At 36.8% G+C, this 61,052-nt stretch overlaps 1 protein-coding gene across 3 annotated transcripts; it reads left to right on the forward strand.

Moving 5' to 3' along the window:
* Window positions 1-5,754: 5,754 nt before the first annotated feature.
* On the forward strand, window positions 5,755-44,905 carry SNX16 (sorting nexin 16). 3 transcript variants are annotated; one of them, XM_055318223.1, is made up of 9 exons: window positions 5,755-5,918; window positions 6,279-6,439; window positions 7,703-8,177; window positions 15,129-15,215; window positions 18,451-18,599; window positions 30,390-30,459; window positions 41,113-41,249; window positions 41,762-41,881; window positions 42,801-44,905. In XM_055318223.1, exons 3-9 carry the CDS (start codon window positions 7,803-7,805, stop codon window positions 42,895-42,897), a joined length of 1,035 nt encoding a protein of 344 aa, XP_055174198.1. In that variant the 5' UTR covers window positions 5,755-5,918; window positions 6,279-6,439; window positions 7,703-7,802; the 3' UTR covers window positions 42,898-44,905. The 3 variants fall into 3 exon arrangements, with proteins under 3 accessions (XP_055174198.1, XP_055174200.1, XP_055174197.1); XM_055318225.1 differs by lacking the exon at window positions 6,279-6,439 and having other exon boundaries at window positions 7,703-7,950; window positions 8,038-8,177; XM_055318222.1 differs by lacking the exon at window positions 6,279-6,439.
* Window positions 44,906-61,052: the final 16,147 nt, after the last annotated feature.

Below are 61,052 nucleotides of genomic sequence, written 5' to 3' on the forward strand. Positions count from 1 at the left end.
AGTTTAGCTTTTTTTCTCCATTTGATTTTTGCTCGGCTTAATGCCTTTTATAGATCTTAGCATTGCTAAGCAGGCTGTGATATTCATTCAGTTATCTATGCAGGTCTCAAATGAAACACATGCATTTATAAAACATTACATCTTAAGTGGACCTTAGAAATCATCTATCTAAAAAAAAAAAAAAAGAAAAGAAATCATCTATCTAGTCCAGCAGTTTACAAATTACTCTGAACAAATGAAGGAATGCTTTCTCTTGAATCAGAGCTGTTTCCCTTTGTTTCAGAGAGCAAGTATTATTTCTTTGAAACCAAATGCCACTGAGAGTATGTATGCATTTGTTTGTTTGCATTAAATCACCAAGCTGATCCAACAAGAAAACCTTATTGACATCTTTTCATTTATTTATTCATTCAGTCTGGCCCCACACATGCCAGAGTTTCTGCCAATCAGTGAAGAAGAAGAAAAGGACGTGGCCTCTGGCTCATGAAGCACATGTTCCAGTCAGGCAGGCAGACACACAAGGACAACCACATCCAATAGGAGTATGGCTACAGCAGAAGTTTGCAGGGAACTACAAGGACATGGTGGAGAGGAATTAAGACAAGCTTTTGGAATGGAGGTCACCTAGAGCAGGGACTCAGAAATGCGATGAGAAAAGTAGGATAATTCCTAGGCAAAAGCAACAACAAATGCTAGCAAGAGAGAAAATGAAGAGCTCAGAATGGGGAATAATTGATATGGCTAGACGGTGAGATTCATTGCATGTGATAGGTACTCAATAAATAGCTGGCTAGTTGATTAACTAATTACTAAACTGGAGGAAACAGACGATAAAAGTCAGTTCATGAAGGGGCTCACAGGCTGACTCAAAGAATTCAATTTTATTTTCTAAAGTAGGAGTTGAAAAAAACAAATGTCTAAGGGGATTTTGTAGGAAATGTAAGTAAAGTGGATCAGGTGTAAAAAAAAAATAGTAATTACAGGGACTATACACGAGGTACTTGCCTCATTCAGGTACCAGATAAGGTACTGTCAGCACACAGACGTCTAATGTATCATCCCTGCCCTTAGGCTGCAAACATAAATAAGTACTCACTATACAATGTGATGATTGCCCCCACTCACATACCAAATACAACAGGATAATTGAGGACAGCCTTGCTTAATTCTATCAGATAGGCATTACTGATGAGGTTGTATGTGAGACAACCTGAGGAATGAGTAGGAGCTCATTCTACTTCTAGCTACACACCCTTCAATCCAATCAGGCTGGTCTCCTCACTGTCCATTACTACCCTACACCCTGTTTTGTCCTCTCTCAAGTCTTTGACTCTGCCTGGTATTCCCTGTCTCCCTTCTTTACCTAACCAATTCCCAACCAAGTCTTAAAGGCCCAATGCTCACCTTCTCATATGCATAAAATCCATGAAGACGTCCCTGGTATCAAATGTTAATTGAGAATGTACCAGAAGCAAGACACTATTGGGAGGCTGAAAGACACTAGGACACAACAGAGTGTAGAAATGCTCAGGAAGGAGTGTCTTATTACCATGTGTGGTGAGAAGTTTACTAGTCCGGGACTCAAGGATTCACTGGCTCTGTGATTATAGGCAGATCTTTGAGCCTTTGTTTTCCTCAGTAGTCTTAGCTCTAGAATAGAAGCCTATGCTCATGATCATCTTGGTCTCTTTCAGTTCTAAAATTGTAAAAATGATTTTGTGAAGAAATTTGATTTTTTTTTTTAGGCTTCTGGTAGGATTTCCACATATGCTTTCAAATGTAATGTGATGAGTGGAAATCACTAATCAATGGTAGCAATACTGAAGAGTGTCTTCCATGTACCATTATAAATGCCATATAATTCCTACCCTGGATTGAGGAAATTGCATAGGTCACAGGTTAAATCCAATAAGGTTGGCTGTTGTGTTCCCCCATTACTACTTTGGTTATCACCTTTTACTTTAAGCTAAGTCACTTGTGGTTCTTTCTCTGGACTCTTACAATTTCATGGCAGTGAGAAAATAGAAGGCAGGTTCAGGATCAGATTACAGATTCTGAATTTTAAATCACAGAAACACTGCCTATGGAAAACAACATACATGAATTAGGGAAGCGAGGAGAGTATACCAAAATAATAACTGAAAATGAGTTGTTTTTATATTATTTTAGTTACATAAATCACTGAGAAGGAATTGTTTGCATTTTACCTGCTTTTAAAATTCATACTAGTTTGCCTCCTTCCAACCTGCTAGATTAGTTGTACTTTTGGTTATAAGCAGAAGAACCAATTCTGGTTAGGTTTAAGCAAAAAACAAATCTACTGAAAGTAACCAGGGTAGCTCATGAACTCCAAGTAAAAGTCAAAAATGGGGAAGGACAAGATCAACTCCAGTGACCTCAGCAGTGGGACTTGACTGACCCTCTTACTACAGAATTTCCTTTATCTGATTTTATCTCCTGTGACTTCCAGTTAGTATTTTCCTCCCACTCATTTTAATTCCTAGGAGAAAGCGTCCTTTGGACACAATTTAGGTCAAATGTCCTCCTCAGGCACAATCAACTATGATAAATAACATTTGTTATTATAAGACTAACATATTACAAACATGGCCACCAGAGAACCAGACTCAGGACAAATCAGTTCTAGAGAAGGGGCAAATGTGGGACTCTAGGAAGCTACCTCACAAGACGTCTGCCTATTGCACATTGCTTTTTTAACCATTCTTCCCTCTCTCCCTACCATTACCAGTATCTATATATCATTGTATAAAATTATTCCTAAAGTGGGTTCAAAATATTATGCTAGACGTATATATTTTATATAAAGTTAAAGAAAGGGCAAAAAAATGGTCTGCTGTTACTCTGCAGATTAAAATGTATACAATTTGACTATGTGTACTATATACAGTCATCCAAAATTAACTAAAATATTCCATAGACACTAGCCATTAGGTATGCTCTGTCAAAGTGTAACTTTTACTCTGACAACCAGAGGACATTTTCTCTTGATTACTAAAGACATCAGGAGCCCAGAAATAAATCCATGCATACAGTCAATTTTATGATGAAGAAACCAAGAGTATACAATGGGGAAAGGATAGTCTCTTCAATAAATGGTGTTGGAAAAACTAGACAGCCACATATACAAAAAAAATAAAATAAACTAGACTTCTATCTTACACCATACCCAAAAATGAACTCAAAATGGATTAAAGACTTGAATGTAAAATCTGAAACTATAAAAACTCCTAAAAGGAAACATTGGTAGTACGTTCCTTGACATGGGTCTTGGTAATGATATTTTGGATCCAGCCTCAAAAGCAAAGGCAACAAAAGCACAAACAAGTGGGACTGTGTCGAACTAAAAACCTTCTGCACAGCAAAAGAAATTATCAATAAAATGAAAATCCAACCTACTGAATGGGAGAAAATATTTGGAAATCATGTGGGATCTAATAAGAGGTTTATATCCAAAATATATAAAGAACTCATACCATTCAATAACAACAACAAAAATCCAATTAAAAATTGGGAAGAAGGAGATGCCTGGGTGGCTCAGCCATTGAGCATCTGCCTTTCCCTCAGGGCGTGATCCTGGGGTCTTGGGAGTCAGTCCCACATCAGGTTCCCCACCCCCACTCCCGTGTGGAACCTGCTTCTCCCTCTGCCTATGTCTCTGCCTCTCTCTGTGTCTTTCATGAATAAATAAATAAAATCTTTTTTTTTAAATGGGGCAGAGGATGTGAATAGATATTTTTCCAAAGAAGACATACAGATGGCCAACAGGCATATGCAAAAATACTCAACTGTCACTAATCTGCAGAGAAATGAAAATGAAAATCACAATGAGTGCAGGGGCTTGAGAGAATGGGTTAAGTAAGTGATAGGAATTAAGGACTGCACATTATTTTTTAAAAAAGATAAGAAACAAGTGTTGGTGAGGATGTGGAGAAAAGGGAATTCTCATGCAGTGCTGATGGGAATGAAAATTGGTGCAGCCACTGTAGAAAACAGTATGGAGGTCCCTAAAAAAATTAAAAATAAAATTACCAAGTAATCCAAAAATTCCACTTCTGGGTACTTATCCCCCCCAAAAAAAAAACAGTAATTCAAAAACATATAAGCACTCCCATGTTCACTCTGCCATTATTTACAATAGCCAAGATTTGAAAACAACCTGGATGTCTATCAATAGATGAATGAATAAAAGTGTGTGTGTATGTACACACACATACATACACACATATATAAAACAGAATATTATGCAGCCATTAAAAATTAAATCTTAAAAAAAATAAAATAAAATAAATTAAATCTTGCCATTTGTGATAACATGGATGGGCCTAGAAGGCATTATGCTAAGTGAAATAAGTCAGAAAAAGACAAATATCATATAATCTCCCTTATATATGGAATTTTAAAAAAGAAAGCTCATAGATACAAAGAACAGATTGGTGGTAGCCAGAAGTGGGGGTGAGCAAAATGAGTAAAGGGAGTCAGAACAACCTTCTAGTTATAAAACAAATTGCTCATGAGAATATAATGTACAGCATGGCAACTATCGTTAATAATTCTGTATTGCATATTTGAAAGTTGCTAAGAAAGTAAACCTTAAAAGTCCTCATCACATGAACAAAAATTCTGGAACTATATATGGGGACAGATTTTAACTAGATTTATTGTGGTGATTATTTTCTCAATATATATGTCAAATAATTACATTGCACACCTGAAGCTAATATAATGTAATATATAAATTATACCTCAACCTAAAACTTTTTTAAAGAAAATATTCATTTACTGTAAGTAAAATCTAGACATTTATCAATACCAAATAGTCACAAAATAAAGAATATATATCTATATACTGAACGCTCTTTTCAACTTGTGGACAGAAGTTCTTCTTGGACAGTATCATCAACCAAAATCATTAATATGAAACAAACCAGATTATCTTCCTATGCTCACTTTGAAATTACAACTATCAATTTTTCCCAGTCTTGGAAATATTCCAAAACCGGAGAAATAATGAGATGGTCTTCAAATCAAATTGCACAATTCTAATGATGAACAACCCTGTAAACTGGTCTAAATTTTGGTATTTGGCTATCAAAAAAAACAAGTTTCCCGATAACTTTACAGGTCTTCAGGTGTGCAAGTCTAACACGCCTACTATTGTATCATATGGGATAAAACTGCACCCTGAATTGTATTTAAAAAAAAAAAAACAACACTCAACAACTTCAATTATCTGCCAACGATAAGGCGAATGAGCTTAAGGGCAGTGTTCTATCTTCCCACTCTCTGAATCGACTGTCATCCCTTAAGGCGCCAGTTATTCTAGAAAACAATCTATAACCTATTAGAAGCAGCCCGAGCCAGTGAAGACTACAAGTCCCATGATGCAAAGCAGGCGCCCGGACCAATGCCGGCTATAGTCCCTCCTCCGAGCTGTAATCCACTGATCACCTGTGCGGCAAACTGGGCGTCTTGACCTCCATTTCTCAAAGTTAGTTTATAAAAATAAAGCTAGGGCGGAGAAGGTAGAATTCTTACCACATAACTAGGCCCAACCCAGCTGCCAAACAGCCGGGGCCGCACAACTCCGGACAGCGTCGCGGGGCGGGGAGTGGGTGGGTGTGTGGTGGGAGGTGTCATGGCGGGGGGGTGGGGCGGGGGGGGGAAAGCGGCTTGGCGTGACGTCACTTCCGGGAGGGGCGGCGCGGCGTGGCCCCACCCTCCACCTCTCCGGGATCCGGGGCCGGGCGGCGGGAGGCTGGGAGCGGCCGCTTTCGGGCGGAAGGTCACGTGAGGCTTCTTGGCCCCCGGTGGGTGGAGACGGAGAACTGCTGATGCGGAGGGTCCACTTCAACCGTCCCCGAGAAGTGCGCTCGAACGGGATCGCCGAGTGGGCTGAGGTAGGGACGAGGCGGCGGCCGCTGCCCCGGGCGCTCCTGCGAGTGACACCTGCGCCCGCGGGGCTGGCGGGCGGCGGGCGGCCTCCCTCGGAGGGTCGAGGGGCCCCGCGGGAGCCTCCGAGGCCGCCGCAGACCCCGCCGAGCGTGTGGGAGGCGCCGGCCTCGCACGGGCGGCGGAGATGCGACCGTCCCGGGGGTGAGGTGGGGCCGGGAGCAGGGGGTCCCCTTCACCTCCGGGGGCCGAGGACCCGTGGCCCGCCCTGACACCCACCGGGCCGTCCCGGGGTCGGGCTGCGCCTCGGTTTCTACCGCGTCGCTGAGGCTTGGGGCCGCCTCACCTGCCCGAGGCTCTCCACGTAGGACTGGGATGCAGGTCCTCGGGGCATCTCCACCTTGAGGCAAAAGCGAGGACGCTGTCAGTGAAGCCGACACGTTTCCGCGAAGTTTGGGGAGCGCTCACTTCTTTGCACGCCACTCACTGTGTTGATCCGCGTCCTCTCTTCCCGGCCCTGCGGCCTCAGGTAGTTGGGTGGCAAGGGGCACGGCCGTCCCGCAGGCCGCGAAGAGGCTAAAGTCTCAGACCTTTTATTTACTTCTTTTTTTGTGGGGGGGGGGGGCATCCAGCAGAATCGAGGAGCAGTGAATCAGCGCTTCAAGTTTCTTGAATCTGTGATAATGAGGAAGGTTGCCCAGAGCCACGTGCTGGGTTAAAAAAAAAAAAACCATCCTGCTTCAGCGTCTTTGCAAGTCCCGGTAGTAGCAGCTCCCTTCTGACCTCTCAGCCCTAGAATCGCCTAGATGTCACTAAGTGAGCCGGACCCCTTGTTTCATGTGTCGTTTCACACGTCTGTAGTCATTACAGTGTCTTCATCTGTTACTTAACAACTGAGTGGTAAACCTTTTCCTATGTTGCACAATTATGAGATTATTCCGAGACAGATTAGTCCTTTTAGACAACAGATTACTGGGCATGAGTCATCAAGGTTTGTTAAGTTACCCTCAGTTTCTGGCATAGCAGGATTACTGATGACCTGGAAACTATGAAGAACATTTTAACTTTTCAACTGTTTCGTCCTGTTGGATGTAAGTTTAAGGTTCACTGGGTCTGATCTGATTAATTGAATTTGACCAAGTTGGTTTTGTTTTTTGTTTTTTTTTTTTTCAAATACGTTTGATTCTAGGTTTAGTAGACTGTTACCTTAAGAGCAGTTGTTACTTCCCTGTGGTTCACTGTTAGAACTCTAGGTAATTCTTTAGAGTCTCACTAATCAATTTAAAAGGAAATGTGAACTGTTAGTACTCTAATTCTTTAGAATCTCACTAATTAAATTAAAAGGAAATGGGAATAATTCCCCTCCCTTTCTATTCTTCCCTCCTTCCCTCTTCTTACTGTATGTGGGAACTGTCAGGACCATAAGCAGACAATGCAGCTTCAGAAAGGTCTTTACCACTCTTCCTGTTTCTGACTCTTTTGTGTAGGTGAGATCAGGCTAAAATGAACGTTGCAGAAATCTATCACAAGGCAATAAAGTGGAGATTTGAAAAGATGAACGTGTAATGTGAAGGTCAAGAAAAAGAGTGTGGAGTAGTTCTGCTCTCTTTACCTTGCAAATGATATCTTGGGATTAAATGAAGAAGTTTGGGGTGTGTTTTCATTCCACATGAAGTCATGGAGTGTCACAGAATCAAAAGAAATGGATGTGAACATTCTGAGGTGTTTTGGTTTGGTTTGGTAATGCTCCAAATTAAAGACTAACCTCTCAATATGTTCTTCTCCTTTTTAGATAGTGAATTCCTAAGAAGAAAATAATGGATTTCATATTAGTTGTTCTCTAAGTGTTTGGACTCAGCAGCGTGCGGGTCTGTTGCAAAGGCTAAAAGAAGATGGCAACTCCCTATGTCCCAGTTCCTATGCCCATAGGGAACTCTGCTTCCAGTTTTACGACCAGCAGAAACCAAAGAAGTTCTTCTTTTGGGAGCATCTCAACAAGCTCAAACTCTTCCAAAGGCCAGTTAGAGGACTCAAATATGGGTAATTTTAAACAGACAAGTGCACCTGATCAAACGGATAGTGCTTCGTCTGTCTGTAGCAGCCCCCTCATTAGGACTAAATTCACAGGTGCAGACTCTTCCATTGAGTATACCACCAGACCAAGAGAAAGCGAAGAGCAAAATCCTGACACAGTGTATGTGGAAGATAGACCTTCTACACCTACTATCCTGGGTTATGAAGTGATGGAAGAAAGAGCTAAGTTTACTGTGAGTATTGATTGTTACTGGACATCAGTAGAAAGTGAAAAATGGACTAACTCTGTGTGCTCTACCTGGATTAAATCGTTACCTGTGCTTATAATTTCTTGAACATAAAATTCGAGTCGTTTTTACACCTCTAAGTACCGTCGTGCTATAGTAAACTTTTACTTGAATGAATTTTCACAAACCAGGCACATCTGTGAGCCTAGCACTCACAGATCAAGAAACAGAGTATTACTAGCATCCGAAAAGCAACCCCTCTCCATGCTCTCTGTCAATGAATACCCACTTTCCTGATAGCCTACATTAATTTTGCCTATTTTTCTGCTTTATGTGAGTGGAATTACAGAGTATGTACTCTTTGGGGTGTGGTCTCTTCAGTATTGTGTTTGTAAGATCCATCCTTCATCTTGTAATTGTTGGTAGCTCATTTTTATTACTGATAGTATTCCTTTATGTGAGTATACTACAGTTTATCCATTGTACTGTTGAAGAGCATTCAGATAATTTCCAGTTGGGGGCTCTTACAAATGCTACTGCTATGAGCCTTTTAGTACTTATCACTTATTAAACACGTTAACCCATTCCTGTTTGGGATCTGCCTAGGAGTGAAATCGCTAGATCATATGCCTAGCTTTAAAAGCTACTGATAAACAATGTGCCTGAGTGGTTGTACTAGTTCATACTCCTATAAGCAGAATATGAGAGTTGCAGTTACTCCACACCTTCCCAACATGTGGTATTTTTTCATCATTTTTACTTTAGCTATTCTGATGGGTAGAGTAATATCACATATGTGGTCTTATTTTGCATTTTTAATGAGTAATTAAATTGAAGACTTATTCGGCCATTGGACATTCTCTTTTGTGAAAGGTCTGTTCAGGACCTTTATTCATTTTTCTTTGGAGAAAGTTTTTTTCCACATTGATTTATAGTTTTCTATGCATTTTGGACCAAAGTTCTTTGTCAGAGCATACATTGTAACTGTTTTGTCTCTGTAGCTTGCCTTTTCACTTTCTTAATGCATTAGATTTATTTATCTTATTTATTTATCTAAGTTCATAGTTTTAATATAGTCCAGTTTTTTTCTCTTGTGGTTAGCACTTTTTAAAATTTGCCTACGCCCACCTGTATTTTCTTCTACAACCTTCATTGTTGGACCTTTCACATTTAGATCTGTAAACTATCTGGAATTGATTTTTTGTCCAACCTGTGAGACAAGGGTCAAAATACTTTTTTCTTCCCTCCATATGATATGTTGTTTGATGTTCTTGACATCTTGTTCTGTTTTCTGTTTGTTCATTGTTAATTTATATATTTTGGTCTTAGATATTAATGTGTATTTGTGTATCCAGAGACCTTGCTAAATACACTTATAATTGAAATAGTTCTTCCTCTTGGGTTTTCTTGATGTAAACTTTTTATATTTACTTCAACATTTCATGCTGAAAGCCTGTAATAGTATAGAAGGACCTCTGGAAAAAAGTTTTTGAGATCATTTTTTGTTGCTGTTGTTAGGGAAATGTTTAATTTTTAAAAAGCTTTTTATCTGAGTGTAGTTGACACAGTATTTGTTTCAGATTACAACATAGTGATTTTAATTCTCCATACTTTATGCCATGCTCACCATAAGTGTAGCTACCCTTTGTCACCACATAATACTACTGCAGTATCATTGACTATTTTCCCTATGCTGTATCTTTTTTTCCCATGACTTATTCATCCATAACCGGAGACCTGTATCTCCCACTCTCCTTCACACATTTTGTACTTTCTTCTACCCCCTTTTCTCTAATAGCTGCCAGCTTGTTCTCAGTACTTACAGATCAGATTCTGCTTTTTGTTTATCTTATTTGTTTTTTAGATTCCTCGTATAAGTAAAATCATATGCTATTTGTCTTTCTCAGTCTGCCTTATTTCACTTAGCATAACACCCTCTGGGTTCATCCATGTTGTTGCAAATGGCAAGATCTAATCCATTTTTTGTGACTGCAATATTCCTAAGTGGATCTTCTTTATCCATTCGTCTATCGGTGGACACTTAGGCTGGTTCCTTATCTTGGCTATTGTAAATAATGCTTCAGTAGACCTACGGGTGCAAATATCTTTTTAAATTACTGTTTTTATTTTCTTTGGGTAAATACCCAGTAGTAGAATGAATCATATGATAATTCTATTTTTATTTTTTTAAGAAATTCCGTACTGTTTTCCACAGTGGCTGTACCAATTTACATTCCCACTCACAGTGTATAGGGGTTCCTTTTTTTCTATATCTTTAGTAACACTTATTTCTTACCTTTTTTATTTTAGCCACTCTGACAGATATAAGGTGATATCTCATTCTGGTTTTCATTTCATTCTGGTTAGTGATGTTAAACATCTTCTCATGTGTCCATTTGCCATCTGTATGTCTTTGGAAAAATGTCTACTCAGGTCTTCTGCCCATTTTTAGTTTGTGGGTTTTCTTGGTGTGGAGCTATGTAAGTTCTTTATATATTTTGGTTATTAATCTCTTATCAGATCATTTGCAAATATCTTCTCACATTCAGTAGGTTGCCTTTTAGTTTGATGATTTCCTTTGCTTTGCAAAAACTTTTTATTTTTATGTAGTCCCAGTAGTTTATTTTAGCTTTTATTTCCCTAGCCTCAGGAGACATATCTAGAAAAATTGCTAAGGCTAATATCAGAAAAATTATTGTGTGTGTGTGTGTGTTTTATGGTTTCAGGTCTCACATTTAGGTCTTTAATCCATTTTGAGTTAATTTTTGTGTAAGGTGTTAGAAAGTGATCCAGTTTCATTCTTTTAAATATTGCTGTCCAGTTTTCCCAGCACCATTTATTGAAGAGATCTTTTTCCCATGGTATGTTCTTGCCTCCTTTGTCATAGATTAATTGACTATATAAGCACGGGTTTATTTCTCAGCTCTCTACTCTGTTCCATTGATTTATGTGTCTATTTTTGTGCCAGTACCATTTGTTTTGATTAGTACAGCTTTGTAGTATATGTTGAAATCTGGAATTGTGATACCTCCAGCTTTGTTCTTTCTCAAAAGTGCTTTAGCCATACAGGGTCTTTTGTGGTTCCAAACAAATTTTATATTTGGTTTAGTTCTTTGGAAAATGTTACTGGTATTTTTGAAAGGGATTGCATTGAATCTCTAGATTTCTTTGGGTAGTAAGGACGTTTTAACACTGTTCTTCTAATCTGTGATCATATCTTTCCATTTATTTGTGTTCAATTTCTTTCATCAGTGTTTTATAGTTTTCAAAGTACAAGCCTTTTACTTCCTTGTTAAGTTTATTCCCAGTTATTTTATTCTGTTGGCACAATTATAAATAGAATTGTTTTCTTAATTTCTCTTTCTACTACTTTATTACTAGTGCATAAAAACACAACCAAAAAAAAAAACAACCACAACCAGTTTCTGTATATTAATATTGTATCCTGCCACTTTACAGGATTCATCTATTACTTCTAGTAGTAATTTTGGTGGAATCTTTAAGGTTTTCTGCATACTATATCATGTCATCTCCGTATAGTGACAGTTTAGCTTCTTCCTTACCATTATGGATGCCTTTTGTTTCTTTTTCTTGTCCAATTGCTGTGGCTAGGACTTCCAGTACTATGTTGAATTAAAGTGACAGGAGTAGATATTCTTGTCTTGTTCCTGATCTTAGAAGAAAATCTCTCAGCTTTTCACCATTGAGTATAATGTTAGGTGGGTTTTTCAGATATGGCCTTTATTATATTGAGGTATTTTTTTTAAATCTATTTTGTTGAGAATTTTTATCATGAATAGATCTTGAATTTTATCATATAGCTTTTTCTGCATCTATTGAAGTGACCATATGACTTTTATCCTTTGTGTTGTTGATGTAGTATATCATGTTGATTGATTTGCTGATTTGCAGATGTTGAACCATTCTTGAACCATTGCTGAACCGTAAATCTCACTTGATTATGGTGGATGATCCTTGTAATATATTGTTGAATGCAATTTGAGGATTTTTGCATTATGTCAATATTGAAATAATTTATGAAGAGAGACAGTCTTTAGAGTCAAATTATCATAAGACTGATGATGTGATGGGAAATTTGCATGAACCTTAATTTTTTTTAAACTTTTTTTTTTAAGATTTTACTTATTTTTTCATGAGAGACAGAGAGAGAGAGACGCAAGCGATGGAGAGACGCAGGCAGATGGAGAAGCAGGCTCCATGCAGGGAGCCTGACATGGGACTCGATCCCAGGTCTCCAGGATCACACCCTGGGCTGAGGCAGTGCTAAACCGCTGAGCCACCAGGGCTGCCCTGGACCTGACTTTTTGAAAATTATAATAAACTGGTGGCACATTTTCTTACATTGACCTAACTTATGCAAGATGAGTATTCACTGAAGTGATGTGTGTGAAAATACAAATTCATAGGCAAATTTAAGGCAGCGATACATAAAGTCTTTAAAAACACTGTAGAGGAAGAAGTAAATAACAGGTATGAAATGATTTCTATTCATTTATTCATTAATTCATTTTGAGGGTACCTGTTTTGTCATGCACTCTTCCAAGTAATAGTGGTACAGCTACTCGAATGAATGAATGAATGATAAATAAACTCCTTAAAATGTTGATATGTTATATGGTGCTAACTGCTATAAAGAGAAATAAAAGAGTGAAGGGGAATATTTTCTCCACAATTGGAGTTGCAACGTAAATAACATTGTCAGTCATGGTCTCACAGAAAAGACGTTAGGGCTAAGAGGTAGCTATGAGAATATCTCACCTTCCTGACAAGTGAGACAACTACAGAGGCCCTTGTGGCTGACAGAAGAAGCCATGGGGAGAGATGTAGGAACTGAAATAACAGGTAAAGATGAGGAGTGTGACCCACAGGTCAAGTAAAGCATGGAGGCCATTGTAAGGCCATTAGATTTTACTCTGCGCAAGATGGGAATCTTTGAAAAGGTTTTAAAAGATGATCTGTCATGTGATCTGACTTAATGTTTAAGGGCTCATCTGGCTACTGAGTTAAGACTAGATTTTGTGGAGGAAGAATGGAAACAGGAGGTATTAGGTTCTTGCAGTAATCTACAGAAGACATGATAGTGGCGTGGACAGGATGGTGGAAGAAGTCTTAAGAAGTGATCAGATTCTGGATATATTTTGAAGGTAGAACCTTGAGATGTGGGATAAAGAGAAATCAAAGATGTTCTCAAAGTTTACTGAAAAGTTCTAAAATAAGGACTATATAAAAAAGATAGCACAAAGTAGTGTATACTGAGGTTCCAGTAAAGTGCAGAAACCATAGCTGCTGTTAGAACATAGGAGAGGGAATAATCAGTAGTGTCTTTAAAGTTTTCATTGAAGGCACTACTTATACAAGTAGAAGCATAGGAAAGCTCTCTAGAGAAGATAAAACACAAAAATCTGTACTTTATCTTTCCTAGAGAAGTAGGATTGCTCAGGGGCCACTGTGGAGAAAAACTTGGGAGGATTCATTTTTTAAAATAGGAAAATAAAATCAAATATGGGTTATATGTAGATAAACCTTATTATTATATGAAGTTGGCTTTTATCATTGTATCAGTTATTCATACTCAAAAGTTTTGAAGTTTGTTCCAATTAGGAACTCCTAAAAAGAATGTTTCATTAGTATTCTCTTTGCAAGTATCTTAGGGACTTTCTGCAGACTTTAAAAGGTATCCAAATAATCTTCCTCATCTTTATATGTTACAAAGATAAATGATTTATTTTTACTTCAAAGCTAAAGGATTCATCCTTAACCTCTACTGATTCTCCCCCTTAAAAGCTGAAAGAGAAGTAAGGGAGAAACATCATATGGTAAGAATAATCTAGTCCTTAAATAATGAGTCTTCTCTACAGCGTCCAGTAAGACTAGGTGAGCCACAGAAGTGAGTCATATTTTTTAATTTAAAATTTCCTAGTAGCTATGTTTTAAAAAGTGAAGGAAGCAGATGAAATTATATTTAATAATATATTTTATTTAATTCAAAACCATTTTAATGAAGTGTTATACATCTTTTTTTTTTTTTCATTCTAAGTCTTTGAAATGTGGTATGTATTTTACATTCACAGCACTTGTCAGTTGGGACTTGTCACATTTCCAGTGTTCAGTAGCCACGTGTGGCTAGATTGCAGCTATCTTCAAGAAAAAAAAGTTACTCATTTTTAAGAGAGCTTCACCTGTTCAACAAATAGTTACTGAGTATTTCGTCTGTGCTGTGTTTTTAGTTTAGCCTAAAATACTGTACCAAAACTACCAGGAGATATTTCTCTGACTCTCTGTTATAAATAGTACTTCCTCATAATAAACTCTAAAATTATACTTTTGAAAAATGAAATCTAGTTGTCTTATTATATGCTTTTTAAAATACTGACATGCTTCAACCAAGTTTTTTTATTTAAAGCCTTAGGTAATTGTGCATAATTATAGAAGTGTAAACTTTTATCTAATATGAATATTTTTAGCTGCATTTCATCCTTAAAGATTAAAACAACATCCAATTTATTTGAAAACTCTGTATAATACTTATTGAATTTAGAAATTAAATTGATTGTGTAGGACAAGAGTGGCAATTTTTCACAGCTTTTTCAAGCATGGTTGAGTCATCAATTTTTTAATATTTTAGCATAAAATATATTTTGGAACTGATGAGTTCATTTATTAATAGTGTGTGCCAAAAAAGCATTTTGTCTTTAATTTGTCAGGCATGTTTCTTAAATAAATCTTGCTTTTGGTGCCTACATTGATTATTTGTATATTTGCTGATCCAAATGATTTCTGATATTTTTTACATACTAATTGTTATGACCTGGGTTGTCAAGTAAAAATTTTAAAAATATTTGGTTTGCTTTGAGTTTTAAATATCTTTATATACTTTTTTTTTCACCTCCCTCTATCTCTCTCTCTCTTGCCCTCTCTCTCTCTCTCCCTACATAGGTATATAAAATACTAGTAAAGAAAACTCCAGAAGAAAGCTGGGTAGTTTTCAGAAGATACACTGATTTCTCTAGACTTAATGATAAAGTAAGTACTTCAGTAAATCTAAAATAGATTTCTGGTTTTGAATTATTATCTATTCCTGACAGTTCTACTGTTAAATATCTGTGGGTTTTCCTCCTTGTTAGTTGAGTGAAGTCAAATTTTGCTAGTTCCTAAGAAAATTAATTATTTCATTTTAATAGCCTAAAGGACCATCTCTATACATAACTTCCTTTTTTGGAAATAAAAAAATTATTTTTAGTATAAAAATGTGAAAACCTTAAAATTACTAACAGAAATACAAATGATTATATAATCATGAATTTGAAAAAGATCTATATTTCTCCCTCTCCCGCTGTGATCTCTCTCACCTTCACTCTCTCTCAAATAAAATTGTCAGGGAAAAAAAAGCGGGGGACACCTGGGTGGTTCAGTCCGTTAGGTGTCTGCCTTCTGCTCAGGCCATGATCTCAGGGTCCTGGGATTGAGCCCCCCATCAGGCTCTCCTCTCAGCAGCAAGTCTGCTTCTCAATCTCCCTCTGATCTCTCTCTAGCTTTTACTATCTCTCAAAAAAATATCTTTTAAAAATAATAATAATAAAGAAAAAGATATATAAAGATCCCCTAAATCATATAAAAGAATGAACAAAAAAAAAAATTCTAACATCTTGTGTTAGTTTTCTATTGTTGTTTAACAAATTACTACAAACTCTATGACCTAAAATGTACCTGTTTATTATCATGATTTAGGTGGACTCAGCTAGGTGTGCCATGTAAGGTCAGACAAGGTCAAAATCAAGCTGTTGACTAAACTGGGCTCTTCTCCAGAGGCTCTAAGAAAGTATTGGCTTTCGGGCTCATTCAGGTTGTTGGCAGAGTTTAATTTCTTGTAGTTGTAAGACGAAAGTCTTCATTTCCTTGCTGGTTGTCAGCCAGAGATTGTTCTTAGTTTATAGAGTACGGTCCAGTCTTTGCACATGGCCCCTCCACCTTCAAAGTCAGTTATAGCAGGTCAAGTCCTTTTTGTGCTTTGAATTTCTCTGACTTTTCTCTTCTTCCACCAGCCAAAAAGAAAGCTCATGATAAGATTAGGTTCACCCAGATAATCTCCCTATCTTAAGGCCAATTGAAAAGTAACCGTAATTACATCTTCATAATCTGTTTTATTATGTAATGTAACAAAATCACGGAAGCAACACTAGGGACAAAGATCATGGGGCTATCTAGAATTCTGTTTTCTGCATATATGAAACAGAATAATAATAATAATAAAAACCCTCAATATATAAAAACTCTTAAAACTAAATTACAGAGTAAACCCCAAAGTAGAAAATATTATAAATGATGTGAACAAGGCAACCACAGAAGATATATAAATGGCCAATAAATTTGGAAAACATTTGATATCATGAGTACTCAAAAGAAAATAAACAATTTTTCTCATCAAGTTAACAGACATTTAAGTGGTATTTATTTAAGTGGTATTACCCATTGTTGGAAATATGAATCTTCCTAGGGGACACACCTTCCTAAAGTTGTGTATAATTTTGACAAAATAATCACATTTCTGGGATTTATCCAATATAAGAAATGATGGACAGAGACAATATTTAGCTCCAAGGATACTGTTCACTGTGTTTAATTCATTAATTTTCATTTTCTGTGTTTTAATCTGTTTTTAATAGTTAAAAATTAGAACCAACCTGAATTTCCACTAGAGAATTGATTGAGTAAATTGCACTAAGAATGTAATAGAGAAAGAGCTGAAATGTGTCCACAGAGCTAGAGGGAAATCAATTGAGGCAGGTAAGGGTAGTGGTATTTTAGAAACCAGAGCATTTCTCAAAAAAAAAAAAAAAAAAAAACAAGTGGTTTATGATGTTTCTGAGAAGCTAAGATGACCTTAGATGAGAAATTACTCCCTAATTTTTACAGGTGTTTAGTAGAGGAAACTTTACTGGTCCTGTTCTCTCCCATCTTCCACCTTTACCCTCAAAACTCTAAAGTTAGTATATTCTTATAATTTTTAGTGGTAGGAAACCCCATTTATATGATTTTGCAGTTGCCTGGCTGCCAACAAGTTTTTGCCATTCTGAAAACCTCAGTTTTAGTGAAAGGTAAAATATAAAATGCTAAGCTATTTTATCTTTTATATAGGTATTATCAAGATGACTTTTAGTAGTGTGCCAAATACTTAAAAGTATTGTTGGTAACATATTTCCACCATTAAGTTGAACTTTATTTACTGTTCCTAAGTTCTTATTATGACATTGATGAATTAAAAACCTATAATTCTGTACTTCTATTGGTTTTTTTTTTAATAATTAAATAAGATCAAAATAATTCCTGAAGTTACCAGATACTTAAGTGGAATTCTTAATTTGTTTATGAAATTGTTAAAATATTTGTTCATAAAGACTAATTTCTAACAGTTTATGACTTATTTAATCCTTTATGACTTGCTATATTTCTTTTCAGGGCTCAACTATTATTTTAATGTTTAGATTTATCTTTATATTCATCTCTCCAGATTCGTCTTTATATTGCTATAATATTTATATTAGGCAAGCTGAGATTTAGATAACTCTTAAGCTTTTAAAGAAAGATGTTAGTAGGAATTTAATCTAAATTAGTAAATATCTCCTTGATATTCCAAATTGGGCATTTAAAATTAATAAGTATCTATGTCAGTGTTCTAGGTACCAGAAAGAACTCTACCCATGACCTGCTTTTACTTTGCAAGAATAAAAAAAAAATGTGTGTAAACATCAGGCCACAGTCTGAGAGAAAATATTTGTCATATGAATAACTGGCAAAGGAGTTATATCCAGAATATATTAAAGAACTCTTGCAACTTAATAATGAAAAGATAAATAACCCAATTTTTTTTAAGTGGAGGAGTTAGAAGATTTGAATAGATAATTCACCAAAGATATGCAGATCCAAAAAAGCCCACGAAAGAATAGTTAACATTATTTGTCAATGGAGAAATGCATATTAAAGCCACAGTGAAATACTACTACATACCCACCAGAATGGCTAACATTAAAAGAATGGAGAATGCCAAGTGTTGACAGGGATGTGGAGCAACTGTAACTCCTATGTATATACAACTGGTAAAAACCAACAAGTAAAATAATCAAGGTATAAAAAGCTTAGCTGAATTTAATTATTTTATTAAGCTTATTTCATCAACAAGTTCATGTAGTTAACAGAATATTTTTTATAGGATTGAAATGGTATAGTTGAACATTATATTTTCTTTTTTCTTCTTTTTCAGTTAAAAGAGATGTTTCCAGGCTTTCGATTGGCACTTCCACCAAAACGCTGGTTCAAAGATAATTACAATGCTGACTTTTTAGAAGATAGACAACTAGGATTACAAGCATTTCTTCAAAATTTAGTGGCTCACAAGGACATTGCTAACTGGTATGTAATAAACTGAAACAACTTGTTTAAAAAACAAATACAGGGCCAAAGTTATTCAAGCACAAAAACATAAGGTAGGAATATAATTTCTTGTCCTAATAAGGCACTACTTGGAATTTCCTTGCTTTTTATCAATAAGAATTTTACTCAGCATTTGATTTGTATTAACTTTTTTTTAAAAGTGAGCAAAGATAAAAATTTTGCTATGTAAAAGAAATTTTAGGGGCACCTGGGTGGCTCAGTTGGTTAAGCATCTGCCTTTAGCTCAGGTCATGATCTCCAGATCTTAGGATCAAGCCCCGTGTTGTCTCCCTGCTCAGCAGGGAGTCTGCTTGTAACTCTCCCTTTTCCTCCTTCTCCCCCCGCCCCCCCCCCCCAATAAATAAAGTCTTTAAAAAAAATTTTTAGGTTAAAAATTCAGTGTACCATATTCTCAAACCACCCAACTGTAAACTTGATTTTAGTATTTAGTATTTTAACAATCATTTAAACAAAGTGTCCTACATATTAGATTTTTTATTAATATAACCCTGTATAATTTTGAAGGTAATATTCGTATATTTCTCCAAAGTAATGTAAAAATGTGAGGTTGGGTTAATTTATATAGAGGGTAAAGTGTGAAAATAAAAAGCATTAAAGAGCAGGAGAAAGGATCTGTATGTTATTCTGCTTCTGAAAATATAAGAAGACTGCGTTATGATTTAATATCAGCCAGGTATCTTATTTTAGAATTTTCTTTTATCAGGTGAATTAGAACTATTTTGATAAAAGTAGAGAACATTTACAAGGCAGCAATAGCATGTTGCATAACTATTTGTATCTATAACTGTGTTTAGTAGTTTTTCACCTAAGGATGGAAAACAAGGCAACCAACTTGTCTTATTTTTTCTCCCCTTTTTTCTCAGTCTTTTTTTAATGTGTATATTACCTGATGTTATATATAACACACATGTTATATATATATACACCTTTTTTCTTAATGTGTGTTGCCGAAGCTTGATGGCTGCTACTTGAGTTCTCTGCCCATCCCCCCTCATTTTCCTCTATGAAAGGAACTAAGCTAGACCCCTTATCTCAATTCTATAGTCATTATGCAGTTGCCTCCTTGATATCTCCTTCAGGTATCTCAAACTGACATCAAACCCAGGTAAAAGCTACTCTCTAGACTTTTCCTAATGTTTAGCAGCATCATTTACCAAGAACCTGGGAGATGTCCTTGACACAACCCTCACCATCCTATCCCTTCCTTTATAGTTTAAATTCCAATCAAATTAGGCTTTCATATGAACAAAATAAGGGAGTTTATGAAATGCTACTTGGTGTGATAAAGATTGTAAAAGTAGCGGGAACTCAGAGAAGGGAAAGATTGGTCCTTTTCTCAGTGATCAAGCAATACTGGAAGTAGGAAGTAGGATTTTAGAACTTTGAAGGCTAAATTAAGATTATGGGTAATGACAACAAAGAAAAATTATCTTTACATGGCTAAGTAACTATTTGATATTAATTCGTTATAGATTTATAATTATAATCCTTTCACTTTCCTTTTTTACTATCCTTAACACTTCACAACGCAGTTACTTCTTAACATTCATGTTGGCTAAGAACTTGCCATTACACAATTGGCAGCTTTTAATATTATAATCTCTCTAACTGTAACAAAGCAGAAGTAGAAGAAAGTAAGAACTGAAAAGATACTGAGGATTATTGGTCTGAAAGTTTTAAGGTATTATTTTTCAGAAGCATTTAGAAAATACAGAATAAATAAACAAATTGAAAAGTCAATATTTTTAAGATTTCAATAAGTCAGAGGATTTATTATTTATTATTTATTTATTATATTTTGTCTGTTCCATAAATATTTAGGTCTTAATATATATAAGATAGTATAATACAGAAAGGTGCATTACATACTGATCCTTTATTCAAAAAAATGGAATAGGAGGAAGAGTCACCCAAAGAAAACCTATCATGAATAGAGCTAGGTCTTTTTCAGAGGAGGAAGAGGGAGAGAATTTTTGACTAGGAGAATTGGAAGAGGCTTCCAGTTGGAAGAGGGTAACATTTGAGCTGGATTTTAAAGAACTAACGATATTTGGACCAAGAAGGAGAAGGTGAAGGACCTTACAAAGGAGAAGGAGTATTATATCGAAATGCACAAATAAGAAGGCATAGGTCCTGTGCCAGCAGCATGTGGCTGTTTGTCAAGGTGAAGGATATCTAAAGATGGACAGAAGGGAAAAGTCTTACATTGCACAATTTGGTTATACTTACTTACTCTATATAGTTACAATTAATAAATTTTATGATTTACATATAAATTATACAGTTTACTGATTTATACTATCTTATGATATTTTGAAATTGTTGCATCATTTAATCACAGCAAATATTTCACTATTCTCTATTTTCAGAAGCACTACACAAATATACTGATTTACCAAATTTTTTTCTCCTTTTTAATTCTTAAAAATAGAGGGGTTAAATTATATAACTTTTTTCCTATTACTATCCATCTATAAGAACTTTAGTGCCAAAATTCAAGTTTTATATTCTATATGTGTTTGAAAAAAAGTTCAGGATGGATTTGCATTAACAGCAGTTCATATTAAAAAAAAAAAAAAAGTAGAGTCGCCTGGGTGGCTCAGCAGTTAAGTATCTGCCTTCCAGCTTAAGGCGTGATGCTGGAGTCTTAGGGATCCAGTCCTACATTGGGCTCCCTGCATGGAGCCTGCTTCTCCCTCTGCCTGTGTCTCTGCTTCTCTCTGTGTGTGTCTCATGAATAAATAAATATTTTTTAAAAATTAAAATTAAAAAATCTAAAAAAATATGTAAGTGTTTACATGAAGAAGCAATTTGAAAAATGATAATATTTACTCTTTAAAATGCAAAAGTACTTAGAGGATAAAATGCTGTCTTCACATATTTGAAAGATTAATCAAATGGTACTTGGCTTTAAAACAGTGCTTCTCCAACTGTAGTATGTATTGTTAGAGAGCAAGCCCTGAATCAGCAGATCTGGAGTGAAGATTCTGAATTTTTAAAAGGTTTCTAGGTGATGCTCATACTGCTGATCTAAGAACCTCATTTTTAATAGTAAGACTAACATGTAAAACTAGGAGTAATAGTGAGAAATGAGAAGGCCCTATCAGTTCAGGTAAGAAAGAGGTACGTATCATTTCAGGCTATCTAATATAAAAATACTCTGCCTTTTGAGAAAGTAAGTTTCTCTTTACCTTAAGTATTTGAAAAGGCTAGATAACCATCAGTGGTATTGAAGGGGAAATTATTAAATGAGACATATTGGATTAGATGACTTCTTAAGTCTCTTCTAGTTGTAAAATTCCAGTAATTCCATAATTCTTGAACAAGAATACTTATTTAAACTGTTTTTTATGCGTTTTCAACCTTAACTATGTTCTCCTAGGAAATTCTTTTAATGTATCTAAGTTGATTTTATATATAAAGATACTATCAAGAGAAGATGAGTTAGTCTTGGTATTTTTATAAAATTAAAGAATTCGGTTCTATATGCAGTTGTTTATATAATGCCAGCTCCTGAGAACCAACATTATTGCTGAGGTAGGTCAAGTGATTTTCACCACTGTTAGTTTGGTAGACATCCAATTATGGACAGGTTTTTAAAATGAAATAAAATGTAATATTTTGTATTTGGATGTATCTAAAACTCTTGCCTAATTAAACTGGGTCTCAGAGACCTTATACAAAATTTGGTTTCTTGGGCTTAGTAGTGAAATAATTATAGACTTACCTGATTTAAATCAACGTCTTCAGTTGGAAAATGAGTTAAGTGGGCTAAGTAGTCTCTAAAACTTCCTTTCAACTCTAAATTTCTCATATCTGATCCTTTTCATTCTTCCTCAAGATTCTTAAAGTCACACCATCAGAAATGACCAGATTTTGACCTTTTAACTCTTAAGACTTTCGGTCTTAGTTATTGCTATCCAAAGTTTACCTTCTTGTAAAAGTAGAAGTATCTGTTAAAACCTAAAATCCATCCCAAATTTGAGAATTGTAGGATAGTGTTTATTTACAACATTAGATAGAAATTTGCTCTTAACAGTTGCATTAAATTTTTTTCTAATAAGATCATTATTTGTGGAATACTTTTTCTGTAGTGTGTTAATTGGTTTGAATAGTCTGTACAGTCCAGAAACAACTGCTGTTTAGTGAAGCAGACAATACTTGATACTGATAATTAACACTTGGTTTGGTAAATAGACAATACTAATAATACAGTGTAATAAGTCCTGTGACAGGGATCTCCTCAAGGTGGTATGGTAATATGTATAAGAATATTGAACCTAGGGATGCCTGGGTGGCTCAGCGGCTGAGCATCTGCCTCTGGCTCAGGGCATGATCCCAGGATCCAGGATCGAGTCCCACATCGCTTCTCCCTCTGCCTATGTCTCTGCCTCTCTCTGTGTGTTTCTCGTGAATAAATAAATAAAATCTTTTAAAAAATAAAAGAATATTGAACCTAGAGATGCCTAGGTGTCTCAGTTAAGAGATCAACTCTTGATTTTGGCTCAGGTCATGATCTCAGGATTGTGAGATCAAGCCCCACGTGGGGCTCTGCACTGAGTGTGGAGCGCTTGAGATTCTCTCTCCCTGTGCCCCTTCCCACTGGTTCACACACCAATTCATGTACCTGCTCGCTCACATACCTGCTACCTCGCACGCACATGTACATACGCTCTCTCTCTCTTTAAAAAAATAAGGAGCTCTAGTCAGAAAACCTCATGAGAAGATAGTAGATGAGCTAAGTCATGAAGAATATGAATTATCCAGATAAAAGAATTAACCAGATAAAAATTCATAAAAATATGAATTAGCCAAGATAATAGCAGCAAGCATAAGTAAAGGCATAGAGCCATGAAATAGACATGAAGATGTACTGTTTTTGAAGTGTAAGTTAGGAAAGACCATTAAAACTGGAATGTAGGCAGGTGTTTTAAGGCAACAGAAAGATCGTGGCTTTGTTCTCTCTTGCTGGAGGTGGTGTAGATGAATTTTAAGCCTGGTTTGACATAAAACGTTTGGTTTTTAAGTACTTTGGATTTGAAAGAAATTGAACATAGGAACATAAGTGGGCTAGTTATTAGGCAAGAGATAGTCAAGGTCTAAACTGGGCCCCCACTACCCCCATATTCCACCACAGGAATCTCCGTGTGAGCCCTTCAGTCTCACAACCAGCCAACCCATCTCCAGTGTGACCCTCACTGTCCCCAGTCATGATCCCTGAGTCCTTATGCTCCAAGTTGTGTTTAATGTAAATTTTCTGTTATTTTCTTTTACCTTATAGAGAATAGTGAAGGGAAATATTAACTGACATAACATTTCTATCTGAAATCCTTGAGGAATATTTTCATGCAGCAACCTTTTTGTGCTTAATTTGATCTTAACAGAATTGGTATCTAGTATTTTTAGTACACTTTTTACTTAGTTCTTGATTGATCTTTTAATGAATTGTAAGCATTAGTTTTAAGGGTTTTTCCTATTAAAACATACATTTCAAGATGAAGAACATATATAAAACCCTATTAAATTGCGAGTTTAAAAAAAATGAGAAATGTAAACAAATAAGTACCTATGAAAGAAAAAAAGTAAAATATAGTAAATGGAAGATGAAAGCTCACCAGATGAAACAGTTTTTTAAGAAGTTTGAAAATACAGTAAAACTCTGAAAGAAAACTTTTTCAGAGAATCAGGAAGAGATAAAGTTGCTCTGATAATAAAAAAAAATACTGAGGAATACTATCTGTGATCTCCTTATCTTTGGGCAAGCTAAGTCAACAACTAATCTCAATTTTAAATAGAGTTTTCCAAAACACACTAAAAAGCTACTCGAGGTAATAAAGGGAATGCAAAGATACAAAGTCTTTCTTTACCTTTAAATTCCAAATTGTTGGAATTAGGTTTCTCTTTTATCCCAATGCTTTTCTTACCTTTATTGTAGCCAAATGGGAGACAAAAGTATTAAAGATTGAATATGACAGAGAGGCTAGGGGGGCTGATTGAACCTGTCAGTGAACAAAGAGGAAAAAAGAATAAGACCTGTTTCTTAAAAATTGACTACTATTGAACTTATAGACCATATAATATTATAGACTCTTTGGTATTTATACTTTATTTGAATTGACTTGATTTGTTTATAAATTATACATTGATAATATGTAGGAAATCACTGAGCAGAACCATGTCACACATAGGCAGTCAAATATATTTATCAAATCTAAATAAAGTTCTCTAGTCAGTGATTCTCAAGCAAGAGTAAGAGTTTTCTTTTCTAGGAAAAAAAAAAAAAAGGTACCAGAATGTCTAAAAAAGAAATTGTTTTCTCAAACACTACCATCTCCCATAGATTCTTGTGTGTCCCTGTCCTATGGAATAGAGTTTGAGCATATGAACTCTCTTCCTCTGCCACCTGAGTCCTGTTGAAACCAAAGAAATGTAGTGAACCACTGAAAAAGTATCTTATAAATCAGAGTTGTATAGCTAGTTTTAAATTTCATTCTTATGTTACAAATTAAGTAGGGCATGGAATATGACCTTGAACTATATTGGAAAAAACTCTGGGGAATCCATTGGATTGGATTTTGTTTGAGCAGACCGCTAGAGAGCTATATAGATCATAAAGATTTTTCTCTTTTTACTGAGATATACATTAATATATAACACCCCAGTAGTTTCAAGCATACATCATAGTGATTCAGTATTTATACAATGAAATGATTCCCACAAAAAATCTAGTTACCGTTTGTTACTACAAAGTTATTGCAGTGTTACTGACTATATTCCCTATGCTATATTTTAGGTGGAGGGCATTAAGAGCTACAAACTTCCAGTTATAAAATAAGTAAGTCATGGGGAGGTAATATAGATCATAAAGATGTTTAGGGAAGGAGACTGAAATAGAATAGCCACTCCAAAAGATTCCTACAGCTCGTTACATTGTCAATATCACTGTTGATCTTGGGCTAAATTTCAATTCTGAAACAGGTATAAAAAGAGATATATATATTCCCTTACCTACTTTTTCTTTGCTTGCAGCAGCATTCAATAATTAATTTGTGAATGCAAAAATGTTACTAAAGGATGAGGAAATCAGGGTATAAACCTGTAAGAAAAAAATGTCTCACATCGGGTTATCATACACTGAAAGCATTACAAAGAAAAAAAGACCCTTCTATAAATTTCTGTACATCTTCCTTATCGATCTTAAAGGCTTTTCCTCAGGGTTTCATCCAGACTTCTGACCTCTTAATTCCAAGGACAGTTTATTTCCCTTGACTTATTTTTGCCTAATAGTTGGTTCTCTAATAATGAATGGATAGAAGTATAATATCTAAACCAGAAGAATGTGTGGTGGCCCTATTCTTCACTGTGCTATTAGACCAACTGCAGTATTCTAGAGGCCTTAGTTAAAGGATAGAGACAAGTTGGATGTAGTCAAAGGGAAGTGATGGTGGCAAGGGGAAAGGATCCAAATGAACCAAAATATAAGAGAAAAGAATTTAAAGGTAGAAAAAGACACATATTTTCACTCAGAAGACAGAATTAATTAAGGTCTTGCTCTACCACTTACAACATTGTATGTGTCATTTTAACTCTCTAAACTTTGGTATCATTTGTAAAATGGAAATGTAATGCCTGTCTTCAACTCACATGATTATTATGAAAATTAAAATAGGACATATGACAGCCCTGTGTGTGCAATATACTTTAAAAATATTAGAAATGTTCTAGCCTCAGCAATCAGACAACAAAAAGAAATAACAATAAATTGGCAAAGAAGTCAAACTCTTACTCTACGGATGACATGATAACTTTATGTGGAAAGCCCAAAAGATTCCACCCCAGAATTGCTAGAACTCATACAGGAGTTCAGCAACATGGCAGAGTATAAAACCAATGCACAGAAATCAGTTGCATTTCTATACACTAGCAATGAGGCAAAGAGAAATTAAGGAATCGAACCCACTTAGAATTGCACCAAAAACCATAAGATACCTAAGAGAATAAACCTGACTAATGAGATAAAGGATCTGTACTATAAAAGGTATAAAACATTTATTAAAAAAGTGAGGAAGACACAGAAATGGGAAAACATTCCATGCTCATGGATTAAAGAAAAAATATAATTAAAATGTCTATGCTACCTAGAGCAAACTACACATTCAATGCAATCCCTATCAAAATGCCATCTACATCTTTCACAGAGCTGGAATAAATAATCCTAAAATTTGTATGGAACCACAAAAGACCCTGAATAGCCAAAGGAATATTGAAAAAGAATACCAAAGCTGGTGGCATCACAATGCCAGAATTGTCACAATTCAAGGTATATTACAAAGTTATAGTCATCAAGACAGTGTGGTACGAGCACCAAAACACACACAAATCAATAGAGAACCCAGAAATGGACCCTAACTCTGTGGTCAACTAATCTTCAACAAAACAGAAATAAATACCTAAAGGAAAAAGGACAGTTTCTTCAATAAATGGTGTTGGGAAAATTGGATAGCCCTATATAGAAGAATGAAAGTGAACCATTTCCTCACAGCATACACAAAGATAAACCCAAAATGGATGGAAGACCTAAACGTGAGACAGGAATACCTCGAAATCCTAGAGGAGAACACAGGCGGCAACCTCTTCAACCTCGGCTGCAGCAACTTCTTGCTAGACACATCTCCAAAGGCAAGCGAAACAAGCAAAAATGAACTATTGGGACTTCATCAAGATAGAAACACACAACAAAGGAAACTGCAAAAGTAAAAGGCAACTTACAGAATGGGAGAAGATATTTGCAAATGACAGATAAAAGGCTAGTATCCAAGATCCATAAAGAACTTACCAAATTCAACACCCCAAAACCAATCCAATCAAGAAATGGACAGAAGATATGAACAGACATTTCTCCAAAGAAGACTTAAAAATGGCCAAGAGACACCTGAAAAAATGCTCCACATCTCTCGGTATCCGGGAAATACAAATCAAAACCACAATGAGATACCGCCTCACAACAGTCAGAATGGCTAAAATTAACAAGACAGGAAACAACAAACAGTGAGGATGTGGAGAAACGGGAATCCTCTTACACTACTGATGGAAATGCAAGCTGGTGCAACCACTCTGAAAAACTGGAGATTCCTCAAGAAGTTAAGCATGGAGCTACCCTGCAACCCAGCAACTACACTACTAGGTATTTTCCCCAAAGATACAAAGGTAGTGGTCCAAAGGGGCACCTGCACCCCATGTTCATAGTAGCAATGACCACAATAGCCGAACCGTGGAAAGAGCCAAGATATCCATCAACAGGTGAATGGATAAAGAAGATGTGGTATATATAGACAATGGAATATTACTCAGCCATCAGAAAGGATGCTTACCATTTGCATTGATGTGGATGGAACTAGAGGGTATTATGCTGAGTGAAATAAGTAAATGAGAAAGAGACAATTACATAGTTTCACTTGTATGTAGAATATAGGAAACAGCCCAGAGGATCACAGGAGAAGGGAGGGAAAACTGAATTGGGAACAGATCCAGAGGGAGGAAAACCATGAGACTCTTAACTTTTAGGAAACAAGCTCAGGATTGCTGGAGGGAAAATGAGTGGGGGATAGGGTTATTGGGTGATGGGCATTAAGGAGGGCACGTGATGTGATGAGTAATGGATGCTATATGCAACTGATAAATTGTTGACTCTACATCTAAGACCAATATATGTTGGCTAATTGAATTTAAATTAAAATATATTAGAAGTGATAACGGTGGGGTGATATGCTAATTAGCTTAGTTGTAGTTCACATTTCACAATGTATACTTAAATCAATTTGTACACCTTAAATATATACAATTTTTAATTGTCAGTTATACCTCAGTAAAACTGGAGGGGAAATGTTGGCTCCACATGTGCACAGACCATATAGGCATAGACCATATTTATTAAGTACTCAATAAATTTTGTTACAGTATAGAAGAAAAGAACATACTAGTGTATTAGTATTGCTTTGGGGAAATACATTTTCAATATACTTTTAGGGTATCATGTGAAAGAAGACAGATTTGCCCTGAATGGCTCAAAAGCCGAACTAAGATTCATGAATAAATGCTGCAGGGAGAAAAGTCCCAGCACAGTGAAAAATAATTCCCTAGTTTTCAGTATTTTTCAAGCGTAGGATGGTTTATTCTAAGAGGTGGAACATTCCCTATTCCTGAGGGTGTTTAGGTATACTCTTGGCTGAACACATGAAAAGGATAAAAAGCATACTATGGATCACATTTTTTAAAAAGCAGCTAGATCACATTTAAGGTCCTATTATTTCATGATTATGAATATTCAAGTGTTTTCTCAGTTTCCCTGAATCTGTTTTCTTTATTACCTGTATTGTCAAGATTTTATAGTCCACAAATCGCTTTTTTCTTTATGATCATCTGGATTAATTTTTTTTTCATCTGGATTAATTTCTTAATACCACTTCTCTATATTGATTCATATTATTTTTACTTTTTGAAAGATTTCATCATATATTCCTTTTGTCTCTTCATGACCATCCCCTGTCGTCGTCAACCCGCCTGACCCAATATGGACCCCAACATGCCGTTGCCTTTTCAGCATAGGTTGACATCTCCTTTATGCAGTACATCAAGAAATCATATTTTTATCCTTTTATACCTAAAAATTTTAAGTCTTCATATGTATGTTTTAACATGCACACAAAGTTGCCTCTCAGTCCAAAATTCCTTTTAGAAAGGTATTTTTTTAAACAAGGAAGTTAAGTTTTTCTACCTTTTAACCTGTTTCTGGTAATTATGAATACAACACCACCCTATTACAGTTGCCCCTTGAATAATACAGGTTTGAACTGCATGGATCCTCTTATACAAAGATTTTTTACAGCATAGTACTATATATGTATTTTCCTTATGATTTTCTTTATAACATTTCTCTAGCTTTATTGTAAAAATGGAGTATATAAGGTATATGTGTTAATTGACCATTAATGTTATAGATATGTGTTAATTGACCATTAATATTACAGATAAGGCTTCCAGTCAACAGTAGGCTATTAGTAAAGTTTATTGAGAGTTAAAAGTTATATGCAGATTTTCAGCCGCACAAGGGGTTATTAGCACCCCTAACCCCTGTGTGAATGAAGGGTCAACTGTATTTCATTATTTTGAAATTTATGATAATTCAGAAATAAGTTGTTCAGTATTTTTTTTCCCTTAAACTCTTTAGGAAAAATAAGTAAATTACTGTAATAAACATGATTGTAAGAAAAATCTTTAACTTGTTTCAGTAAATACTTTTCAGTTACTTTAGAAGCATCTCCTGACAATGAAACAAATAAAGTATAAATTAGAAATTGTATTTCTTCATAACAAGATAATGACATTTTTAGACTAGTGTAAATTAATATTTTTTAGAAGTAATACTATTTCTATTCATCATTTAAGTTGGTCTCCTATACCATTATTGTGGCTTATATTTTATGTCCTGCAGTTTTTATGTAGCATGAATTTATAATCTCTATTTATGTTCATAAGATTGTAGAAAACTGCTTTAAATTTTTAGAATCTTCTATAGATTTTATATTTATATTTGGCTGGTTGTGTAAAAACACATAAACCAGCTTACTGCTTTTGGTATATACTCAAAACCAACTTTCTTAAAACGCTGTATAGCTTCAAAGTAACTGGCTTTTGCTGTCTTTTGTAAGGTTATTTGTACCCCAGCTTATTTTTTTTTCCTTTGAAAAGCCTTGCAGTAAGAGAATTTCTTTGTCTGGATGATCCACCAGGTCCATTTGATAGCCTAGAAGAAAGCAGGGTAAGTGCTGTATTATATATCACATGGAAAGGGGAACAAATAATACAGTACAATAACTATATTGTTTCTTGAATGGAATAGCAAACAGCAAAGTATTATTAATTTTAGAGCATCATAGTTTTACACAGAAAGCTTCAAATGTTTGGGTCAAAGGTGTCTTTCATTGAAATACATGAACCTACTTCAGTGAAAAAATAAAAGTTCATGCATGTCATGCCATTAATGGAGCTCTGAAATTAAATCTTGCTTTTTCTTTTCCTCCTTTTTTTTACTATTTAAAAAAAAAATCATCAGGAAATATACTACATTTAAAAATGCTATTTGTATGCTGAGTTTTCTTTCATCTAAATATCAAAGAACCTACAATTAAAATCAATTAAAACTTACCTTCAGAAGTAGAGGTTATTGTCTTGTTATCAATTCAACTCTAGCCTGATGCTCCTCAAATTACGGTAATTGACGTGTTAGAGTGGCCTGTTTCTTAAAGCATTTGGCTAGATTCACAAAACAGATTTGGTTATAGTAGATTAGCTAGGATTTTACGCAAGTTTTTTTCCCCAGAATGTTCAATGGCATTTAAATGGAACAGATTTAATTGGTAGATTTGTACTGTTTTCAGTTAAACTGAATCTGTTCTTTGTATTAGAGTGAATGCCATAGCTTTTTGGAAGCAGCTTTATTGAAGTAAAATTTTCAACCATTAAATTAGCTCTTTGCTATTCCATTGTAAATGTACAATTTAATAAAATTCAGTAAATTTGTAGGACTGTGCCACCATCACCATAATTCCATTTTAGAAATTCCCATCACCTTGGAAAAAGTTCGTGCAAGCCATTTTGCAATCCATCCACACTCCCAGCTCCAGACAACTACTGATCTGCAAATTTGCCTTTTCTGGATAATTTATGTAAATAGTCATACTGTGTGTGTGTGTGTGTGTGTGTGTGTGTGTGTGTGTGTGTGTGTGTAATCAGTATTCAATATACATATTCTTTTACAGATACACTATGCATAATATATAGTATCCAGTATATAATCTCTACAGTCTCTTGTTTAGCATCATGTTTTTGAGGGTCAACCATATATAGCCTCTATGAATATTTCATTACTTTTTATTGATGAATGGTTTTTCATTGTATGTATATACCACATTTTGTTTATCTAGTTGCCAGTTGTGGGACATTTGAATAGTTTCCAAATTTGTGCTATTTTGATTAATGCTGCTGTGAACAATCTCGTAGAAGCTTTATGTAGACATTTGTTTTCATTTCTCTTGGATTAAACAAGAAATGGAACATTTGCTTATATGGCAAATTATGTTTAACTTTTTAAAGAAACTCGCAAAATGTTTTTATTGTGGGTTTTTTTTTTTTTTTTTGCAAACTGTTTTCTAAAGCAGCTATACCATTTTATATTCCCACCACTAGTAATATGAGAGTTCCCATTTATCCATGTCCTCATAAACATAATTTATCTGTCTTTTGGAGTATAGGCATTCTTATGGGTGTATGGTAGTATTTTACTACAATTTTAATTTCCATTTCCCAAGTTTTTTTATATTGGTCACTTTTTTTTTTAATATGTTGATCAACTTTTTCATGTTTTTTTTTTTTTAGCCATTTATGTGTTTTCTTTGATGAATTGTCTATTTAAGTCTTTTGTCCATTTTGTTTTGTTTTTTTAAGTTTGACTGTTTTATTGACTTGTAAGAATTCTTTATTTTGGATATAAGTCCTTTACCAGATATTTGATTTGCAAATATTTTCTCTTGATCTGTATGTATCTTTTCATTTTCTTAATTGTGTCTTTTAAAGTACTAATGTTTTTAATTTTAAAAAAGTTTATCACTTTTTTTATGGCTTATGCTTTTGGTATTGTATCTTTACCTAGGGGCACATGGCTGACTCACTCAGTAGAGCATCCAGCTCTTGATCTTGGGGTCATGAATTCAAGTTCCATGCTGGGCATGGAGCCTACTTTAAAAAAAAAGGACACTCTACCTAACACAGGTAGAAAACAAAAGTTTTCTCCTTTTTTTTTTCTAGAAGTTTTATAGTTTTTAGCTCTTCAACTTAGTCTTTAATCCATCCTGACCTGATAGATATTTATAAGGTATGAGGTAAGGATCTTAAGTTCCTTACTTATAGATATCTAATTTTGTCAGTACCATTTATTGTGTCGGCACCTTATCAAAAATCAAACAAACATAAAAGATTGGGTTTGTTTCTGGACTCCTAATTCTCTTCAGTTGACCTAATTACCTGTCTTTATGCCAATACCATGCAGTCCTGTTTATTGTTTATTACAGCTTTCTTATGGTTACTATTTATCTTTTTTCCTTTTTTTTTTTTTTTTTTGCTTTGAGTTTGTGAATTTCTAAGGTTTGTCACTTGTATAAAGCATATAGTTGGGTCTTGGTCTTTTGTTCAGTCTGACATCTTTACCTTTTACATCTGCCATTTTGCAATTCGTTTTCTATCTATCTCCTCTGTTTTGGTCCTCTTCCTCCTTTACTGCCTACTTTACATATTTTTAGTATGCCAGTTTGATTCCTCTGTAGAAATCTTTAGTTTTTTATTTTTTAGTGGTTGCTCTAGGTATTACAGTATGCATCCTAACACTACTTAAGAGTAATACTTGGGATCCCTGGGTGGCGCAGCGGTTTGGCGCCTGCCTTTGGCCCAGGGCGCGATCCTGGAGACCCGGGATCGAATCCCACATCGGGCTCCCGGTGCATGGAGCCTGCTTCTCCCTCTGCCTGTGTCTCTGCCTCTCTCTCTCTCTCTGTGACTATCATAAATAAATAAAAATTTAAAAAAAAAAAAGAGTAATACTTAATTCCAGGGAATTATAAACTTAGCTCCAGTATATCTTTTTCCTCCCCTCCTTTGTGTTGCTATAATTACATATTTTTTTAAGTAAGCTCTAGGCCTAACATGGGGCTCGAACTCATGACCCTGAGATCAAGAGTCACGTGCTCTACCAACTGAGCCAGCCAGATATTAATATTATTACATATTTTAAATCTCTATGTCATAAACCCAGTAATACAGTGTAATAATTATTTCTTTATACAATCTTTTCACTTATGAAGAAATTAAAAAAGAAATGAGGAAAATGTTATCAACTCTTTCATATTTATCGATATATTTACCATTTCTAAATGCCTCTTCATTTCTTCCTGTGGATTGGTGTTATCACATTCTTTCAGCTTCAAGGCCTTCCTTCGAGTACCAAATCTGATACCAAAAGATTCTCAGTCTTTGTTCATCTGGGAACCTTCATTTGTGAAGGAGAATTTTACTGATTTTTTTTTGCTTTCATTACCATGTGTCATTCCTCTGTCTTCTGGCTTCCATTGTTTCTGATCAAAAGTCAACCTTTAATTATATTGTTCCCATGGACGTGATGAGTCATTCTGCCTTTGCTACTTTCAAGATATTTTTTGACTTTCAGCAGTCAAATTATGATATCTCAAGGTGTCTTTCATAATTTGGCTTCATTGAACTTCTTGGATTTGGCAGATTAATGCTCTCCATCAGACTAAGGAAGTTGTTGGCCATTACTTCTTCAAATAATTTCTCAGTCCTTCTGCCTTTCTCCTGAGATTCCTATTACAAACATTTCACATTGTACTATATGTTTCTGAAGTGCTGTTCATGTTTTTCAGTCATTTTTCCTCTGTTCTTCAGGCTGAATAATTTCTGTTGGACTATCTTCAAGCTCACTCATTTTTCTGTCATTTTAAATCTGCTATTGAGCCTCTCTTGTTAATTTCTCATGTCAGCAAATGGGCTGATCAACTCTAGAATTTCTATTTGCTTTTATTATTATTATTCTATTTCTTAATTGAGTCTATACTATGTTAATTAACTATGGTTTTATAACCTCTGTATCTAGCAAGACAAGCTTTCCTTTCCTTGTTCTTCAAAATTGACTATTTGTTTCTCCATATGAATTGTAGAATCAACTTCTGAGTTTATGAAAGATCCTGATGGTATTTTGTTTGGAATTATAATACATTTACTGAAAAATTTTAAAGAGCAGTCATTATAGAATGGAATCTTCCTATCAATAGATCTTTGCTTTATTTAGGTCTTTTTTAGAAGTCTTCAATAAAGGTTGAATTTCTTCTTTAAACTTTTATAGAAAGCAGTAGAATTTATTCTTTATGGGTTTTTTATCATAATTGGTATTTTATTATCTTCTAATTTATTACTATTATTACATATTTGGTGAGATCTCTCATTAGTTTGTGGATCCTTTTAGATTTTCTATATATATAAAATCATACCTTCTGAAATACTAACAGTTATGGTTTTTCCTTTTTAATCCTTAATATCTTTTATTCCACTTTCATATTTTTTGTGTGTATGCAAACTGGGATCTTTGCAGTTAAATAGAAGCAGTTATGGCAAACATCTTTTCCTTTCTTACTGACTTTAATAATTCTATATTTCACCATTGAATATGATGTTTCCTACAAGCTGTTGGAAGTTGTGGGTTGTATTTTTTTATGCCTTTGCTATTGGGTTACAGAAGTTCTATTCTTAGTTTGCTTAAAGGTTGTAGTATGTGTATGTTATCAATGCTTTTGCTTCCATCTATAAAGATGATCATATGGGGTTTTTTAATAGATAGCATGGTAAATTACATTCATAGATTCTCAAATGATAAAACATTCATTTCTGAGGTTAACTCATTAATTCAGCATTTTTTTAAATTGCTGGATTTGAATTATAATGCATTTAGAATTTTTATGATATAATTTTCCTCTCTGCTATTGTCACTGGATCCGGCATCAGGATTATACCAATCTTATAAATAGAGAAATACTCTCTTTTTCTTTTCTCCAGAACCATTTGAATAAGATCGGTATTGTTTGTTCCTTGAGTATTCATTAGAACTCACCTGTAAAACAACCTGAGTCTGATATTTTCTTTAGATTTTTTAACAACTGATGGTTTCTTTCTTTTTTTTTTTTTTTTTTTTTTAAGATTTTATGTATTTATTCATGAGAGACACACAGAGAGAGGCAGAGGAAAAGCTGGCTTCCTGCAGGGAGCCGGATAACAGGATTCCATCCCAGGACCCTGGGATCATGCCCTGAGCCGAAGGCAGATGCTCAACCACTGAGCCACCCAAGTGTCCCAAAAAACTCTTAATGTATCTATAATTACCAAAAGTAGTATACTAAATTTACTCATTATGGTTGGTTGTTGAGGTTTTTTTTTTAATTCTATAGTTGAAATATACTAGTGAATCATTCCTTTTATTATTAGATAGTGACCTTTTTGTGCCTAGTAATGTTTTCCACTTGAAACACATTGCTCTGAGATTAATAAACTGTACCTTTTGTGGGAGAGGAAGAGCAGATTTGCCTGTTGCCTGATAAGTATTTTTCTATCTTTATATTTAAAGTGTGTTTCTTGTCGGCATCATAGAGGTAGATTTTTGGGTTTGATGCAAACAGAAAAATCTGTTTTTAAACTGATGAGTTTATTGTGATGTGTCCAGTAATTACCAATATATATGTATTTATTTCTGCCATTTTATTTTGTGCTTTTTATTTACCTTCCTTTTTCTCCTTTTCTTCCTTTAATATATTTAATGAGTTTTCTCTCTTTCCTTTTTCCCTCTACTTTTGGCTTCTAAGCTCTGTATTCACTGTCTTTTATTTAATGGTCATATATTGTTCTCATCAAATAATTTAGAACCATTGTTTACAGCCTCCCCAAAGTGAGCCAAGCTTCCTTTGATTTACCAGCATGTTTACCACTTTGTTTCCTCACCATTCCAAGTTCTTTCATATCAGTCTTTCCACTGGGGCTCAAGTAACTGCTCTTAAAGTACATTGTTTAATAGTTCTTTCAGTGTTTATGTGTTGGTTTAGGTCTTTAATGTCTGAATTTTTTTTTAAATCTTGCTCTCATTTTTGAAGTGTGATTTAATTGGGTCTAGAATTCTGCCTTGATAGTCATTCTTCTCAGTGTTTGAGGTCTTTTCCATTGCCTTTGCTATGAAACATCTATTCACAGTTCATTGTTGTCCCTTTCTAGTACACTGGTTTTTTTCTTCCTAGTATTTTAGAAACCTTCTCTTTGATTTTAGCATTTGCAGCTTTACTGTCTTGGTGTGATTGGTGTTTACTTCGTCTTCCTTTTATTCTTCCCAAATCTGAAAATACTAGTATTTAATCAGTTCTAAAAATCTTTCTCCTGTTTTCTCACTGAGTATTGCTTCTCCACATTCTCTCTGGGTTTTCTTTTTTTTTTTTTTTTTTTTTTTAGGAACTCAATTTATAAATATGTATGTTATTTTCCTTTTCCTTCATGTTGTCTGTCTCCATCTCCCTATGCGTCATTCTTCAATGAATAAATTCTGTAATTTTCTTAGTTCTAGCTTCTAGTTTACTATGTTGCATTCAGACAGGATTATTCTACTGATACATCCATTAAGATTTTAATAATATTGACTATACTTTTCATGTCTTGACATTCTATTCTTTTGTGTCAAGTATAACTGATATTTTTTAATAGTGGCTTTTAAAAAATATTTTATTTTTTTTTAAAGGTTTTTTTTTTTTTTCAATTTTTATTTATTTATGATAGTCACAGAGAGAGAGAGAGAGAGAGACAGAGACACAGGCAGAGGGAGAAGCAGGCTCCATGCACCGGGAGCCTGACGTGGGATTCGATCCCGGGTCTCCAGGATCGCGCCCTGGGCCAAAGGCAGGCGCCAAACCGCTGCGCCACCCAGGGATCCCTAAAAAATATTTTAAAGTCATTATACATGTTCATATTTTATGGTCTTTATATAGTAATATGCTATCTGAAGTTTATGGAATTCTAATCCTTCTTTTCAGTGGATGATTTCCTAGTGGGTTTTGTAATTTGGGATTATAATTTTTTTCTTTTTTTTATTTAAGATTTTATTTATTCATGAGAGACACACACAGAGAGAGAGAGAGGCAGAGACACAGGCAGAGGGAGAAGCAGGCTCCATGCAGGGAGCCTGATGTGGGACTCGATCCCGGGTCTCCAGGACCAGACCCTGGGCTGAAGGCGGTGCTAAACCGCTGAGCCACCCGGGCTGCCCTGGGATTATAAATTTACTTTGATTAGAACTTTGTCTCCAGGAAACCTGAACAGCCAGAGTTGAGGGTATATCCTTTGTTTGCTTGCTTCTGCAGAGATAACTTGAGTATCATTGATCCTGGACCTTTTTTTTTTTTTTTTTTTTTTTTTTGCTAATTTCTAAGCTTGGGTGTTTCTGACTAATTGTGATAGTATAAATTCAAACCAAAATCCACAGAAAGCACTGGCCCATGGTTATAGATTCTTCAGGGAAGAAGACTCTCTTTCCCACCTAAAAGCCAAGATGAAACGGTCTTATTTGATGCATTTTTATGTTGATGAATGAGTTTTGTTAATGGCTTGGCTCTTTAGAGTTCTTGCTTTATTCCTGAGTATCTCTCTCTCTCTTTTTTTTTTTTAATCACTAGCCTTAAAATGTGCCTGACTCATCTCTTGTCCCATCTTAGTGTTTAAAGTTCAAAGTTAACAAAAAGCTATGTCAGCTCACCTGCTGGTGGCACTTGTTTTCATTCCTCTTTGTTTTTGTTCTCTGTGATTTACCTCTGTTTCTTGCCCACATTTAAAATGTTGAGTTTTTAGCTTGATATTTTATAGCCAGAGGCCTTAGTTTGTCTGGTCACCCATGCTGTTATCAGTGGAAGTTATGTATGGTTCATTTCTTTTGTTTTTCTCTGTATTCCTACATTCTATTGGCATGATAGTTGAAAACTGTTTAGTTTTTCCATAATGTGCATATACCCAGATCTTTACATTTGGGAGTGTTTGTAAGGTTCATCTTATGTCATTAGGTAAAAAAGCCGCAGAATGAAATGTATTGTATACGTCCATCTATATAAAGACAAATATTTGAGAAACTGAAAGTAATTCAGTTGGGTGGAACATGGGTTATGCAGAGGACCAGAGGAAAAGAAAAGTAAATACAGCAAGCTCTGAGGTTGGGGTAAAAGGCATATGTTACATCATAAGGTACTTCACTTGCCAAGGTAAGATATTTGGCCTTATTATTTAGGCAGTATTAAATCGTAGGTAACATGATAAGATCTGTTTTTAAGAAAGCCAGCTCAGGGGATCCCTGGGTGGCTCAGCGGTTTAGCACCTGCCATTGGCTCAGGGCCTGATCCTGGAGTGCCAGGATCAAGTCCCACATCGGGCTCCCTCCATGGAGCCTGCTTCTCCTTCTGCCTGTGTCTCTGCCTCTCTCTCTCTCCCTCTGTGTCTCTCATGAATAAATAAATCTTAAAAAAAAAAAAAGAAAGAAAGAAAAAAGAAAGCCAGCTCAGATTGCAAAGTGAACATGCCTATTAGCTTACTGGTGTTATAGTTTGGTTAAGAACTGAAGACTATAGAAATGAGAACAAATGACAGAAACACTAGAGGCGTTGATGAGGCAGTGGGGGTGAGGAGAAGGGCAAGGTGGAAAGATAGTTATCTTTGGGCCATAGAAATTAGAGAAATGGAGTGATCTGAGATCCCTGCCTGGTGGCTTTGATAATGTGGCTGTATAATAGATATTCCATTGTAAATGCTGTTTGACTTGCCATTGGCACATCTAATTGAAGAGGACCAGTAGATATATGAATGATGTCTGTGCACTAAGGAAAGTTGTTGGAGATTAACAACAACAAACCACATTGGAAGTTGATAGGATATATAGAGATGAGAGCTGAAGTGTTCACAGTAAGTGCAGTTGCCCAGGGATGGCATATAGAACAAGAGAGTATATAACCAATGGCAAAACTTTGATGAATGCCCACATGCAAAGAACAAATAGAAAGCTGGGCAGCCCGGGTGGCTCAGCGGTTTAGCGTTGCCTTCAGCCCAGGGCCTGATCCTGGAGACCTGGGATCGAGTCCCACGTCGGGCTCCCTGCATGGAGCCTGCTTCTCCCTCTGCCTATGTCTCTGCCTCTCTCTCTCTCTCTCTCTCTCTCTCTCTCTCTGTATCTCTCATGAATAAATAAATAAAATATTTTTAAAAAATTTTAAAAAGAAAAGAAAGCTAAAAGCAACTGTCAAAGTTAACAGGTTGAACCAGAAAGTTTTATGGAGGCCAGTAAAATAGGATTCCATTAATTTTTTTTAAAAAATTAGGTCAATAGTGACAATGAAGTCAAGAAAAAACACTTTGGGTTTGATGATTAGAAAGTCATTGTTAGGGATCCCTGGGTGGTGCAGCGGTTTAGCGCCTGCCTTTGGCCCAGGGCGCCATCCTGGAGTCCCGGGATCGAATCCCACGTCGGGCTCCGGTACATGGAGCCTGCTTCTCCCTCTGCCTATGTCTCTGCCTCTCTCTCTCTATCTCTGTGTGACTATCATAAATAAATTTTTAAAAAAATTTTAAAAAACAATTAAAAAAAAAAAGTCATTGTTAGCCTTTGCCTGGGCGTAGTTAGTAGAGAAAAAGAGAGGGAAGCTCCTACTTTAATGATTTTAGAAGTAAATGAGGGGCTAAATTTGGGTGATAAAAAACTTGTGGAAAAAGTTTTGTTTTGAAAGGAAGGAGATGAGTTAGTAGCTAGAGACTCATGATTAAGAGGGAGATGAAGATGATTTTTTTTATGGTGAAATTTTTAGGATTTACTTAATCAACTTCAGTCAAGTTTATTAACTAAATTTTGGGTCCAGGGGAAGGGGAAAGGTTGAAAAATTAAGAGGAAGTGTATCTTCCAGGGGAGGTAGGGTAGAAAGGTAACTTGAACAATCATGTTCTTGAGGAAAAGAAAAGGAAGCAAATGTAGTTGGGATTCAGGGAGTCAGTGGGTTTCTTGTTTTTTGTTTTCTTGTATAGGAATCAAGATCATCTGCTGGGTTTGGAATCAGTGATAGTAACACATTTTAGGAGACTTGCCAGGGGTGAAGGTTTAAAATAGTCACAGAGAAGACATGACAAAGAGTGATAGATAAATGATAATAGTTAAAAGAATTGATCAGCAACACTGGAAGCCTCGGGATAAGTCACCCACATTTTTTCATGACATTTTTTATGGTAGTATGATTTTGTTTGTCCTAATCTTTATTTCATCAGTGTTTAGTATCCTGGGTATGAAGCAGACAATGTCAGTTTTGAATGAATATGGAAAAAGAAGCAAAAGGATAGCAATGTTGAAAAAAACTTGGCATTATTTAGGTACTATAGAGGAGATTGTTAAAATAGTATCGCTCTGAGCACAAATCAGTAGCCACAATTTTTCAAAAAAGTATGTTCATGTAGGACTGGGCAAAACTAGATGAAGGAGAATAGAAACTTAAACAGTAGTTATTGGTTATTTTTCCCCCAATTCTATGCTAATAGGTTATCACATATTCATTTCAAGCACCGTGGCTTTCTGCTTAACAATTCTCAAGAAAGGGGATTTGTAGTTAAAAGTCCTGCAGGTAGGTTGGGACCTAGTGTCAAGATAGAAGAGACCAAAAAAGATGAGGGAAGAGAACAGATTGTTTGGGCTGCACACATATTATTTTGATTATGTCCTTTGACTCTTCAAATAAATGCTCTTGAGGAAGATACTGTAAAAGTAATTAATTTTATTTTTTCTGCATTTTTGTTTGTTTTTAAGGCTTTCTGTGAAACTTTAGAAGAGACAAACTACCGTTTTCAAAAAGAACTACTTGAAAAACAAAAAGAGGTGGAATCACTGAAGAAACTGCTGAATGAAAAGCAACTTCATATAGAAACTCTAGAAAACAGAATCAGGTGTATTGTGATACTTGCATTTTTAGCCTTATTCATTCAACTCTTCATACTCTGGGCTAAATGTCTTTTGTATTTTAATATGATTTAGAAAATTCTGATTCCAGAACTCTTAGACTTTTGATGTACTTTCTTATAGATTAGGAAAATTGCCTTTTGATAATTTACTTAGAAGGCTGACCATTTAAAGGATGGGAAGCATTAGAAATAGAAGCCTATAGCTGTTCAAAATAAACATTATTCATTTTAACCTATTTAAATACTACCTTTGTTTCTAGTCATATTTTCACATATGAAAGTTGTAGTTTGCATTCTTGTCAGCATATATTGAATTGATGTTAAAATCATTTTACATTAATCATAAGTACTAATTTCTCTGTTGACTCCCAGAGTCAGCAATTTATTAACCACATTAAAAAAAAGCTGAAGACTACTAAAGCTACATGTACTGACAAAAATAAACCAATATATACTTTATTTCTAGAAAATAACTTGTTGCTATAATTTACTTTTAGGGCATTGTCTTTAGAACCTGAAGAATCACTACACATGTCAGAAACAAAAGGTGAACACATCCCAAAGGTGGAGTCTTCCACATTTGAGGTTGATCAAGATGTTTTGCATGAAGAATCTGGGTAAATAATATTTAGTTTATTATACCTTGATCATCTAAATAATTAGAAATAGTCAATGATACTCCATAGAGTTTTGTTTTGTTTTGTTTTGTTTTTAATGAACTCAGTGATACTGTAAAAGAGAAGGACTATAGACCTCCTAGACTGTCTCTAAAAATGAGTCTTTGGCATCTAGGCTGTAAATATTATTACTTTGAAGATATGTCTAAATTAACTATTCAGTTAATTAATAAAGTTTGTAAAGTTTGACAAATTAATATCCTTCAGTCTTTTTCCATTCAAAAAGTGGGATACCATAATAGCAACCAGCCGGCCTACCTAACAGAAATGATGAAAAGAGTATATTTGAAAGTACATAGAATATTTATTACTTATAAGTTCAAAGTCATCATTAATACTTTAGTGATAGTTAAACTGTAATTATGAAAACAAATTTTATGTGGGCACAGGTCATTATAAACTGGACTTTTATTGATAAATGGTAGTTGAGAGAGCTGAAAGAGTTAAAACTATATCTCCAAAGGTGTTGTCTGGTACTGACAACTTAAAAATATTAAATTTCTGATCAAATATTTAAATATTTCTTTCCATTAAATATTTTTTTTAATTTTTTAATGAGAGACACACAGAGAGAGAGAGAGAGAGAGAGAGAGAGAGAGAGAGAGAGAGGCAGAGACACAGTCAGAGGGAAAAGCAGGCTCCATGCAGGGAGCCCGACGTGGGACTCGGTCGATCCTAGGTCTCCAGGATCAGGCCCCGGGCTGAAGGCGGCACTAAACCGCTGAGCCACCCGGGCCACCCCCATTAAATATTTTTCCATTAATATTTAAATATTCTCTACATTAGATGAAAAAAAATTTAAGGTAATAATGAAGTGAAATATCTAATGTCTTCATTGTCATGTTTCTCTTTTTTGCAGAGCTGATGATAAGCCATGCTTAAGTTTTAGTGAACCTGAAAATTCTGTATCAGACATAGAAGTAGCAGAAGTGGCATATAATGGAGAAGAAGACTAATACATAACAAGCAGTTCCTTCCATTTATATGTTTCAGCAAATTTAGAATATTTTAAATGAAAAAAAGACTGAAGCATTTCCAGAAAACAGAAGATTGCACATGTATTGTATAAAGTTTACATAAAGAAAAGTTTTTTAAGTTATCGGGATAGGAAATGTATTCACTGCTGCTTTAAATTGTCTTTTATCCAACCTTTGTATTTAATACACTAAAAAAAAAAAATCTAGTTAGAGTTGTTATCAAGATTGACGTTCTTAAATAATGTGCATAAATTATTTTGGTATTTTGCCAATATGTTGCTCCAGACCAATGTCTGCTTGTGTACGTGTGTGTGTGTGTGTGTGTGTGTGTGTGTGTGTGTGTTTGTATTTAAAATGCCAATTATATCAGTTACATGGACATTAATTGCATGTTGCTACCTGGTTGATATATATACTTCTTTGTATCTCTGACATGATATATTTTCATTAGTTTAAATCAGCAGTAAAGACAAATTAAGTTTTAAATATTGACGCGTTTACCATATCTAAATAAAAGTTTGCAATGTTATTGCTATTTAAAAAGAAGAAAACTTTCTAATACCAAAGGAAAACTATTTGAAAGACCTATAGTAACATATAATAACATAGCTAAAGTGATAAAATAGCCTTGATTTTAAAAGCTAATTCAGTATCAGAATACCATAATAGGTGTCCCAGTTTATTATAATATGTTGTACTTGTTTATTTATTATCTTTATCTTAAACCTCTACCTGTAGAATCAGTGAGTTTTCCTCTTTCAGAATACTACCTCTTTTTGCTAATCAAGGTATACTCTTTTGGAAATACAGATTCTAAGCAAATAAGGAGTTATATAAAAAAAATAGAGAATAAAAAGCCATATATACTATAATGTTCCTAGCTACATTGACTCCTGGGATTGCATTTATATGTCTCTATATGTGAATATGTTGCTCTAATGTATTAAGGCTGATTTTCCTTTTAATATATTTAGCCAAGTGATGCACTTTATGATAATTAAACTCTTTTGTGCCAAGTTTAATTGGTAAATTTCTTTAGTAAATGGAGTTAGGAAAAAGAATTATGTAGTGCCTTCACTATTTCACTTTTTACAGCAGTCTGCTAGGGTCTATGAGTCAGCTTTATGAAAAAGTGTTTCAGATTTGCTTATAGTTCTTGAAAGTGCCTTGTTTCATTTTTACACTATGAAGTTACTCGTTTACTTTCTATTTCCACTGCTTTGCAAATTGCTGTTAATAAGTGTTGTAATTGTGCTAGCATTTTGAAATCCCAGTTGGTGTATTGAACTGCATGTGCTTTCTAAAAGGTGTGGGAAACTTACTGGGGAAGCAGAATTACAATCTCTAGTTTTGTTTTCTTCACTATCTAAAAGTTTATCAGTATCTTGATGTACACATTAAAATACGGTTTTTAAAAATTCTACTTATGTAGACTAAGTGGTCAAGTGGCTGTTGTTAACTTTTGATCTGAAACAGAGGCTGCTTCTTACCAAAGTTCAAAAAAATTTAAAAGCCTTTGTCAAAATGCACAAATATGTTATCTCAGTATTTTCCACAAAGTATACTAGAAATGTGTTTACTATCCTGGGAGAGAGAAAGAATATAATAAATTATTTATTCATTTCAAAATATCCTAGGCTTGAAAAGGTTTAAAAAGAACAATCCTTTAAATTAGTATCATTTTTTAGTGTAATGACAAGATGATCTTTGCTAAATTCCAGATATTCACGTGCTACATACATGTCTGTTTTAAAGTGAACCATACACTTTCAAAATCTGGCCTTTCGGGAGATTGTATGTAAAGTTTTGAATGGGTGAAGAAAAACTCTTGTTAATTAATAAAACCACTATTTATATTTAGAATTTACTATTTTACTTTTATGATGCATTTTATTCCCAGTATTATATTCACTTAATAAATTATTTTTTCAGTACAGCAGTAGCTGTGTTGTTTAGATCTTGAATACCATTTTCCCCTTCAATTTCAATGTCCTATTACAAATTATTGTAAATTTAATTATACTTAACTGGTGCATTTCACAGATGTGGAATGAGTTTATGATATATTTTTAAGTTTACACTTTATATTACTGATCATTTTAAGTCTTTGTGACTAGGTGCACACTTCAAATGTAACAGCCAATATTAATTTAAAAATGAACATAATTCAAACAGGAAACACTTCTGTGAATAATCTTTTAACCTTTTAAAAATTAAGTTCATGTGTGGGTAGCAAAACCATAAACCAGCATTTTAAAATGTGCTTTAATTTGTCTCCGATTCTGAGAGTAAATATTTAATCTATGTAGTCTACTTCAACTATGTGTGATATTAGAAGGGAGCAGTGGCTTTACGTCTAAAAATAATTTGTCTAGTTTGAAATATGTTTTGTTACTTACAGGAATAGAGGAGTTTGGGGATTATGTTACAAATAAGTGTGGATTCCCAACTAGTAAAGAGAGGAATCTAAATTGTATCCTCTGGGAAATTTTCAGAAAGCTACATATTTGATCCACATTTTAGTTCTTCCAAAAGATAATAGAATTATTTTTACTGCATTGCACTTCTGTGCTATTGGCTTCTACTAGCAAAACAATCATCAGAATTTGTATTTTCAACATGTGTTTTTAAGGCTAATATCTGCCATTCCACACAGTGTACCCTTTATGAGGACTCACAAGAGAAGATTCTCTTAAATCTCAGCAGTAAAACCTGTGCTTTTCTTGAGAATTGGTTTGTTTTTATCTTAAAGACTGTATTACTGTCTTTCTCTTTTTTTATTTGTTTTTTGGGCAGCCTTAAGTGAAATTGTGGCTCACCTGTAGCTACCATATAGAACCTTAGGAGTTGTGCTTTTATGTAGTAAACATAGCTTTATTTTTCTTATTTTCTCAACCCCAGTTTTCCTCCCTATTTGAGGTCTCCAATTAGAAACAGATGTACTTTGTTCTGATAAAGTGTCAGATTTGAATGATACTTTAGACTACATTAGGTAAGAACTTGTCATAGCCTGTACTAACACAATTACTGCACCATTAAGGATGGCAGTAATTGCACAAAACTAAATTATCCTTCCCTTTAAAAGATGTTCTTAAGTAGGATTAGTGAATATGGAATGCAAATTTAGAAATGCTAGCTAGTAGTAAGCTATAGGTAGGTTCTTGGTCAAGACACAATATTTATAAATTCAGACTATGGTTTTAACCATAGCCTCAAATTAGAAGACCACCTTTGCCACTTCCTTGTGTATCATTGACAGAAAAGTAGAATAGTGTCATTAGCTCCACACAAAACAGTAATAAAAATAAAGCTAATGTATACTCAATATAAAGTTGTGTTTTATTGTAATAGACTACAGATAAGACTTGGTATAGACTTTGCCCTAATGGAATATTTGCAACCTAGCTAACTATAATCAAAGAAATATTAGATGCTGGCTAACGTTCTTTACTATGATATGAAATGTAAAGCCTACCTTGAGGGTGATTGAGCCCATATTTGAACAATTATTTCTTAGAATTAGCTCATCTACCAGTCCAGTATAGCAAAATACCATTCATTGACTAACCTAAAGATTCTTTGCCCCCTCCAAAATAGGAATGGGATAAACTAAATAGTTGTTTTCTCAGCTCCCCTTGCAACTAGGTTTGAGCCTGTGACATGATTATGGCCAGTGAGATGGATGAAAGTATGCCGGTAGCTTCTGGGAAATGACTGTAAGAAGATAAGTATGCTGCTAATGCAGCCTCTCGCCACCCGCCACCTTTTGATCTCAGTAATGTGCAGAGGTACTGCAAATATGAGGTGTGAGGATATGAGGGAAGAGTAGGGGAATTACAGAGACTTTAGCCACTTGTGAAACCACTAAAAATGTTTTTTTCGTTAATTGTACCAAAATAAAATCTGTGTTTACTTTGAATTACAGGTTTAACCTTAGAGGGTAAAAGGTTCTTTAAACAAAAAGATTTTTCTTCTTGTGATGCTATTGTATATTTTGTTAGTAAAGAAAAATAATTAAAAGAACCTTTTTTTCTTGAAAGCTAAAAGAAAAACATCTATTTATTAGACATCAAAGATAGCTTACTTCTGAGGCTCCTTTTAGCAAATCAAATATGAAAGAGAAAATGTATTGTTCTACATATATGTAGTAGTCCACTCGGACTGCTGTAACAAAATACCCACAGAATGGATGACTTTACCAAAAGAAATTTATTTTCTCCCGGTTCTGGGGCTGAGTGCCAAGATCAGGGTGCCAGCAGAGTTGGTGTCTGGGGAGGACACTCTGAGTTACAGAGAACAAGCTCTCTTGTCTCACATAAAGACATTGGTCATGTTGGATCAGGACCCCACCCTTAGGATCCCATTTAACCTTAACTTCCTTAGAAAGGGCCCCATTTCCAAATGTGGTCACTGGAGGGTTAGAGCTTCAACATATGAATTTGAGAGGGGCACAAACATTCAGTATGTAACAGTATAGGATGGCTGTAACATCATTTAAATGCTTACAAAGATATTTCTCAGTTCAAGAGGTTAAAGTAGACCATTCACTTGTCCTTTGAACAAATATTGACCATCTAACCATGTACGTAGATAGAACCAGCTCTGGATTATAAAAAGTGTTAAGCACATGAATCCCCTCAAGGATTTCAGACCAATACACCTTTTTATACAGGCTCATCTGTACGTTGTGCAGCAGTGTGGTAAGTGTGCTGGTAACTGTGGTATTCATGTTGAATCATGGGGTGAGAAAGCTGGAAAAAGAGCAGGTATTTCCCAGCAGTAGAAATGTAGAGCTTTAGCTGCTGCCTCCAAGTGAAAGGGCATGCCAAGCAGAAGAGTCCGCTTTGGCCTGTGCAAGTGGCAAGGATCAGAGCATCCCTAGTTCTTCCCTCATCCAATATATCAATTCTTGCTCCAAAGTAGAATCCCACCTCCCTGATGTGATTGGTCAAAGAGGGACACGCAAATCACACTACGTACCTTAAACATTTTATTTTGACTTACTGCATGTATTTTTATTTGCCGAAGTTCAAATAGAGGTGCAAAGCCTCTCTTTGGTATGGTTTTACTAATGAGCACTTCTGGTTTTCTCCCTCGCTAAGCCATACATACCCCTAAAGCATTTGCTGATTCCTAGCTTTAGTTTCTGTAGCGTGAAGGTATAAGATGTGTACGAAGGAATCTTTGGTAGAAAGCACAATTTTTACCATTTTTTTTTCAGTCCTGTGCCTGCTATCTTGCCTATACTTTTACTAAGTCTTTCCAAACTGACCTAGTTTTCCCTAGAAATGATCATTTGTTCTCAGAGTTCATTGTTTTCACATAATATTAATAATCTTATTTAAAATTTAATTTTAGGGGTGCCTGGGTGGCTCAGTTGGTTAAGCGTCTGCCTTTGGCTCGGGTCATGATCTCAAGGTCCTGGGATCAAGCCCTATGTCAGGCTCCCTGCTCAGCAAGGAGTCTGCTAGTCTACACAAATTTGGAAGCAAACTGATGCTTGGAAATCACACAGCTCTCTTGGGAGGAAAGTACAGTGTGCAGGTACTCTAAGAAGAAACCAACTAGCCACAAGCATTCAGGGTGTCCTGGGTATCAGCAAATTTTATACAGAAGATGCAGAACTTTGGCAGGTCAATTATGAATTCTAAGACTGGTGTGGGGGGTCAAGGGGATAAGTTACCTTATACATTGAGCCCATCCAGTTCTCCTTATCTTCATGCCTTCCCTTTGGTCCAAACCACTAAGATCTCCCAGCTTCTGCCTTTGCCCCACTATAATCCAGTCTCCCATGGTAGCCATGGTTTTCTTTTTGAAAAACATAAATCACAGCATGTTTTTTTTTCTCTACTTAAAAACTTGTAAAGGTTTCTCATCATGTTTAATATTACAACATTAAGACTTCTTTATATGACCTCCAAATATCATTTCACTCAGCCTTTACTCTCCTTAATGGTAGCACACATGCCCCATTTTCTGATCCTTGAGTCTATTATGGTCTTCTTCCTCCTACCCTGGCCATATCCCCTGCCTAGAATGCTACTCACAGAATCCTGTCAGGCTCTCCTCTTAAATCATAGTTTAAATGTTACCTCTGTAGGCAACCTAAAATAGTACTTAAAACTCATCTCCATTTTAGATTTCTATTTTTTTCTAAGATTTATTTTTTTAAAAGATTTTATTTATTCATGATAGAGAGAGAGAGAGAGGCAGAGACACAGGCAAAGGGAGAAGCAGGCTCTATGCCGGGAGCCCGACATAGAACTCAATCCCGGGTCTCCAGGATTGGGCCCTGGGCCAGAGGCAGGTGCTAAACCACTGAGCCACCCAGGGATCCCTAAGATTTTATTTTAGAGATAAAGACAGCACAAGCAGGGAGAGGAGAAGAGGGAGAGGGAATTCTTTAGGGAAAGAATCCTAAGCAGACTGTGCAACTGAGCGCAGAGCCCCAGGTGGGGCTCGGTCTCACCACTCTGAGATCATGACCTGCAATGAAACCAAGAGTTGGTCCCTTAGCTGACTGAGCCACCCAGGTGCTCCTTAGGTTTCTTATTTACTTTTTTATTGTCTGTTTCACCTGTCTACCTCACAGTGCTTCCCCTAAAAACTTTTTCTTTCCTCTAATCCTTCCTCTCACCCATCACCACTTAGGAGAAGATCAGGCACATAGTAAGTGCTCAAAAATATTTATTAAATGATTAAGGTAAAGGCCTAAATTAGGGAAATAATAGAGGTATGTGAAATAAAATTGAGTCTTGGGAATACTTTGGGTGGATTGGTAGGCTACTAACTAAGGAAGAGAGAGACGACAATGAGATTCAGGGAGGCAGGCGGTAGATTCAGTTTGGGACATGCTGGATTTGAAATACTATAGGAAATCCAAGTGGAGGTCTCCAGGAGGCAGTTGGATACAATCACCCAGAAATCAGGGCAAGGGTCTGCCTTAAGGAATTCAAATCAGGTTAATTAGGAGAAACCGTCTTGTTCTTCATATCCCTTGTCATAATACAGTGGTCGAAAACCTATTAGGGACTCATATGTTAGCGCTACTGAAATGAAGAAGACCAACAATGCGTGACTTCATGTGTACTATGGTGACAGGTGTCATGGAAATAAGTCTGATGGGCTCAGCTGTCTCATTCAGTTAATTTGTTTTTCATTCCATAAGTAATTTGTTATCAGAGAAGAGTAGGTTTCTCTTTTTCCTGTAGAGGAGATACAATAATAGCACAATATCACAAAGTTTGTCTTTTTGTGTTTTAATTTTTAATATTTAAAGCAAAGTTTAAGAAAAAGAAGAAATCCAGATAAAGAATAGAATAGAAAGGTTAGTAATCAAATAAATATAATTGCAATATAGTATTTTCACTAGAGGATGGAGAAATGAATTCTGCATTGTTGGTGGGAGTGTGAATGAGTTTAAGAATAATTTTGGGGGCAGTTGGTATGTTCATAGCCTTCAACCTAGCAATTAAATTTCTAGGAACTTAAACTAAAAAAATATATGCAACATGTAAACCTCTGCCCAAAGGATATGCATCACATTTACCACAGACACTTCAACCAATTTCTAGTATTAAAGGAATTTGTTAACTATTTATGGCATATAAAAAAAGTAGGCTCTTTATTCAGTAAAGTGATGTTGAAGTGATGTTGCAAAGATTTAAAGATGTTCATGATACACCACTAATTGAAGTAAGCAGGTTATAAAACAGTATGATCTCACTTTTACAAGCAAAAAATTACACATTTATGCAGTTGTACACAGAAACAATACATACAGTAAATTAATAGCCATGGTCACCTACTTGATAGAATTATGAAGGAATTTTATTCTATAATAAAATAATTTTTAAATTTATTTTTAATAATTTTTAAAATTATTTCTAAACTAATAATAATATGTGTCTTGCCCTACCATCTATTCTCTGTTTTACTCATGGCAAATTCCTCAACCTCTGTCTCCTGAAACAAAAAGATAATGCCATCCAAACTACATTGTTGTGGCCTAAATGGAGTAGGAAAGTGCTAGTCCCAGTCTATCACATAGGAGGCAGTCATAAATGAGCAGAAGCTGACATCCAGCCTCCCACCCTAAATACTATTATCGTTGGCCATTCAGGAATCCATCTGTAAACCTAAAATACTGTGGAAATCATTTATTAAAATGACTGGTGGGCAGAAGGAATTCATTAGCCATGTTATTCCATCATCTACACTATATTTTATTTATTTTTTTAAGGATTTATTTATTTATTTACAGGGGGAGGGGCAGAAGGAAAGTGACTCTCAAGCAGACCCCACCACCACCACCAAGTGCAGAGCCCAATGCAGGATCAATCCCACGACCCATGAAATCATAACGTGAGCCAAAACCAAGAAGAGTTGGATGCTCAATCAACTGAGCCACCCAAGGGCCCCATACTCTATATTTTAAATTTTGAAGACTCGAATAGGCTTTATCTGGTTTACAAATGGTTTATATTCTATCCACGTGTCCAAGTGCTGCATTTGATAAATGGAAACTTAGCAAACTCAAAACGCCCTTTTAATCTATATAATATCCTGGAAATGTGTATAATATTTGCAATGGGACAAAATGGTTTTGAACTGGTAATTGAATGATAATGTAATATCATATTTACCTAGACACGTGGGGCTTGAGGAAAGCAGTTTAATTAGTGATGAAAGGTAAGTGGAGATTTCTCTAAAGAATCTAATGGGGGATTTCAAAGTGAGCCGGGCCAAATAGAGATGATGCAGTTTTGAAGTCTGCTGAAAAATGACAAGCCTGACTACCTCCATTAAATACGCCAACAAGCAATGCAAAAGATTTACACCATAAGGACACAGGTGAGCAAACAGATGGCTTCCCCAGTTCCTTATGAAGGCCACCCTCGCATGTGGTGGTTCATGCAGCTCACATGGGGTGATTAAGTGTACCAGGTCACAGGAGCAAAGGACGCACTGGCCTCCTGCACCCTCTGAGCCCTTAGGCTGAAGTGAGACCATGTAAAGGTCTAACTAATGCCATATAAGGAAATTCCTTGCAGTTCCAAAATACCTGGCAATTCTGTTTTTTTTTTTTTTTTTATGATAGTCACACAGAGAGAGAGAGAGAGAGAGAGAGAGCGAGGGAGGCAGAGACATAGGCAGAGGGAGAAGCAGGCTCCATGCACTGGGAGCCCGATGTGGGATTCGATCCCGGGTCTCCAGGATCGCGCCCTGGGCCAAAGGCAGGCGCCAAACCGCTGCGCCACCCAGGGATCCCCGCAATTCTGTTTTTTAAGTGTCTTCTTGCGTGTACCAGGACAAATCCTGGCCTGCCTGGCCCTGGCTCATAAGAAGGTGGCTGGCAATGAATTTCTTTGTTAGGCATAAGCCTATCAATCAAGAGCTCTAAGCTTATGCTTATTAATCAAAATAAGGTATGTTTTTGCTTAAAACAGAATAATGTTTTTACTGTGGTAACTAGACAGGGATTAGAAGACAGAGGAAGAAGTGAGAGTGGGCCCAGAGTCAGAATAATTAAGTATACATGGTAAGAGAAGACAAAGCAACAAGACCCTGTGGGTAAAGAAAGATGACCAGAAGAGTCTATGGTGGGTAAACCGAGGCAGACAAAGGCCACCAGGCAGTTAGTCTGGGAGGTCCATAATTTGGTACATCTACCCTTCACATACTCAATGATTAAATTTAATTGTATCTTGGAGAAGTTAATTTTATAACATGCAAACATCATCATGTTCAAAATAAGATTTTTGCTGTATGTACCAAAAGAGAAATAAATTTAGGAACATTTCATTTTTTTTAGCGAGATAATGCATGAATGCCTCAATTAAAGTTGATATAGCTTCCATAGATATATATTTACAATACCTTCCCCCAAATATTTTTTTAAATCCGTTGGGTTTTACTTTTCTGAGCATTTCATATCTACAAAACGATTCCTAATTTTCTCCAGTTCTTGGAGCCCCAGAACTCTCCGAGTTCACCTGCCTCTTCTTCCAATCCCAGTTAAGAACGCACCTTAAAATTGAACAGACTCATGTTTGACTTTTGGTTCTGCCTCTTACCAGGTGGGGCGAATTATTTTGCTTCTCCCAGCCTCGGTGCTCATATACAATGAAGATAATAATAGTGCTCACCGGTTTGGTCTGCTGAGACTGTGTGAAAACAGGTGTCAGGTACTCAGAAACATTTTAGGCGGGATCCCTGGGTGGCGCAGCGGTTTGGCGCCTGCCTTTGGCCCAGGGCGCGATCCTGGAGACCCGGGATCGAATCCCACGTCGGGCTCCCGGTGCATGGAGCCTGCTTCTCCCTCTGCCTGTGTCTCTGCCTCTCTCTCTCTGTGTGTGTGTGACTATCATAAATAAATAAAAATTTAAAAAAAAAAAGAAACATTTTAGGCATTGCGCTCAGCTACCCAACACTCCATCCGCCTGTATACATTCAGGCATTCAGTCAGCAAGCACTGCTGACCATCTACTGTGTGGGAGGGCACGTGCTTGGCATGTGCTGCAACAAACTCAGCCATCCATGACCCAGATCTTTGTGTGACATTCCTCCTGGGTGCCCAGGACGTTAGACCCATGGCACCTGCTACATTCCTCCAGCAGAGTACTTACTACTTACGGTTGTACTCATTTAAGTGCATCCACCACATAGATTCCAAGCAGCCCTTGACTGCTTATGTCATAGTGGGGGTGTACACATGCCAGGGGCTCAATAGATTTGTTGCACATGCATGGGTTGCGACCAACCCTTGGAAATAACATTTTAAAACAAGGTGTTTGGAACCTGTAGCCCTCGGTCAATTAATACTTCCTAAAGTACTCACACGTGGTATAGACCCAGGGGTCCTGTTCTAACTGGGAGTACATTAGAAATCAGCCGGCCCACACAGCCTGGAGCACAAGGCCCCTTCATAGGAAGTCTGCTGCGCCCATAGAAGCAACAGTGATCGGGAAAGCTTTCATCGTAGGGTGGCAGTTTGCAGACAGACTCCACGAGAATCCTAGAACCCTGATGCCTGAAAGCTGCTCAAGTCTTCTGCTCCAAACCTCTCATTTTGCAGATGAAACCTCAAACCAGAAAAATTACATGAGGGCAGTAAGCAAGTGGTGGAGGGTCATGGAAAAAAAAAAAAAAAAAAAAGATCTCTTGGGCCCCCAGCCCAGTGCTTCTCTTCCCTGTGCTTGGTTATCTTCATCAAGTCCTCAGGGGTGATGGTTCGGAGTCGCTACCTGCGAATCCTTCTTCTCCACGGCCGGGGAAGGGAGGGTTCTCTATTTTGCCGCTGATGCCAGCTTCCAGGCCTACCCACCGGGCTCAGGTGGTGAGGGAGGGTCATGAGCCCACCTGCACCCCGACGGCCTGGATGAGGGACGGGTGAGCCGAGCCCCGCTGCAGGCATCTACCCACCCGTCTGAAGGCCTTGCAAGCCGCTGCCCGTCCCAGGGCCTGGAACCTCCCAAGGAAGAACTAACTGATGCTCCGAGTCCCTGGAAATGCGAGCCCCCCGGGTCCCTGCTGTAAGTGCAGTCTTCCCGTCTGCCCTCCAGCAGCCGGAGCAGCTCCCGAGAGGCTCCCCCACGCGGGCCCCTGCAGCTCTGCGAGATGCGCTGGGGGGTGCCATCACGCAGAAGCGGGGATCTGAAGCCACACGGCCTGTCGCTTGCCCAAGTTCGCAAAGAACCGTCGTCAATTCTAAGTCTCTGGGTGCCCGCGCACGCGGCGGCCCGGGCGCATCTCGGCAGGTGCGGGCGCCCCCTGGCGGCGAGGACGCGCGGCCGCGCTCGGCGGCGTCGGCGGAGGGCAACCCTGAGGGGCGCGCGGGGCGCGAGCACCCGAGCCCCCACCCCGACCCCCGCCCAGGCTCAGCCCCCGCGGCTGCCGCGCCCGTCACTCGGGGGGCGGGGGGAGGCTCCGGCCGCCGGCTCTCATCCTGCCCGATCCGCTCCTATGTCATTCCCCATCCAACCCTCTTCCTGCTGGACTTCATACTTGGCCCATTTTTATATCTGAGATGCTAAAAAGTCATTCTCACCCATTTTTGAATTTAATTTTTTTCAGAGATTTTATTTATTTATGCATGAGAGACGGGGCGGGGGTGCAGAGACACAGGCAGAGGGAGAAGCAGGCTCCATGCAGGGAGCCCGACCTGGGACTCTGGGTCTCCAGGGTCACGCCCTGGGGTGAAGGCAGGTGCTCAACCGCTGGGCCACCCAGGGATCCCCCTATTTTTTTTTTTAAATTTAATAAACTTTCCTATGTGTTCAATTCCATTTTATCTATGGCTGGAATGCTGGCTACACAGCATTGACAGGTGACTGTTATCTTTAAGTCCTTAATACTTTTTTTTTTTTAAAGGTTTTATTTATGCATGAGAGACAGGGGCGGGGGAGACACAGGTGGAGGGAGAAGCAGGCTCCACGCAGGGAGCCCGATGTGGGCCTTGACCCTGGGTCTCCAGGGTCACACCCTGGGCTGAAGGCGGTGCTTAATCGCTGAGCCACCCGGGGATCCCCAAGTTCCTCCTCCCTACATTTTCATTTACTCATGTGCTCCTTATTCCTTTGCAAAAACTTTTTCCTGGTTTTTGATTTTTTGTTTTTTGGTCTTTTACTTTCAGCTAGTTTTCTAAAAGTGGTCTGATTTTTTTGTCACCTTATTTTGGAAAAATATTTTTTTTTCTCCTACTCCCCATCTCCCTTTAGAGGAGGAGTTTGGATCATCTGAGAACAGATGCTTTGTTCGAATACTTAAAAGATGGAAAGCTGCTCTTTGACGACATAGAAATGGGACAGTTTTCTGTACTGTTAAAACATATCATAGAAGCCAGAAAGCCTCCTGGATTTTCTACTGTTTATCCCACTCCTTCCTCAGTTGAATCTCCACGAACTGGGTGTTTGCCCTCCTCTTCTCTCTCCAGCTTCAATTTTTTGACCCCAAACTCTGGCTCTTCTACAGATGATCCTTTGCTCTGCAGCCCTCTAATGACCGGGTGGCTCTAAACACCTGTTTTGATGTCCAAAGCCAGAGCCTTTAGTCCCAGCCCCCACCCCGGGTCTGCTCCTCCCCCGATATCCCTTACCTCATAGAAAATGGCACAACTATATGCCAAGTCACTCAAACAAGAAATCAAGGAATGTGTATGACTCCTCGGTCCCCTTTGGCCTCCCTCCACACCCAAACCCCATTGCCATGCTCTCAGCTCATGCCAGCCTCTCAGCAGATGTCCCCGTGTTCACCTTGCCCCTCTCCAACCTGTTCTGTTTTTGTGATAAAGTTTGTGAAATGCAAACTGATCCACATTTAAGACTCCTCCATTGGGATGCCCGGTGGCTTAGCAGTTGAGCATCTGCCTTCGGCCCAGGGCGTGATCCCGGGATCCTGAGGTCGTGTCCCACATCGGGCTCCCCACAGGGAGCCTGCTTCTCCCCCTGCCTGTGTCTCTGCCTCTCTCTCTCTCTGTGGGTATCTGTCATGAGTAAATAAATAAATTCTTAAAAAAAAAAAATCCTCCACTGACTCCCACATACTTTCAGCATAAGTCCAAACTCCCACACCAGGGTATTCGAGGCCTTCAACAGCTGGCTCTTGGCAGCCTCATCTTCACCACCCCCTGCTCCAGCTATCTCAGAGGCCCGCTGACCCTCTCCCACCTCCCTGCATTAGCTACGGCTCACTGCCTCCTCAGAAGAGTTCCTTCAGTGCTCGGTCAGGGAACAGGCTGTCCGGAAGGCCAGCATGAGGCATCCATGCAACATTGACACACTTTTCCCATTGCATTGCACATTGCTGGCCCTCCCCCAGCCAGACTGCTTGAGGGCAGGAACAGTTGTTTATTTGAGAGGGCATGAGAGAGTGCATGAGCAGGGGGATGTGGAGAGGGAGAAGTAGGCCCCCACTAGGCAGGGAGACCAATGTGGGGCTTGATGGCAGGACCCTGGGATCAGGACCTGAGCTGAAGGTAGATGATTAACGGACTGAGCCACCCAAGCACCCTCTATACAGATATTTTTTTAATACTTATTTTACAGATGAAGAAAAGGATAGTCAACAAAGTTAAATTATTCAAGGTCACTGTGGTAGCAGCTGCAGTGTACCTTCCAAACCCTCTTTCAGGAAAGGACTTAGCCCTTGTCTGCTTGAAGAGTCAGCTATGGCACTGCTCACCCAAGACTATGCCCTTTTCAAGGCAACCACATTCAGTGATCCCCACGAGGGATCGCCTCCACTCAGGCTCACTTCAGATTGGCTCATGGGATCAGCTAAGGCCTCCTTTGAGACTGCACTGCAGTTCAACTTCTAGCAACCTCCACTTTCCCTCCTTGGGCCTTGATCCCACAAGGATTCCTAAATTAACCTGCTGCCATCTACTCTCCATCTCAGTCAGCTTCCCAGGAACCTGGCTGCTCCCGGCCACACAGCTAGTAAATGATGGAGCCCACACTTGGGACTAGATAGATGAGTGGTTCTCCAGGCCCACTAGACTCTGCCACCACCTGTGATGAATGAGCCTTGCTTATCTTTCTATCCCTGGTACTAAGCATAGGTATTCAGTAAGTATTTGTCAATTCACTTTTTCACCTGACCTTGGGGGTCAGAGTTGGTTAGTTAGGGTCATCTGTTTATAATTAACTCTTGCCCTCAAGAACTTCACAAGCTAGTCTATTGCCATGAAGAAGCAGGCAAAATTCTAAAATTCATGATTTTAGGATCAAGTCAATAAATGGTAAATTTAGTTACTTCAAATAGCACAAAAACAGTCTCTAATTCTAGACTTTTAAAAACTCATCAATACTTCTAGAAACTCAGAATTTTAGCAATTACACTTCTACTCCTTAAATACAAGCCCGATCCATGTCTTATTTATGTTATTTAACTAAATACCATTAAGGCTATTAAAAAGCAAAATGTTTTAAAAGGAGAGAGGGGGGCACTTGGCTGGCTCGGTGAGAAGAGCATGTGACTTGATCTCAGGGTTGTGAGTTCAAGCCCCACATTGGATGTAGAAATCACTAAACAAAACAAACAAAAAAAAAGGTTTAAAAAAATGATCCTGCGTCTACAGGGAATGTCCACGTCACACATTTAGCTTCCCTGCAATTTAAAATTCGCACTGGATGACTTCAAGAACTTCAGGCATCTGAAGCCTTTGGCTATGGCACTGCTCTAAACCCTGCCAACAAACATTTTCAGGAAAGATCAGAGTAAAAACAGATCAAATTCCTTTAAACTTTAGTTTTAAGATATGATCTTGAACTCCTTGATCTTGACTAAGAACTAAGCTACAGAAGGGCTAACTTCAAATAAGGACTTGGAGCATTCTTTTTTTTTTTTGGAACTTGGAGCATTCTTTACAAGTGTTTGAACTGTTATTGGCTTAATCTTTTTGCCTGAGGTTTGCTTTCTTTCTCTGCAAAAAGGAGGAATGTTCTTTTTTAAAAAACATCAGATAGATAGGTTAAACACATAAACACATAAATTTTAAGAATGCTATCTGACTCAGTTTCCTAGGAGCTCATTACACAGTTTTAGATCTCTGCATTTTTTCATTGTCTAAATTAAAATAATCTCCTAGGAGAAATACCAGTAGAGGAGAGCCTAACGCTGTACTACGACTGTTCACCCCTTTCACAGTATGGCTCTCTTCTGCCCTCTGCATCCAAGGAAAGGCAAGGAATGGTCCTTTCTTAGGTCCTACTACTGGCCTGGAACTATTTCCTTGAGGATTTTATGCCTGCATGTGTCATCTCATGAGGGACGCACTAGTATCAGCGAAGATGTAGGGAAGAACTAAAGAAGACCTGAATTCAAAATCTTAATTTAGCAATTATGTGATCTAAAGAAGTTGCTTAATGTCTTTGAGCCACTTTCAATCTTACTATTTTTTTAAAGTATTTATCTATTTGAGGGATACCTGGGTGGCTCAGTGATTGAGCATCCGCCTTTGGCTGAGGGCATGATCCCAGAGTCCCAGGATTGAGGCATCAGGCTCTCTGCGGGGAACCTGCTTCTGCCTATGTCTCTGGCTCTGTCTCTAATGAGTAAATAAAATCTTAAAAAAAAAAAAAAGTTATCTATTTGAGAGGGAGGGAAAAAAAGGAAGAGAGAGAGAGAACACACAAGCAGAAGGGGTAAGGGACAGAGAGGGAGAATCAGATCCCCCCGCTAAGCCAGGAGCCAGATTCAGAGCTTGATCCCAGAACCCAGAAATCATGATGTGAGCTGAAGGCAGATGCTTAACCCACTGAGTCACCCAGGTGCCCTTGATCTTCCTATTAATGACTACTTATATTAATACCTACTATATTAATACGTAATTCATAGCCATGTTTTACAAATTTAAATATTAAATAAGACCCTTTTCACTTAGTTGGCACGTAGAGAGCATATGACAGATGGTGATAATTGTTATTTAAGATACCTCTGTTGCTCTGAGAACTGGCAAAGGCATGAAGAAAGCATGTATTAAGGATTAACTATGCACCAAATACTGTACTAGCTTTATATACATATTCCCATTTAATTCTCATGACAATCAGGTAAGATTAATGATAGTATTCCTATTATACCATTAAAGAATTTCAGCCTTAAAAAGATTAAGAAACTTTCCCAAGGTCACACTGCTAGATTGTGACCTACCTAAGAGGAGGGTATATGTCTTGTTTAAATTCCCACCATCTATCAAGTAGTCTTTGGTGACAGAACACATGAACAAATGAACAAATGAATGAATGAATGAATTGGGCAATGTATAAATGAAATATAAGCCTTATTTTCCAGGTAGTACAGACTTTACATATGTCACACAAGTGGAAACAAGTCTTACTGAAACATTAAAAAATCATGTAGATTATTATGGATTCATAAAAGGTACAGAGTGTTACACACCATGTTGTTCTGAATATTTTGATTTATACACGTATTTTGGTTCCAAATGCTTCAGGAAATCTGTGGCCAATTATTAGCTGACCATTAATGGAACAGAGACTTCAAAGAGCACATACAACAAAGAATACAGACTTCATAGAATTAGTTCAGAAAAGGAACTAAACAAACAAGAACCAATGACAACAAACACTAAAAAGGGGTTATTCTATTCAAATATATAATAATAAAAATGTCCTGTCTTCAACAAAAAAATAGGAGACACACAAACAAAAAAGTATGGTCTACACACAGGGAAAAAAACCCACCATACTGTAAAATAGAAACTGTCCTTTTAAAAAGGTCAGATGTTAAACTTACTGGACAAAGACTTTAAATTGGCTATTTTAAATATGTTCAAAGAGCGAAAAGCAAACAATTTCTAAAGAATTAAAGGAAATGATTAAACTCTCCAATTAAAAGGCAGAAATTGGTGAATGGACTTTTAAAAGCAATATCCAATTACATACTATCTACAAAAGATTCCCTTTAGATTCACACACAGATATAGGTTGAGAATAAAAAGAAGGAAAAAGAGAGCTGTGAGTGGCTATACTAATATCAAACAAAGTAGGCTTTAAGTCAAAGATGGCAATATTGAAGAGATGGCAGGAAAACCAGAAGAAACCTCTTGTACTTGACCCAAGCTTGGGATAGAGCTCATGGGGAGAAATATACACGATGACAGGATCACGCTTTGTTAAACTGTGTGTGTGTGTGCATGTGTGTGCACGTACACCCATGCAGGAATCTTCCCCACAGATTTTCTCTACTAAGACCACCAAGCTATCCCTGAGAAGACAGTAAGGGGGGGGGGGAGCACCAGAAGTGCTCACTTCATTTGTCTCCTTTTCAGGAATCACAGTCAAGTGCTGCCCGTTGTCCAATGTCTGTAAACTATTGTTTCATATATTTTGTCCAGTTGTTTGAAGGTGGGAAGTAAATCCAGTTCCTGTTTTTCTATCATGGCCCAAAAGATGTATAAAAAGCTCATAGTCATTCATTTAGTAAGCATTTACTGAATACCTACTGTATATGAGGAACCGAGCGGAGTCCTGGGGATACACTCTTGAACTGGAAGAGGTGGAGTCCACACCCTCCTGGTCCCCAGCCCAGCAGGGAAGACAAAAATAATTAAGCAATCACTCAAGCAATATAAGCCCTGACAGGTGATTAGAGAGAGAGTACTGTGAAAA

Source organism: Nyctereutes procyonoides, unplaced genomic scaffold (genome assembly GCF_905146905.1).
Source record: "Nyctereutes procyonoides isolate TBG_1078 unplaced genomic scaffold, NYPRO_anot_genome, whole genome shotgun sequence".
Taxonomy (NCBI): Eukaryota; Metazoa; Chordata; class Mammalia; order Carnivora; family Canidae; genus Nyctereutes; species Nyctereutes procyonoides.

Bases quoted from the DNA above. Each gene is read 5' to 3' on its own strand.
- SNX16 (XM_055318223.1), top strand. From the start codon at position 7,803: ATGGCAACTCCCTATGTCCCAGTTCCTATGCCCATAGGGAACTCTGCT. The intron at 8,178-15,128 runs GTGAGTATTGAT...CTCCCTACATAG, and splicing joins AAGAAAGAGCTAAGTTTACT to GTATATAAAATACTAGTAAA. The intron at 15,216-18,450 runs GTAAGTACTTCA...CTTCTTTTTCAG, and splicing joins TCTCTAGACTTAATGATAAA to TTAAAAGAGATGTTTCCAGG.